Below are 53,025 nucleotides of genomic sequence, written 5' to 3' on the forward strand. Positions count from 1 at the left end.
TATCTCTGCAATAACTTTAAGGTACTGTGTTAAAGTCCGGGGCACTATTTAGAAATAGATTTACTTTTTATATCCAAGACAGGGATCTAGTAGCTCCCCTATTCATTCATTTATTCAAATTTTCCAGAAATTGAGCATTTGGTTAGTTTAGGTAAACCATCAAGTGAAGCTAAGCAGCAATCCTACCATGTCAGCTGATCTCAGTTCCTGCCCACATCAGCTGAAGGCTCAGCTGATACCCTTCTGTACATATGTCTGGCAAATCTCATAGCAGTTACAGCACCTGTGCAGGCCGCTTTGCAACCCACTTCCAATTCAGCTTTTAATCCTCTACCATTATCATATCTGTTGCCATGGATGCCTCCTCTTTTCTTAGTGGAGGTTATGTTTCCTAAAATAAACTTAAAACCAGTAATGGACCATTATGTCTTTGTTCTGGATACTGCAGATCTTCTGCCTCAATTTCACCTTATCCCTAGCATCCTCATCTATCACGCCAACCGTCCACATGTCTTCCTCCACTACATCCCTCAACTTCCTCTGAGGTCTTCCCATTTTCTCTATATTGACTATCCTTTGTCCAGTATATCCACTATCCCTCCTCTGCACATGTCCAAACCATCTCAGCTTTGCCCCTCTACACCATAAAAAAATACACCCTAAAAACATTAATATTCCGGCAGCTGGGGCACCAAAATAACACCAGAAAATAACAGAAAATAACTTTCCCATGAAAATATGGTTATTTTCAGTAATGACAATACAGTTTGTTGCCCTAATTTTCCATTGGATTTTGCCTTTTTCAAGTGCTTTTAAACATTAAATTAGGAACAATTTAATGTGATTAAACAATGAAATTACCTATAAACAAGGTCAATGAATGCGGCAATATGAATAATAATACTTAAATGTACAGAAATATATAGTTAACAGTTGGTTTAAATAATAACGGATTGCATTCATATAGCGCTTTATGAGACCCTAAAGGCACTTTACAATTCCCCTCTGGCCATCACCAGTAGGTGGTAGGTGAAGTGTCTTGCCCAAGGACACAATGACCGAGAGTGTCCGAGCCGGGGCTCGAACCAGCAACCTTCTGAATATAAGGCGAACTGCCAACTCTAGCATTACATTTGAATTTAACAGTTCAATCTTTCAAATAACTGACACATATTTGTGCAATTATGATGCATTTGTGAATGTATTTTAACAATCTACATATGCATATGTACAGACAAATACATTTAAAAAACAAGATAATTATGTTTTATTACATTTACAGTGATTTTACGTTAATTTACATTTGAAATGTAAGATCACAGTCTATTTATGTGAATTTAATGATATACTAGAAAAACAGTACAAAACTGTAAAATACACAGTAAAATACTTTTATATTACAATTTTTTTACAGTGTAATTTGGTCTCCAAACCGCTCAACCCGAGTTGTCCCTCTAATATACCATCTTATAAACCTTCTCTTTCACTCTTGCTGCTATGCTTCTGTCACAAATCACCCCTGATGCTTTACTCCACCCACGCCACCCTGACCACCCTTCACCTCCTTTGTACACAGTCCATTGTTGGCGTAATACTACAAATTTCAGTTTACAATTGCTGGGCAGATCAAATTTAACGGCACAATGACAGAACAGCACTTTACATGTATACACACTTCAGCATTGTTTTTGTTTTGTTTTTGTTTGGCAAACACAAGCACAAATCTTTGCATAAAAAGCAAAATCAGGAAAAAGAAGAGGACGTGGTTAAACAGCTGAGTCACAGATTGGCTGGTTTTCTTTCTTGCAGCTCTGGTGTTCAGCGTTGATTCCAAACTGCAGTTTAATGAAAAGTTTGTATGAACTATTAGAGGGATTTTTTAGTAAGAAGAACAAATATATTAAATAGGTGAATTGAATATGATGATATAGATCCATCCTTTTATTTATAGCTTTTAAGATTAGTTTGTAAAGGGACTGCTGGTATAATTATTGCTTCCATAGCATCCATCCTATTTGTAATACACTGATGTTAGTACTGAATTTCTCTAAATTTTATTTTACAAATGTACTATTTTATTTACTGATGAAAAAACAGTGTTAATGGGCTGCACATTGGCTTTGAGGAAAATCATTCCTATTGTCTTGTTAATATTTAAACCAGGACAGAACAGGTCAAGCTGCTATGTTAACCTTTCCATAGCCGTTCTCACTGTTGCTTCACAGCTGTTAACTCAACTGTGTAAACCATGTCTGTCTAAGTAGTTTTTGCACTTATGGACAGATGCAGTGAAATAGTTGCTGCACATTTAAAATTTGCGTCGGAGTCTTCAGGAGACAACTGGGTTGGATGTTGGGTGTTCACAGAGACCAGCTCAGGGACCTGGCTTTGCATTCTGGGTTTGGGCAATGATCCCATGGTGGATTTGTGTTTCCAAGAAGCTACCAACAGTGTTTCTGCCTCTTGGCAGAAATCTTAGTCCTTGTCCTCTTCTTCCCTTTCTGCCTCTAAAGTGACCGCCTATAGGATTCTCACTTGACATCATGTCCACATTGAGATCTGAAACGACCACCGGTTGTTGGAGAAAAATATGGATTTCCTAACTGAGTGACAGTGGTTCCTGGAGGTTGCTGGTGTCATTACTCTAAAAAAATAGACGTATTACACACATTACACAGAACACTTTTCTTAAAAGTAATTCAGTACGTTACTTAATTATTCCCAGGTCTGTTTGCTGGACATTCACTCAGCTGTAACATCATTCTGGGTTTTTGCCTAGCTTAGTGTCTGCATGCTTTCTGTGCAGATGCTTGCAAAGAGCCAAAGTTGTGTTAGCAGCATAATGCAGTTGTTTCTGTCCTGGATGCAGTTTGCACTTTAGCATTGCGCTCTCATCCTTTTGTGCAATAAAAATAAAAGTCATGCCCCTATCCACACCGTAGACTGCAGCACTGCTTTCCTCCTCTGGCACAAGAACTCAAATCAGCTGATTGTAGTGCAAGTGCAAGAACCAATAAGCGGAATCAGTCGGTAAGCAGACTAACAATTCCAAGCAATTGTTTGTTGCTTTAGAAAGACAATGCACCACTTACCTATCTAAAGCATCACAACCAATGTTGGCACATGAAGTCTGGACTCCATTTACAGCTGCTCAGCACTATAGGGGTATGCTGCAACAAACTAGAGATGCAGCCCTAAATCACTTTCTTTAAATTTGCAAGAGTGTGCACTTGCAGATGACCCCGCTCTCTTAACACGCTTTGAGCTTTGCTTTCATTTTGGGGAAGGGACTTGCTGTTCAGAAGCATTTGGTATATGCTACTAGTATATCAGTTACTCTATAAACATGAGTGGAAAAGAAAAGTTTAATAATGCTGCAGCCTACTACAAGGGGATATTGTTACTAGAAATTTGTTATAACTTTCTTCACAGTGTGGATAGAAAGCATCATCGGGTTACAAATGATGTTGGGTTCAGAATGTAGCTGTGTATATGTAATGTAATTCCTCTGATGCAATGTGTGTTACACTGTCGGTGTTATTGTTATTTTTTTGTCACAGTTCAGTTGTGGAATATTACAACATATAACCTAAATAATAGGGGTCCTAATACAGTTCCTTGAGGAGCACCCACTGATGACTTCATGTCAGCCCACTTAGTGCACGGTTAATTTTAGCACGCTTTTCTATTTTGCTTTTGAACGTTCTCTTCTCTTTCCCCTCCTCCCGTGTGTACTGTGTGAACATCTCATAACAATTCCATGAAAATGAATCCAGTGAGACGTAACCTACACACAGGGGGGAGCACAGGAAGGAGGGGGTGGGTGGTCACATAAACATGGACACGCAGAGCAAGGGGAAGAAAGAGAATTACTAACCATCGGAGAGAGTCTGAGAGGGCATTCAGGGAGAGAGCATTGTCAGAGTGATCGCTAATGAGGTACGTGCATGTCGGTGCACCTATGTGTGAGTGTTTGTTTGTTTGTGTGTGTATGTGAGTGTGTGTGTAATTAGTGACTGTGAGCCCATGAGTGCAGGATAAGAACAAGTCTTCAGGGCGGCTGGAGGACACATGGCATAGAAGGGGAGGATTGTCCTCTGGAGACGACAGAGACGTGTGTGTGTGTGCATGTGTGTGTGTGTGTGTGTGTTCGTGTGTTCGTGGACGGTGTTGCACCACTTTGATATTATTTGGCACAACTATCAACAAGATAATGTTGCATATAACAAAGTCCATTAAGAAACTAATGTCAAACCCAGCCCACAATTTCATGGAAAACATGAAACAAGACACACACACAGACACACGCACGCACATATATGTGCATGACTTGTTGTTTGGAAAACATGAACCAGGTCTGTGACCACTCGCAGTCAGTTGCCACCCTCATCTTGAGTGTATCAAGATGGCAATAAAACAATAATTTGCTATCAGCCTGCTATGAGTTTGCAACCGAATGGGGTCAAGTCGGCAATTATATGCAGTCTGTGATGATACGGCAATTAAATGTGATAAATTGGAAATTTGTATGAACTAACTCATATTCAGAGTCCATTCAGAACCTCATTGATTTGAAGCAGAAATTCAAATTTTCACAAGATTAGTGACATCACATAGGTGCTCTGCAACCTAGCTTTTATGTAGAAATGTAACCAAAATGCAACCAGATGGCAACCTATTGCAAAGAGACACGCTGCATATGAGTTGCACTTAGCAGCGTAGGCTGACAGACCGCAGCGTGTTGCCAATCATCAGTTTTTTTCTAGTTGCAAGGAGGTTGCTATCTTATTTTTGCTCTGGTGTGACTGAGCCATAATGGATCCAAGCTTTAAAGAAATGCAAATGAGCTACAGCTATAGTTGCAAATACAGGGAGTGCAGAATTATTAGGCAAGTTGTATTTTTGAGGAATAATTTTATTATTGAACAACAACAACCATGTTCTCAATGAACCCAAAAAACTCATTAATATCAAAGCTGAATGTTTTTGGAAGTAGTTTTTAGTTTGTTTTTAGTTTTAGCTATTTTAGGGGGATATCTGTGTGTGCAGGTGACTATTACTGTGCATAATTATTAAGCAACGTAATAAAAAACAAATATATACCCATTTCAATTATTTATTTTTACCAGTGAAACCAATATAACATCTCCACATTCACAAATATACATTTCTGACATTCAAAAACAAAACAAAAACAAATCAGCGACCAATATAGCCACCTTTCTTTGCAAGGACACTCAAAAGCCTGCCATCCATGGATTCTGTCAGTGTTTTGATCTGTTCACCATCAACATTGCGTGCAGCAGCAACCACAGCCTCCCAGACACTGTTCAGAGAGGTGTACTGTTTTCCCTCCTTGTAAATCTCACATTTGATGATGGACCACAGGTTCTCAATGGGGTTCAGATCAGGTGAACAAGGAGGCCATGTCATTAGTTTTTCTTCTTTTATACCCTTTCTTGCCAGCCACGCTGTGGAGTACTTGGATGCGTGTGATGGAGCATTGTCCTGCATGAAAATCATGTTTTTCTTGAAGGCTGCAGACTTCTTCCTGTACCACTGCTTGAAGAAGGTGTCTTCCAGAAACTGGCAGTAGGACTGGGAGTTGAGCTTGACTCCATCCTCAACCCGAAAAGGCCCCACAAGCTCATCTTTGATGATACCAGCCCAAACCAGTACTCCACCTCCACCTTGCTGGCGTCTGAGTCGGACTGGAGCTCTCTGCCCTTTACCAATCCAGCCACGGGCCCATCCATCTGGCCCATCAAGACTCACTCTCATTTCATCAGTCCATAAAACCTTAGAAAAACCAGTCTTGAGATATTTCTTGGCCCAGTCTTGACGTTTCAGCTTGTGTGTCTTGTTCAGTGGTGGTCGTCTTTCCGCCTTTCTTACCTTGGCCATGTCTCTGAGTATTGCACACCTTGTGCTTTTGGGCACTCCAGTGATGTTGCAGCTCTGAAATATGGCCAAACTGGTGGCAAGTGGCATCTTGGCAGCTGCACGCTTGACTTTTCTCAGTTCATGGGCAGTTATTTGGCGCCTTGGTTTTTCCACACGCTTCTTGCGACCCTGTTGACTATTTAGAATGAAACGCTTGATTGTTCGATGATCACGCTTCAGAAGCTTTGCAATTTTGAGACTGCTGCATCCCTCTGCAAGATATCTCACTATTTTTGACTTTTCTGAGCCTGTCAAGTCCTTCTTTTGACCCATTTTGCCAAAGGAAAGGACGTTGCCTAATAATTATGCACACCTGATATAGGGTGTTGATGTCATTAGACCACACCCCTTCTCATTACAGAGATGCACATCACCTAATATGCTTAATTGGTAGTAGGCTTTCGAGCCTATACAGCTTGGAGTAAGACAACATGCATGAAGAGGATGATGTGGACAAAATACTCATTTGCCTAATAATTCTGCACTCCCTGTAGACAAGCTGGAACATTAGTACAAAAATGTCACTGTGGATACACATCTTACAGTTTCAGAGAGCAGAGATTGTCTTATAACCTGCACATGCTTGATGTTTGTGAAGCTCGCAGATTAAGCAGCTACTAGATAAAGATTTATAGTGAATACACACACACACACACACACACTAGAGGGAGAAGGTTTTTCAGCATTAGTCCAGGTGGTGTATGGGACCATGTTGGGGGAGGGTGCTATAACATTACTCTCCATCAGCTCTGACATAGGTGGGATCATCAGCCAGGTGTGTGCAAGCCCTGCGGTACAGGTACACCTCCCCCTTCTCTCTCTCTCTCTCACACTCACACACACACACACACACACACACACACACACACACACACACACACACACACACACACACACACACACATATAAATACAGCCACCCCTCCCTTGCCCACTTAGTAGCCTCCTTCACCTGATGGCCAGGGTGCTGAGTCGGAGGAGTCTGTGTGTATTATTATGTGTTCCAGGCACAATGAAGAGAGAGGGTCTGTCAGTTGCCACCTGTTGGCCAGCTGTCAGGGTCCCATTTCAGGGTCACCTTTCCATCTTTCCACGCAATAGTTACATCTATCTATCTATCTATCTATCTATCTATCTATCTATCTATCTATCTATCTATCTATCTATCTATCTATCTATCTATCATACCTGCAAGTGACATAAGTTTAATTTACTCCTATCAGGCCCGAAAAACCAACCAACCATTACGACACTACACAAGGAGGTGGGGGGAGGTTCAGGGAGCACCGAAGGGGTATCTAAATGTGTCTCGTTTGATGCTGATCAATGGGTCGCAGATACCACCCTCTTCATGTTACATTACCATCTCTATGGGAGCCTTGATGGAGAGTTTCAGGGGTGGGGGTGTGCAAAATGGATGGATGGACTAGAAAAACCAAATGATGAATGAGTGATGGAAAAAGGGAGGCATGAAATGAGCATGAGGTGGAGGAGGAGGTGGACGTGACAGGGGTTGGATTGGAGAAGGGATCAGTGCAGAAGTGTGTGTGCGTGTTTGGGGGGGGGTGAGAAGGGAGAGATAATTTCCTCTGAGGAGTCTGAGTGGTGAGGTTGGGATGGGGAGGTGGGCAGGGTGGTGGTTGTTGTTGGGCGGGGGGGGGTAATGGCTTTGGGTGCTGCCTTAATTACACCAAGCAGCCAGTAGATGACAGAATGAGATTATTTTTCAGGAATTGTACGCAGGGTCATTAACTTGTCACTGTTAGTTGCTCAGCCATACAGCATATACACAACACAGAAAAAGGAGATCATAGGAGACTTCTTATAGTATAAAATCACAAATCACCACAAAGTTTTAGTTTATGAAATTTAAATAAGCCCACAGAGAAAAAGGAGGTTGAACTCGGCACCTTCTTCGTGTGAGGGCAACAGTGTTACCCATTTATCCACCCACTGTGCCACCATGCTGTCCAAAGAGTCCAGACAGTTCCAACTGTAGAAATTGTGCAAACAAAGCAGTGCAGTGATTTTTTTATAGTGCTCAAGTTTTATTTCACTTAAATGCTACGTATAAAAATCTCAACTCGGTTACTGGCAGTCTCGACTTGATCAACGTATAATCAAATTCATTTAAAAAAAAAAAACACACAATCTGCTGGTGATTACAAAACAACAAACAAAAAAAACAGCCTTTGGAACAATAGGTTTGGGGTTTGAATCCTGACCATGGCAAACGTCCAGTAAGTGTCCCCTGGCTAGGTCCTTCATGCTACTCAAGCTTACTTTGGGGTATGATTGAGAGACACATAACTGAAGCCATACCGGCTCAGTTGTTGAGGTACCAGGACACCACACCAGGCAGGTCCCCAGGTACAGGGTGTGCAAAGATACCCCTGAGACAATCCAGCACATAACAGCAGGGAGCAAGAGGCTAGCAGGCAGGGCATACATGGAACCCCAGAACCAAGTGGCCGGCATAGTATAGGGGAAAATGGGAGTCAAAATGGGAGACGGCCCTAAGGTGGTTGACCATAACCAAGCAAAGATCCTGTGGAACTTCTAGATACAGACGGACAAACCAAGTGATAGTGATAGAAAGTGACAGCAATATCAGGAAGAAGGAACAGGAGAAGCTGGGGAAATAGGGTGGAGGGTGAAGGCAACAGTGGTCCCAGTGGTAATCGCAGCAGTCGGGGCAGAAACCCCAAACTGGGCCAGTGTCTCCAGATCCCAGGAACATCCAAGATCTCGGTCCAGAAGAGCGCAGTCATAGGAACAGTAAAGATACTGCGCAGGGCCCTCAAGCTGTAAGGAGTGGGGAACTTTTCTTTTTTAAATTTATCTGTCTTTCTTTCTTTTTATGCATTCATATATAATTATTATTTGTTTGTTTCTTATAATTACAATTCAATTTAAAGTCCATTTAATTACTGGGGAATTACACCCTTGCACAGGCTGTATTATGAAGCGTTACTGTTTTTTCTTTCATGCTTGCAGAACTGTCTTAAAGCATCTAATCAAGCCGGATTTTGATCAAATATGAGATTTTTAGATTAATTAATTAATTGTCAATTAATTGTTAATCCTGCATTCCTGGCCCAGTTGCATATTAATAATAAAAGAGAGTAGGACAACAATTATCACAACACCAAAGTCAACTCCAGCTAGTCGTACAAAGACGACTTCTGCTCCATTGTGTATGCAGATCAGTGTTGTCCTCTTAGCTCCTCTCTAGCATAAGTGCGCACTTATTTAGAGTCAATTACAGACAAGACTTAATGAATGCCAGAGCAATCACACGTGTGTATGTGCATGCAAACGCCAGCGTGTGCGTGTGTCCGTGCGCGCTCAAAGAGAGGAGGAAGAAAGCGCCGGCGTCAACAAACCCATCGGTGCAACACGCGGTGAGCATCAGGGGCCGCAATAAGCGCTCTGCACGCTAATAAACCTTCTGCTTGAATTAATGACATTCAAATCCCCGAAAACACCACAACAGCATTGCTGTAATTTGAGCTTCGCACCCTCAGCGGCGGTCATGTTTCACCCAACCTGTAAGTTATTGGTCTCGGGTTGCCATCTATTGGCCGTTCCCCAAACGCAGCAAGACTTCTATTTGTCCGGCTCTGACCAGTGTTAAGAAATTAGCCATCAGTATTTAATGGTGTTTATAGTTTCAGTGTAAAAGGGCACTATCATCATTGTCGGCTTACGTTATTGCACTCACGAGGCGTCACATCTGATTTGATTCTTTCTGCGTGCCCAAGAGAGGGTTACTGATTATCTGACAAACCGAAAAGGTCAGTTTATATGCCAATTTCATTATGATATACCATACTCAGAATTTTAAAAAGAATCACTTCTGTTAGCAGTAACGTAAAGTAAAATATCTATATTCACTGAAACAAAAAGTGTACGTGTTTTTGAATTCTGTGTATTATAATGGATTCTCCATTTCAAGGAGTGATTAATGATGTTAATGTATTAAAAACACAACTTCAAAGTTAAGAAATAAATGTGTAAAATGACAGAAAATGATCTGGTAGCTCACTGGCCAGACTGTCCTGTAATTATAAAACAAAGTTTCTGTGTTAACTCACAGAAAATGGCCTTTTTTGTGGATTTGTTGTAAATAAATACACATTTATATAGTCAGTAGTGAAAAAACAATAACTTTTTTGTTATTTTATTGTTTATCTATTACTTGATTACTGTGGTGCAATATGAGCAGCTGTGGTGTTGGGGATGGGGTGTTGTTATCAGAAAAAGTCCAAAAAATGTGGCTTTTCCAAAGCCATTCAGCGGACCAGATTGGAGTCTTTTCCAGGCCAGTTCTGCCCCTGGTTGTCAACCATGGTCTAAAATAGGGGTGGGGAACTCCAGGCTTCAACGGCTGGTGTCCTGCAGGTTTTAGATCGCACCCTGGGTCAACACACCTGAATCAAATGATTAGTTCATAACAGGCCTCTGGAGAACTTCAAGACATGCTGAGGAGGTCATTTAGCCATTTAAATCAGCTGTGTTGGATCAAGGACACATCTAAAACCTGCAGGACACCGGCCCTCAAGGGCTGGAGTTCCCCACCCCTGGTCTAAAAGATCTGTGCGAGACACAGTCATTCATGACAATTCACAAACTCAAAAACCACAGACACAGTGGGCTCCAGTGGTGCAGTCTGGTAGAGAGTACTAACTTATGAAGCAACGCTGAGGTTGTGAGTTTAAGCATCAGTCTCTGGCTATCTGAGAACAGACAACACACAGTCACGGATTTTGTCCTCTTGTGTTCATTGCCAGGTAGCTAAAACGCCACCACTTTTAATAAAACACACACACATACACAAATTCACCTTTTAACAGCTTTCTACGATTGAGCGCATGAACCCACCTGTTTTTGTTTTTGTTGTTGTTTTTTGTAAACATATATATAAAAAAAAGAGGTGAATATTAAAAAAACAGAACATCCATTTGTGACTGGAGTGCTTTAAAGGCTGTGGTTTCCAGAGTGGTAAACAAATAAACAAAATGGCATTCCAGCCTCCAAATACTGAAGTAAAAAACATATTTGACATGATTTGTGTCTGAAAGTAGTTTCCACAGACATTAAAGTCAGAGGCTGTGCTGTATCAGTAAGGCACGCTGATGAATTTAGAGCCTTGTGTCCTTAGAGTTCACGGCAGAGCATCCAGGAAGCTGTGACTGCTGGGTAAAAAGTACCAAATAAAACTTCCATGTGGCCACTAAGGTGTACTGTTACTGGCCAGTGCAAGTGGACATTGATTAGCCCAGGACAAGATCAGTCACACACAGATCAGTTATTAGTCCATTGTTCTCCTTGTTTTCATGCATATTGAAGGCTTTCATGCACGTTGTTTTGTATATTGAAAAAATACATCTGGAATTCACCAGTCCGTACAAAATCTAGAAATACTGATGGTTTTATCAGTCGTAAGTGCTGCCAAGCACCATTTCACACATCCTATCTTATCAGTGGACATCAGCTTGGACTCCAAGGACTAACAGTCAGAGGAGGTGTGCGTTTAAATCGTACTTCTCGCAGAACTTGTCTGTGATGGGGATGCAGGTGAGGTACTCGCACCAGTCGCACTTCACGGGGTAGATGTAGAAGAGAACGGCCAGAGCGGAGAACAGACCCAGGAAGATCAGCAGGAAGACGCAGATTTGGACTCGCTTTCGGTACATATCGGAACGGCCGAAGCTGGTGGGTGAAACAAACAACAACAAAACAACAGTGACATCATTACTTCCCTCAGAGAACGGTCATTGTTTTGCATCAAACCTCTTAAATCATGAAAGTGATGAAGGGAATGAAAACACTGCATATAGACTGAGGTAACGTTCAGTCAAAGGAAAGAATAAAGAATCTAGAGGTAAGTCAAGTGAATGCTAACTAACTAGCGCCAGCTTAATTTAGCTTTAAATATAAAGTAGTGGCAACAGTTTTCAGTCTCTTCAATTTCCACAACATGTGAACCATTCCTTTCATTTCTTTATATTTTGCTTCCAAGGAGTCAGACCTTCCTTCAGCAGTAGTCCTCCAGGCTTTCTGAAGGTCTTTCACAGCTTTTCTTTGGACACTTACTGCTTTTTCACTCGTATTCAGAATCTGTTTTAAACTGTATCTTTAGGCACTTTGTTACTAGCAGCCTGTCTTAAAAAACATAGAAAATATAAAAGAAAAGAGGAAAGGAGAAGTAGTAGAAGCAGATAAACAGTAGATGAAAGTGTTTAAGAGATGCATCTGGCCCTTCAGTTAATCCCTCTACTCCATCAGACAACACTGAGGTATGCTAGATTACACAAGAGCTACACAAGAGCTGGACTGAACACACATAAAAGTGCGGTCACATTTTGACCTACCATGTAATACCATCTAGAAAGCATCTGATTAGCAGCTGCTTCATTTCTTAGCATTAAAATGGCCTCGAATGTACTGCCAATGCAGTAAAGCCTGGATAGAAAAGCACACAGAGCAATAGTCACTTACCTGATGTATGGGAGGAAGGCGAAGGACAGGAAGAATCCGGAAACGAAACCACAGATGTGGGCAAAGTTGTCGATCCAGGGAAGCAAACCGAAAGAGAAGAAGAACACAGAGATGGCCAACAGCTTAGCAAACGCTCGCCACGGTCGCTCGAGGATCTGCCAGCTCTGAAACAGCTCCACAAAAAGACAAGCCAGGATGCCGAACTGGCTGCCAGCAGGACCCACCTGGGAGGAAAAAGACAGGCACCAATAGATCGCACACAGATCGACTAAATGAAAACAATGTATAACTATGATATTTTTTGGCAACATCAACATCAGCTTGTACCTCTGCTCTATAGGGCAGGAAGATGGCAGAGGCCAGGTTGCCAGTGATGCCACTGAGCATGTAGATAATAGAGATTCTGAGCCAGCCAGCCAACTTCTCTATATCCCTCAGCACCGTCATCTGGAACAACACCGAAACCAAGCAGTGCAGAATTCTGCAGGGACAAGCAACCAGTTATCCTTAACATTCCACAAATGCATGCACATTTTCACTGAAGTATTCAGGCAACTAAGTTTTTCCCATAATTTAACATCTTCATGGCTGCTTTAAATACTGAAGGGAGAAAGGAAGAGTGCAGTCACCCAGCATGAAGAAACAGGGACAACCAGAGCCGAGAGAACTGATCAGGGACCTCTGGGTTGAGGAAAGGCAGCAAACCGCAGACATCGTCCATGCAGGCCACCTGACACAAATGAAAACAACAATACAATCAGTCAGGGTTACGGCTACAACAGTCAGTGATGCTCTGCTGCCACCTTGTGGTGGAATGTGCCAGAGGCGAATGCAGTCCACAGTCCATTCTGTTGCACTGTGCGCTGCAGGCTCCAGTGGCGCAATCGGTCAGCGCGCGGTACTTATACGACAGTAACCTGCAGAGCAATGCCGAGGTTGTGAGTTCGAGCCTCACCTGGAGCAACAATGTTTTAAATCACCAGGCTCTCACTTAAAGGAGCAAATTTACACTGGCCACTGTTTTTAAACATGCAGTTAAAAAAGGTGTGTGTGTGCTGTTTGTCCTACCTGTGAGCAGAGAGTAGCCTCCTCATGGAAGTAGCCATGCATAAAATCACAGTACTCTCTAGAAGTTATTTCACACCTGCAACACGAATTCAGGTTTTTAAGTAGAGATCAGTGTACTAATCTTTTATTCAAACACATGTATTATGTAATCAAAAGGTGGATCAGTTCCTTTTTTCACTGCACCATAAAGATACTGCTAATGTTTGACGCTGTTACTGAGCACGTGATGTAAATAAGTGATCCCGATCCTCACCGTCCTTTGGTTCCGATGCAGCAGGGCCGGCCTGTGATGGTGCAATCAATGTGGGGGAGGTTAGTGTGATTCCCCGAGTTGAACCTTGTGCAAACCTACAGATCAAAACCACAGTGAAAGTTTCTCATTGGATTACAGTTACAACAGTTTAGAGAAAAAAAAACACACACAAGGAGACAACTGTTTGCCTCACATTGACTTGAACCAAACCACTTAAATGCAATATTACATTAGTCTTTAGAGACTCTCTTGACTCTCTTGCAGTACAGTTGTACTGAGCTACAGTTGTATAATCAGACATCTTAGCCTTTTGGTATATGACTGGCTTAGAAACAGAATCATTGCTATCTGATACTACCTGATCCATGTATCTACTCGTTGATAAATAATAGTATCAGATGAACACTTGGCCCATCTGGAGTTAGGGGTAGGGTTTGGCTTTGGTTACGAATTTTAGCTGTAACACTGAAAAATGCTTAAAGACTTCAGTGGAAATGTATCTCCTAGTTTCCGAACAGTGGCCTGTTTAGCATGGATGTTGTGAGGTTAGACTGATAACATGTTAGTGCGCTTACAGGCCAAGAAGTGATGTCATCCGGCCACTCATGCGGTGAAACAGAGGCTGGCTCCAGACAGATTCTGCAAAATCAAAAGTACAAGAAATAAGAGTGAACACTGATGTCTTCCAGCAGGGTAAGTCGGCTCCAACAGCTCAGCCCACACATGGATAAAAACAAAGTCTGTCCGGCAGACTGTTGCTCTTGTCTTAAGTTATGAGTCCTTCATCCAAAATTGTTTTCTATTAAAGCTGAAGAATGATAATCATGTTACCTGGGGTCCTGATGGCAAACGGCACCATGTTGCCGGAGTTCACTGTTCAAAGAAGGAGCACTGGGGTGCTGAGGCCACTTCACCCACACTGCCAGTGTGCTCTGCAGAGCAAAGACATGCCATGTATATTCAGAATGCACTGACACTATACGTCAATGGACTGGTTCTTGTATAGCACTATCTGAGTACTGAAAGTGCTTTACACAACATGCTTCATTCACTGTTTTCTACCTAACATGCATACACACTCCAACAGCATCAGAGAGCAACTTGGGGTTAATATCTTGCCAAAAGATATTTGGCATGCAGACTGGAGCAGACAGGGATCAAACCATCAACCTTCCAATTGGTAGGTGACCTGCCCTACCAGCCAAGTTCTGAGTAGCATCAGTAAGGTATCATTTTCTAAGCACAAGTTTCAATAAAATCATAGTGTGCCTGAAATAATCAGGTCATGGTCGGTGCTGAGACTGACCGAACACTCCTCCTGTAGAGTCTGCAGGCAGCCGGAGCGATCATTCCTCACACAGCAGCCCGATTCTCTCTCTAGTGCTCGCTTCTCCTGGATCAGCTTGTGGATCTCTTCATCCTGACGCATGCACGGGGAAAACTTGGCTCCCAGGTGAATCAGCGCTTCCTGTGGCGAAGAAGAGATGACGTGACAATTTGAAAAGAAAAATGTCCATGTAGATCCTAACACTACGCCTCTGTCAAATAAGTCTTTCAAGACACCAGCCACAGAAAACAAACAAATACATTTGTGCATTCATTTCAACTGAAGATTGTGTCATTAATTTAAATTTAAATACTACTACAACAGAAAATGTATATTTTAACCATTTATTCCTTTATTTAGTCAAAAATCATACATGCATTTAATTTCGACATGCGTTTGAATCATTTAATTTTTAACTAACACTTAACCATTTTTCCATTGCTTTATTGTACTATTTATACATTATATTTATATGATATTTGTGTGTATTAGTAGCTAATGCAACAAGTGTTCATGAGTACATGAGCAGATTATACACACTTATGGTTAAAGAGGGCGTACAGCCTCTTTCAATTCTACATCACTTTGTTCTTTAATTATCGCATTCACAAGATTTTTAGAAAACTCGACTTCTGACCTCTGACCTTGAGGCAGAGGTCACTGAGATTCAAACTCACCTGCGATTTTTAGTAGTGTGAAAGATGGTGGATAAAAGACTGGAAGTACTTACAGAGCTCGGACCCACCCAGAAGTTTTGCTGTTGCACAAACTTCACGTTTTCGTAAACCCCCTTGTTCCTCAGCACCTCAAAAATAAAAAAATAATAAAAAATAAAAATCTCAATATTCAAAAATTTGTAACAAAGCAGCATTAAACCCTTATAAAAGTCGAACACTTTACTTACCGAGTCGACAGTTTCGTGTTGCGAGAAGCCGATAGGGGCAATACCGTAAATGGTGACAGCCAGAATGGTAATGAGCAGGTGGACGCAGGTGATCCAGTAGGTAAAAAAAGGCCTGGAGAGGGAAGCATTTTTAATGCATTGTCTACTTTTTGCATTTAAACATTTCTAAACAGCCACATCCCGTCTCACCTGTGATCATCCATGTCTTCAATCTGCCGCTTGACGTAGCTGTCTATGCGTTTGCGATACGACCGGTTAGTGAGACGTCCGACTATGCCCAGCCCGTACGGCCTCTTCTCTCTGGCAAAAAGCTTCTTAACCGGAACCACGATTCTTTGCCCTCGCTGCTGATGGCTGTTGACGCTCACCACCTCCTGTTTCAGGCGGACTTTGGGTTGGACCGCAGAGCCGGATTTTGCCTTCCGCCACCCTCGCTCTAAAGGCCTGAATCGGGGAGGAGGAAGCATTCTAAGGGATTGCAGCTCCTTTCATTTTTTTGTGTGCATGTGAAGGATACGGTGGAGACCTACATCATGAGATGACTCCTCTCTAGTTCGTTCCTATCCAGAGCGCTTCCCGTGAGCTCGCTCTCATCTAGCTGTTTGAGGGCAGCCTCCGACGGAGTCTCAAAAACCTCGTCAGCATAGCTGGACAACTCATCCTGCAGGCCTTCCTGCAAAGACTCATCTCATAAATACACCGTAGACAGTATTTTTAATTTATTTCACAGAAATAAGCACACATGTTTTTGCTACATGAAGTCTCTGCGGGCTATCGCATTCAGAAGATTGCAGAACTGAAAATTATGCTGCAGGAAGTTGTTATACTGAACGAAAAAATGCAAGCTTTATCAATCTGTGAATTCAAATGAATGTCACAGTGACTAAAAGTCGCTTTGGGAGAGTGTGTCCACTGCTCACTCTGGTGAAGAAAGAAGTATCTAGGTCATCGGGGAAATCCACAGTGTCATCTTCGAAGAAACTAGGAGGCATGAAACTCCGTCTGTGCCGCCGCCCAGCGGTGCTCTCGCCTAACGTCCGGCCCTGAGAAACGATCATAAACAGAACATTTCAAACAAAGATGGAGGAAATTTTCTAAATCACATCGACAAAAGCACCTTAATAATAAAGGTATTACTTTATCATTGCTAAATGAGAGCCACAAGGTGGCTCACTGGGTTCATGGTAATAGTGAAAAAGCTCTAACCTGCTCACCTATGAACCCCTCGGCGTCACACTTAAATGAAAAATCTAAGTATCATGTTTTTTGGCCTGTCTGTCACTGTAGCAACCAGAAAAATGCCCAACAGATTTACTTTCCCAAGTGGATCATTATGGCTTTTCCCATACTGGTCTACTTGATTGTCATTGCTTGTTCGATCTGCATTATTTATTTATTAATTTATTTTACTTTTAAGAAAAGAGAAGTTGGGAAGAAGCTCAACAGAAGGAGAGGGAAAGAAAAACAGAGAAGAAGAGAGACAGAGAGAAAAGATATAAAAGATCAGTTTGATCACCTGCTGGAAAAAAAAACACAAGCAAAAAGAGAACAACACAGTAGTGAAACTTTTCCTAAATCTTCCCCAAGTAGTTTTTGGTAACTAAACCTAAGCACTGATGCAAAAGAGTGAGACCGCGTATCTTAATGATGCGATGTGGCCTCGGCGGGTTTGCACCTATATGAGCTCAGCTCTTCCAGAGTGCTCTGAAAACAAAGCAGCAGATAACTGAGCATTCACTGGTGTTGTCACGGATCATCTGCTGGTAAAACCCCCAGTAATCCCCCCCCACCACACACACACACACTCTGAACAGCAGCATAATTGCTTTACATATGTGTTCTGTAGCTCGTGGTTCACACAAGGACAGTCACGTGCACACTGCTGTAAAGTATAGCGCCTGACTTTAATCCCCAACAGGACACGCAAATCTCCTGTTTTACACAACATGCTTGTGTACAGAAAAAAAACCTGCCAAATCATTATGGTAAGTGTATTTTTTCTGGGACAAATAAGAAATAACTTAATGTAAATCAAAGTCCTTTTATGGGCTATCTTACTAGAATCTGTTGCATAAGCTTTTAATACCAAGAAGGAGGAACATGCATGACTATCTTGACAGGCAGCAGTGTAGAAGAATTCAAAGACAGCAAGACCGTCTTAGGTAGGAATTCTGGAATAAACAACAAATATACACCTTCATTAGCGCCGCCGCCGCCTTGAGACTCATGACGGCGACAGATTCTCGCTTGCGTCGTCGTGGGAGACGATTGAGGGCAGAGCGGGAGCTGGAAAATGAGCAGAGGGAAGCTGTGCCGGGCGTCATGGGAGTTTGCAGGGCGCTCAAGCCATCTACTTCTTCCACATTGCGGAAGGCACGACCCCGAGCCAGGGGGTCTACGATCTGCACACAAACACAACGCGTCGCACAAGTGTGTTGGTTCACCACAACCTTTTTCTTTTAGCTCGATTGACACGACAGAACAGAAGAGGCAACAGGGATGCACATACACATCGATATTAGGGTTAAATTGATGTAAAAGGGGGTAAGTAGATTTTACTTCACATGTGCTTTATGTTTTACGTCTGATATTATCTTTTATACTAAAATTAAGGGCAAAGTTTCAGATAAATTTGCTAAACCAAGGGCTTTTTAGGCTACTAGCACTTAGCGGGCTACGCTGACATGCTATTAGCTACACAGAATTCACAATGAAAGGAGTACAGAATTATTAGCCCCTCCCCTCCCCCGCCATGAAAATTTAATTTTTAAGCATTTAACAGAGCAAGGAATTTCAACACAGCTTTTCCAGCATCCTAGATTTATTTTGAATGCTTACATTAGTATTACTGTGTACTGTGTGACTCAATTCATTCAATTCAATTCAATTCAATTTTATTTATATAGCCAAATCACAACAACAGTCGCCTCAATGTGCTTTATATTGTACAGTAGATCGTACAATAATAGATACAGAGAAAAACCCAACAATCATATGACTCCTTATGAGCAAGCACTTTGGCGACAGTGGGAAGGAAAAACTCCCTTTTAACAGGAAGAAACCTCCGACAGAACCAGGCTCAGGGAGGGGCGGGGCCATCTGCCGGGACCAGTTGGGGTGAGAGAAGGAAGACATTTCTTGATGATTTTTCAGTTCTTATAACTTTGAAATGCTGTGATAACTTTCTATATCCACCTCATTCTCTCAATAATTCTTTTTCTCAGCTCTAAAATGACTTCTTTGACTTTTGGGCTGATGCTTTCTAAAGTGACGGCTCAAAGTTTTGCTGTTTTAACTTGGGACTGAGGATATTAACCCTGGTCATTTTTCTTTTTTTCTGAAATAATTATATTTTTGTGTAACAACAGAAATAATTGATGCTTTCTAAAGACGTCTAATGTGTTTAAAAATGCTACTTGGAAAAACCAGGAGAAAAACTTACAATTTCATAGGGTGGCAATTAATTTTGCCGTCATCTGTAACTGTATAATTAATATCAGTGCTGCACTCATTATTGTGACTTTCAGTGGCTTGTTGTTTTTGCGGTTAGTCAAACAAATCGTCACTAAAAAGTTCTTTTTCTGTTAAGACCCCATCAATTGAACCCTACGAAAGCGGACAAAGCAAGGCGCTAAAGCGACCCCGATTTTCAAGATGTGACATGAAGAACAGGAGGAGAGAGGTGGGGGAGAAATGTGACGAAAGAAAAGGTGCCCATCTACGTCTCCATCCCTCTAACATGCGCCCCCCCCACATTGGCGCAGGCCTACCCTCTGCATGCCATAGTGGTGATGACTGGGGTGGAGGGGTGGGAGGTAGAGGGGAGGAGGGGTCTCAGTGCTGGCAAGGGAGAGATTGTCTTGGCTGTGAAGCTCCATCTCCCTCATCACCTGCGTCTTCAGACCCCCGTACAGATGACTGCAGTGCTGCAGGCTCTTCCTCCTCCATCGCTGGGTGCTGTCGCTGTCTTTACTCACCCCAAACCAGTCAGCCGTACCCCTGGGGGAGAGGACACACTCTGCTTAGTGAAAGCATATACTTTTTTTTGATGTAGAGGTAGTGTGTCAGAAATGAATCAGGTTCATCTTGGCACAGGAACTTAATAATGAATCAGGATGAAATACGGGCCATGATTTTAAAACGTCAAGAAAACAACACTTTTATATTATAACATCTAAGATGCTCTTCTTGTACTTTTATCTCTGTCTAATGTGTGCAAGTTTGAACCCAGCTTTGAGAGCCTGGGTGACATACACTGTCTTGTTTCCTTATATAATTTACAGCCCTCTGCTGGCAGAAAAGAAGCAGATGTTGCCTCATATTCCCAGAGTAGATGACACAATATGGGTCTTTGTTTATTACATTTCAGTTCGATAAATGTGCATTCAGGTCCCCCTTTTTCCAAGAACTGTGTCCGCACATCAGGCTGCGTGTTAACCGATCAGTGGGAGGAGGGGGAGGCTGTTTAGAGAGCAGAACGTTTAGTAATAAACACTCAGCCCTCATCATCAAGAAAAACGCCAGCTGGGGAAGCCTTTTAAGGCTGCACAAGGACAGGGTGGGGGTGGCGCAACCCTGATTACTGTCCCTCCAGAGAGGGATCTCTTAAAAAGAGGAAACAGGTTTGGAACAAAAACAAAACAACGGTAGGATTTAGACTGGATGCCTTGAGCAAGAACGGAGACGTAAACAGCGGGATTAGAGAGAGAGAAATAAGGAGGACAGGAGATCCAGATTTGAAATTCTGAAAAACTTTTGCACAGTTACAAAATGTTTGTTTCCTTAAATGAAGCTAGCAATCACACAAACCTCATAAACAATATTAAATCCTGGTGGAACGACAAGGCCAAATTTCAGAAATGGGCTCATTTCAGGCTCGGTGACAGTTGTTTGTTTAGAAAAGCAGTTCTTTTTCTTTTTGGGCACACGCACGAGCAAGCGAGCACGTCTTTTTCTTTCTTTTCTTTTTCTTAGTCACCCACACAAAACGCGAACAAAACATTCAGACTGCTTGACGACAGCACGAAACAACCACACATCGCAGAAGATTAAAGCAATTTTAACACGCGTGCATTAGTCTCCACATCCTCCAGGTAAGGCTGGTACACATGAAACAACAGTCGACGTAATTATGGGCTCACACGGCATTTTGGGCATCAGGGAGAAGAAAAGGCAGAAGGGTAAAGCTTTGCACAATCCAAACAAACACTACACAAAAAATCCAGGTAGCTATAAAACAATTAGACTACTGCTGGTTCAGTTTGCACATGCCCAGTCTCATTCATTCATAGCCACATGTGGAGGCAGCAAGTGTGACCACTGATAAAATTACCATTAAAGTCAAAACAGACATTATTTTAAGAATGCATTGTAATTCACAGCAAACTCATTCAAGTTGTTTTCCTATGTACGACTTTATGTTGGTTTACATTTTTCCTATAATTTAATATTTACTTTTCAACTTTTATGTTTTCTAGAAACAATATGAATGAGTTTTTTAATACATAACTACAAAGTACAACATTGTGCTGTGAGGTAGGTAAATGGTTCATCTGCCCTAGTCTGAGAAGTCCAGAGTCTCTCTCATGAGTTACATTTTCTAAAGCCTGAAAAACGTGTGCAGCACTCTAGTTCCCTCTAATACTTGTGAACCACAATATGCTGAAAGGTCATCGGGGATTTATTTGTCCATCCATTGAAAGCTGGTTGTCTACACCATTTTTTAAAAGGCCAGCATGTCAATGACGTAGTGTCTCATTTGGCCATTAAAGAGACAAAAATATAGAAAATTACTCATAAAACTCATAAAAGTATGAACTTAACATTGACCTTGGTTCATAATTTGGATTAGTTGATCATTCTGTGCAAAAATCCTGTAGAGATTCTTGTGAACTGTGGATGGACGGACATAGAGACGGATCCGTGTCTCGCAGTTGTATAAACTTGTTGGTCCTTCAACTCAATGAGCCTAATAATGGCACCTTTAAATGTCACAAGTTAACAAGTTTAATCGTTTTTGTTTAACTTCCATAGACAGCTAAATAACAAAAATGATATGCTACCACTGAACAGAGCTGTTTCAGTGGCAGTGGGTTACGCTAGTAACCAATTATTATACACTTAGATTAGATTAGATTAGATCACAGTTAATCATCTCCTGGCTACAGTTTAATTTATATTTATCCCACATATATGACAGCTTTTATCAGTCTTCTTACTGAACTTCTTAAAGCAAAGCAAATAAGCCACTTTTTCAGAACTATTCTCTTCAAAGCTTCAAAACTTCCTATGTTTAAAGAGATGGCATAAAACAAATGAGATGTACATGCTGGCAATCACAAACTCTTCCGTAAAACTCAACATATAAGACTGAAAGCAATTTCAAATGTGAGCTGCTAGTGACTCTAAATCCTGTAGTTAATTTTGAGAAAATCTTAATCCCCCTCAAAGACAGAACAAGTGCTTTGTTGAGAATTTTCACTGACTTTCCAAAGCATCTCATGCTGAGCCAGATGTTTTGCTCTGCTCCAGTTTGCCTCAGCGCACTCACCTGTCCTGAGATCTCCAAGAGGTCTTTAGGGTATGGCTCATTCCTGATTGGGCTGGGGACTCTGGAGCTGAGTGATCTCCATCGCCAGTACTGTCCCCGCTTAGCCCCTGACTCCTAATAAACCTCAATCTGCCAAATACAAACTGATCCTTCACAAATCCCACATACAATGTTCCATAAGGGGATTTCCTGATATCCAGGCCAGCTCTACGTCACCGCTAAGCAAAGAGCGGAGGATCAGCACATGTCTGGAGTCTGCTGAACATCCCTTTCTTCTACTGTGCTCTCCTGGTTAATCAAAGTTTGAGAGAATCCAGTGCTAAACTCCTCAGTCAGACGGGAGGCTGATGTCTACATCATGACGTGAAAAGAAATCCACAGAGAGCTTCCAATTTCATCCAGCTGGACTATATAACACACAATGAGTGGGTGGATCTTTGTTTTCTGAACTTGTGTCACCAGCACACACAGCCTAAATTTCCATACCCGACAAAGAGTATTGTCGGAGAATTTGTCTGGAGACGTCCCTCCTTAAGAGCTCACATGAAAGGATGTGACCTACTGGGCAAAAAAGACAGCGATGCTGGTCCTCGTCAAACTGAACATTTTCCCACATCAACAGCCCCCAACGATCTCTATCAGTGAGTCCCCTCTCCCTCTGCCGGCCTGTGTCTCTGCCTTGTTTTGCAGGAGTGAATGTAAACACCAGTTCTGCCTCTAACATACCACAGGAAATGGAACGTTAGAAGGAGGGAGAGAAGAAAGATCATCATGGGCATTAGGAGGGAGAAACGATGAAGGGAGTGCACCTTGGACATGCCTGGACATGACACATACACACATACTGTATATACACACACTACCGGAGAGGTTTATTTTCTCATCGCTCCAAGCTAAAACCCCAACGTGCTCTGCAGTTCGGAAACTCGCGTGAGCTTCTTTAAGAAGTCAAACTGAGCGTGTGAACTTGCGGTGAATGGCAAAGTTATCTACCGTTTAATTTTGTGGCCTCCTTAACATGAATAATGACCCGTAAAGAGCGCTCCGCTTGTCCTCCAGATAAACAAACATCAGGGTGTCCTCCAAGATACCCCGCGAGCACACAACAAATCACACTCAGAGACGTGCTTTGTTTAAATAGTAAAGATTTAGGATGGATTCATGAACTCTTGCGGAGGAGGGACCTCAGCTAACCTCCACGAGTCACATACAATCGCATTAATTCTCTCACAAACATCAAACGCGTCCTGTGCTTCTTCCACAAATGCAAATAAAAAGCTAATACATTTCTGCAAGATGAAATTAGGACATTAGGACACTCTCTTTTGAAGAGTATCTGCAGGTTTGAGTTGCGGCTCCGTCTTCAAACGTTTACATTAATTTAATTCTGTTTAAGCAGCCGCTTTGAAGTGGTATGACGCACATAAGATAGCCAGAATGAGTGTTTGTGTTATGTTGTCTCCTACAAACCATGTGGTCCTGTGTATGACCTGGACTGACACCAACAAACCCTCGCAGCTGTGGCATGAAGAAATTGTGACCAATGAGTTTGAAAATCTTTTAAACCACGATGTCAACTGAAAACATAACAAAGACAACACATTAAATGCTGAAACTTGTACATCTTAATGTTTTTTTGGAAAAGAAGTTGGGACAGTAATGTGTTTTTCTTTGTGTTGCATCAAGTGTGAACCAAAGTTAGTTTTGAAAAACACGTTTGCGCAGTTATTGCTTGACACGCAGTTTCAGCCGCTCAACGCTGTCATATTTAATAATGTATCAGTTACTGCAGGCAGGCCGGTTTAGTACTGTCATACAGTACTGAGCAAAACTCATGAGTCACCCCTCATTTCTTTATGTTTTGCTTCCAAGGAGACTGACTTTTCCTATCATTTTTTAAAGTGTTCTTCTCTGGGCTTTCTCAGGCTCTTTCATTGGCTGCTTTCAGTCCCATCCTTGTATCTGACCATTTTCAGATGAATAATATTTTTGTTTGTAAAGCCACTTAACACTGACCTATGAATCATTCAAGCATAAAACAGGCACGTACCTCAAAGGATGGATCAGTGTTGTTTCTACACGTAACAGACAACTTAGCAGTAACCCATTGTAAACTGTATCTTTGGACACTTACTAACAGCCTTCTAAGTCAGGAACACATAATTTGTTCCAATTTCTTTGGCTGAATCAAAAAAAAATGCCAAAAGTAAAACAGTTTTGACAGACATAAAATAGCATTTTTGCATTCATAAATGATGACTGACATTAGGGCTGTTCGATATAACGATATATATCGGATGACGATATAAAAACGTCTATCGTTTTATTTTACGCTATCGTTTTGTGGTGTCGCAAAATAAACTGTTTACGGCAATATTTGTTCATCGTTTTGATGGTCACTGTAGTGGCTATGTTAATTTCTTAAAGTTCTCTTTTTCTCTTATATTTAATATAACCACACTACAGACGGACAAGCGCCTGTTTTTATGCGTTGTCATTAGCAACAACAATGGTAACAGCATCGCGTGTCCGCTTGTTTATGTTCCACGTAAACCTTTCACAATAAAGCTCAAGATCCTGTTGAGACTTTTCAAAATAAACTAAATCACGTGAAAGAGCAGATTATTTACGATGAGAATTAAAAAAGAGCCGCCAGGTGCTAAAAAATAAACCTTAGACTCAAACGTTAGAACAGGCTGTAATAAATATTCACAAAGAAAACGGCGGCCTTTACAACTTATGTCTAAAAATGTATAGTTTCATGCATCGGTTAAAACACTCGACTCCAGCTACATGGCGCGCAGCTGGAAACACTTCCCACAAGACGAGCTGCCCGAGATTCACAGAATTTACAGAAAATGTTACATTTTTGTGATTTATATCGTTATCGGGATGATAGAATTCCTATATCGGGATATGAGATTTTGGTCATATCGCACAGCCCTAACTGTCATAATATAATGTAAATATAAATATGACATTAAGTGTTCTGGGTGATAAACATATCATCATAAAATGTATCAAATCTTACACGAACATTTCAAAAGAAAATCATTTTTTAATTTATTTCTATTATTTTCAATATAGTGTGTAAATGCTTCACAAATCAGCTCCATTTTTACTGAGAATTTCAACATGTTTTAAAGATAAAGCACAAACACAACACAGATATGTCACCTTTGGAGTTAAAGGTGTGATCTTACAAGCAAATAGCATCTGTTTTGAAGACTCAGTAGTTATTTGATGTCTGTATGTTAGTCCACCAGCTTTCAGTCTCAGTTTAGCTGTTTTACTCAATGTTAAGGCTGGATTAGACATTAAGCAACAAACATGTTTTTAGCATCACTGGACAAAAAAAATAAACCCATATTAACCTTTCAGCATACTGCAAATCAAGTGGAGTGACAGAGAACTGGAGTCCTTTACTTCCTTTTGGGCTTTGTCTTTGGGATTTAAGAAATCGAACCTGTGCTGAAAGCCCATTTTCAGGTCCTGTTTTAGATCAGGTGAGTAGTTTAAAGGATAGAATTTGTGTTGCAACGGGTTAAGCAGTAGCTTTTCACCTGAAAGTCTGAGTCAAGACTTACATGACAAGATGTTTCAACTAACTAAGTCCATGCTGGCATCCCTGGAGCTTGCTGAAACCCAATAATCTACCACTAGTCAAAAAAAATCAACTAACAGCTTATACTCGCTGTTATCCTGGCCCCCTACTTCACCTCTCATGTACCTGATGATTTGTTTTGGTATAGATGAACGCCGCCGGGTCAGTATCTTGGGGATACAGGACCGCCTTCGGATGGTTGACACCCTCCTGGGGCTCCTCTGGCCCTTTGGGGGAACGGTGTTGATGCGTTCAAAGTGCACCCTTTTCTCACTACGTTCACATCGGAGTAAGAGGTTTGAAGGGAGACAAAGAGGGAAAGAAAAAAGAAAAAAGCAAGGCCAAAGTAAAAGGGGGGAAAGAGAAAAAAGAGAGCAGGATTAATTGAAAGGAAGCAAAAGCATTTAATAGTTTAGTTGAGGAATTATTAGAATTATGGATTTTGCTTGCAGAAGCAGAAAGAAGAAATTAGCAGCTGGAGAAAATAGGAAGAGAGGACAGAGGAGTTCTCTTTATATACCCCTGTGTGTGTGTGTGTGTGTGTGTGTGTGTGTGTGTGTGTGTGTGTGTGTGTGTGTGTGTCTAACCTTTTAATGGACTGAGTGATGGAGGGCAATCTCTCCGCAGGAGGTCTGAGGTAGTTGTTGGAGGTTTCCAAGGCAGCAATGCAGGTCTGAGGGTTTTCCCCTGGCATGCTGACGCTGCGCAGGCGCCTCACTGGCTGTAACGTAAACACACATAAACACACACACAAATGATACAATCATGCTCTGTACCACTGGGAATGAGTGACTGCATGTCAAGGAACAAGCTAATTCCACACAGAAGAAGCAATCCGCTAGGGTTAGAGTTTTCAGTGCTACGGTCTTCTTCATTTGATGGAATTTACTGAGTTGCCACCAGAGATGGGCAGTAACGTGTTACAAGTAACGCGTTACTGTAATCCGATTGCTTTTTTCAGAAAAAGTAGAATTGGGCTGAAAGATCTATCGTTTTATCACCTATTCAGGTTATAAATCATGTTTTTAAAAAGTAACTAAGTAATTAAGTAATTAATTACTCTTGAAAATAAGTAATTAGTAAAGTAACGGGATTACTTTTTGGGGGAAGTAATCAGTAATTAGTTACTGATTACTTTTTTCAAGTAACTTGACCAACACTGGTTGCCACCACGTGAAAGACCGCCAGATGTTGTTGAAAGCGCTCAAAAACATTGATTTTTTTCCAGTATAACGTGTGCTTGTAGTCAGAATTTTACACCGCTTATCTTCCTTTTACTCCACACATGCTTTTGAGTCCTGTGCCTTCACCTGGTTGGGCGCTGGCGTGTCATCCGGTGTCAGCTGGATGGTTGGGATGTCCAGTTTCAGCCATGGTGGCTTCTTCCTCTGCAGGCTGCTGTTCCTGCTGCTCGGCTCATCCATGCTCGCTGCCTCTCCTGACACCTGCCAGCTGGGCAACACAAACAGAGAAGGAAATGGGTTTTTGGAAAAAGTGCTCAGACAAATTACCGAACTGTCACAAGCCGAAAAATCCAAAGTGACCAGCTTGGTCGATTAATCGCAGACAGTAGACAGAGCGTGCTAACAATAAACAGCTGTAATCCACGTGATGTGACCTCGCACAGACACAGTACTGAGGCAAATTCCTGAATAATCCAAATTATGAGCCACTAGTCTGCCAACAACTTGAAGTCTTTTCCTAACAAACTGAATCACAGTGTGGAGTGACACTGAACCACAGTTGAGCAGATCTACTATATGATCTTCTTTCAGATGATTGTGTCGACTGAATTACTGACTGAAATAAGCATGCTGATAGTATTAGGAGCAGCGGCCCACTATTTTCTTATTCTGGCCACAAGCAAGCTGCACCGTTACGCCTCCGGTGTCCTGAAGTTTAACTCCTCAACACTGATAGCTTCAGTTTGCTCCTTTGCTCCAGGTAAGGCTCAAACTCACAAACTTAGCATTACTCTGCTGTTTGCCGTCTTATAAAGCAGCACTGCAGCACATTTAGATAACTTAATGCAAACACATGACACATTATTTCAGCTGAGCTTAAACTTTTCCCAAACACCAGTTAATATTTTCTCCATTCCCACAGGATACTCAGCATTTATCTGCAAACTAAGATCTACCAGTACTTACTCCTCCCCTGGAGTTTTGGAGGCACGTTGGTGCAGCTATGTTTCACAACCACAAGGTGGCACTAAGCTGCTCACATGGAAGGCTTGTGCTCAGATAAAACACAAGCACGCCACTTGTGTGGAGAGAAAAGGATGCTGTTGCACTGCAGGCCGCCCGTTAACAGACAGCATCAGACAGAAAATTTGACCCAAGCTGAGCCACACCAGCAGACAGAAAGATAAAAAAAAGAAAATAAAAGGCCGAAGCTTCCACTGATCTCAGTTGCTCACTGGTTTATGACTTTGAAGGCATTCAGAGAGTGAAAAAGGGGTTTTCCTGTTTATCTGTTTCCACAGCAGCTGTATGGGAATTCATGAGACATTTCCTCAGTTTGTGAATGTTTGCTCTGGAACTTTTTAATAATGTGCAGAACCAAAACTGTCATTTGTTTCTCAAAGCTGCTGCTGCTTGATGATGTGTGCACATTTTGTCTGTTTACTGTCTCACTGTTTATTTAGTTACTCTACTCTAAAAACGATCCTGATCTACTGGCATATGTGGATTATCTGATTAATTATCTGTGTTGGTGTAATTGATGTTCTATATTTGATATATTGTGAAAAGTTCTTGCTGTGCTGAAGAGTCAAGCACCGTCTTTAGTGTAATTTTTTAAACTACTTTGTGCTCATTGCTTAAAGAATATCAGACAAAGTATTGTGTAGCTATCAAAAGCCAGCAGTGTGTTTGTGGGGTTAAAGTTGTCATCAACTTAGCACTACTCTACCCTCCCACACACGCACACACACGGTCTGGCTTAAATCTCCTAAACCGAAGAGCCTAAAACTTCACTGCTCCAGGTGAGGCTCGAACTCACAACCTCGGCATCGCTCTGCAGGTTACTGTCTTATAAGTACCGCGCGCTGACCGATTGCGCCACTGGAGCCCCTGCAGGATGTCTGCATTTCAGCTCATTTTGAGAAGTCTTTCTCAGATCACAGTTACAGCCTGTGCCAAGTGGAAGTCCTTATGCATGAGTGAAGGGGACTATTACTGCATAATAGGACATCTGCATGGGGCTCTAGTGAGAAGTAATGAGCGACCACCGCCGAGGTTTCTGCTGCGAATTGTTCTGTGATTCGTGGCGGTGAGTGAAATTACAGGCTCTCCTCTTTTGCCATAAAGTCATTAAAGTCAACAATAATCTCTTCCATCATAGGTGATCCCGGAGCTGACATTCAGACTTCTGGCCAGAAAATCAAAGGCGGCAGCAGGAGTACTTCTTGATGCAAACGAATCCAGACAGGACGGCATGTACTTCCAAAGCCCAAGAACTCCTGCACACAAACCTATAGAGTTGCAGCAAAACCGCGAAGAAATCTCTTTTTTGGATAACTTGGCTTGTCATTTCGAGAGTGTATTTTTCAGTAAAATCCGATTTTCTTGTGTATCTGCTCTCAGGCGAAAAGGCCGTGTCTATTTTGATAGTGATCTTTACATGGCAGTGCCTACAGAGCAGGTGTGAACTCGATGTTGTCAGTATAGGGTGGGCGTTTGCACAAATAAAGCGTGATTACTCAGCTGCAGATGGGAGTAGGAGTAGTGACACAACAAGGAGCGTGAGTTGTGCATGTTCTTTGTTGTAGACAGTATGTTTAGCTGTATTATATGCTGGAGCTATTCAGGTTGGTGGAGTCTGGGAGGTTTGGTTTGGCTAAAACAAACTCATTTCTGCTAAGCACAGTTTATTTTGGAGGGGTTGTGACAGATTTAAATGAAAAGTGGAAGGGTTCACCACAATCATTTGTCTAGGTGGTAAAAACGTCAGTCCTGACAGAATAATCGTACCTTCTGTTGGATTGCTTCAACCTTAACTGTATTGTTCTCTAATACTCAGCCTACACTATAAATATTCATGTTAAATATCAACACAAACCGTTAGTGACAGCAGAACATAAGACTGAAGGAGCGGCAGCGTCATCCCTTATCAAATAATGTATCTCAATATTGCATTAGACTGCCAAATATTTTGTGCAGACATTCATGGTTCCCAGGGGATAAGTCTACTGACTTTGACGATCCCCCCGATTGCTCAGCCGCCACCATGAGGTTTATATTTGTGGTTTTGCATGAGCTGTCTAGACTGCCATGAAATTTTGCACAGATGTTTCTCTCTCGAGGTAAATCGTTAGGCTTAATTTTCACCTTATCCAATACTTTGTTTTGCATTTAAAGTCTGCAAAACTAATCACACCCTCATCAGCTTGCTCTTTGCGCTTTGTCTTTAGTCCAGCAAGATTTCTTAATGACCTGTTTAAGATGATTATAAATGCTTTTTAAGACTTATTTCACATCCATATTGGCAGAAGAAAAGGATGAGGGATACGAATGAGAATCACAGAGCCAGAATTAGTCCAGAGCACCACCACTTTAATGTCAGCATAGCTCCAAGCACTGTCTGGAGTTACAGGAGTGATGCTGCTAATGCAGAGTGGGTTTCACTGGAGTGGGATTTTCGGTACTGCTGTTGGTGTGTTATGGCAACCGATGTTTTTCTGACTTCCTGCGCAACTGTACAGCTTTAACACCTAACATGTTCACTTATGAGTGGGTATGTCGCATTAGCAGACACCTCACACTGCAAAACAAAACACAAGCTGGGTGTTTTATACACGCTGTAGTTTCCATTAGTGGCTACTGGCAACATGTTGGTTTTAATTTATAGTTTTGTTACTGCATGGTCAATAATACCCCGCCCCTTCCAAAAAAAGATAATTAACAAATTTATAAAAATAACTTCAGAATGTGGAGGTTTTCAGACACTTTAAGGCCCAAAATTAATGTGACTGGAATTTACACTTTAAAGACCCTGTTATAAATACCTACTAACATGCTAAAACACTAACAAAAATCCATTGTGTGGTTTTCTATCTAGAAATGGAAATTTTTACTGTATTGGCAGCGTGTTTGGGATCATTGTCATACTGGCTAAACATACAACAATACTTCAATCTTTCTGGGTCAGTAATTCCATCTATTTTGAGAAGATCTTCAACACTGCTGTCTGAAATGCAGCCTCAACCCATGAAAGAGCCTCCACTGTGTTTTACAGATGGCTGTTATTTGACCTCTTTCCTGACCTAGATGAGAAACCGAAGCAAAAGATTTAGACCTAAAAAAGACCTAAGGCATAGGTGTCAAACTCTGGCCCGCGGGCCAAATTTGGCCCGTAGCCTAATTACATTTGGCCCGCGAAGCCATACAAAATTACTATTAGAGCTGGCCTGCTGGTATTATACAGTTCATGTACTGCTAATACTACAATTCCCAGAATGCTCTGTTGGTGTTTTGGCTGCAAATACAATTTTTATTTAAGAAATGAATTCCACTGATGTGTTATTTAATTGGAATTTCGATTTTGCATGTGTGCAATATTAAGTTATATATACGTTTATATAAGTTATATATATTGTTTAGTATTAAGCTTTGCTTGTTCCATACTCAGTTTTTCAGCAAAACTTGTTTGAGTCCATAAGAAAAGATTCCTTGTTATATTTGGAGGAAGATTTTTTTTCAATGAATATTAATGTTAGCCTGCGACTTTGATCCAATTTTGAATTTTGGCCCACTGTGTATTTCAGTTTGACACCCCTGACCTAAGGCAACTGATTTTAAATCCAGTTCTTGTGTAATTTGGCACATCTCTGTCTTTTCTCCCTGTTTCCTTTCCTTAAGAATAATGGCTTCTTGACAGCCACTCTTCACTGAGACAGACTGATGAACCAAAAGGCCAGATGCATCTCTAAGGTCCTGTGTCAGGTCTTTGTTGGATTATTTCCTATTTCTGTAAATCATGACTTTCATGTACTGTTCATCTGCTGTAAATAGCATTTAGGCCTGCCACTTCTTCTCTTGTCCTCCACTTGTCTAGTTTCCTCAAACTTTTCAAGGAAACACTGAACAGCATGCTCAGATTAGACCAAGTTTTAGGCTTTTTGTAAAAATGTACGGTTTATTGGTGCAAAAATACTGTTTTACGTCTGTCAAACATTTTTTATAGATTCAACTAAAGAAAACGTGTGTTTTTTCAACTGGCTGCTAGCAAAGTGATTCAGTTTAAAATGGGTTCTTTGCTATATTGTCTGTTATGTGTAGACACAACACTCTCTCCTCCTTTGAGTTGGGTTCTTTTTCATGATTGAATGATTCGTAGGTCAGTGTTAAGTGGTTTTACAAACAAAACATTCCTCTGAAAAGGTCCGGTACAAGTACTGGACTGAAAATAAGTGCTGATGAAAGACTGAAAGGCCTTTAGAAAGCCTGCAGAACAGTTGCTCAGGACCACTTTTTAAAAATTACAAGAAACTCTGGGACAGTACAGTATACAGTAAACACTAGCGTGCTACTGCCAAGTTTCAAGATGATCAAACAGATGTAATTACAATGTGGCTTTGAACTCAGATTATCTAATAAAGTATTTTAGAATTCTTCTTTGAAAGTTGAGAATGCACATGTAGATGTAGAGTGCATTCATGCACTGGGCCAACGCAATTTTTGGTCACAAAGTAAAATATCAAAGAAAAGTTGGATTCCGTTCTTTTCGCCTCTCAGCTGCCTGTGTCAGTGTTTTGGTGCCTCTGCGGTCACATGAAGGAGTCTGCGCGTTCTTTTATAAACACACCCCTGCAAATAGAAGGCTTCACTAAAATCCTTTGCTTCACCACATCCTTTGCTTATTTTGTAGTGGTGATATTGTGTGTGCACGGCAACATGAACTCAGGCACTCTGATATGCACTTTTCAAGTAAGGTCAAAATTCGCTCATATGCATATACTACACAGCGCTCGCCTCAGCCCCCCCCCGCATCAGGTCTTTGTAGGTCTCTGCTAGAAGGTGCAAAGCGGTCCAAAATCAATATCCCCATTTTTCATCTGGTTTTGTAACATTCGCCATTTGTTATTCCATAATCTTGATCTCTCTCCTCTTTTTTTCCTCTAGTTGGATTTTTCATGACAGGCAGATTAGGGTATGTAATCCCTGTGCTGTATGCCACATGACATCGCCCTGCTGTTCAGCCACAGAAGCTTGTACTGCCCACGATTCGATGGAGGTGATGCTGTGATAGTGTCGTGAGCAGGATGTGGTGTCACTGATATCAGTGAGTCAAATTGAGCAAAAAAGCAAAAGATAGTGTCATCACATAATCCAACTTGCCAGTAAAGAGCCTTCATATTTCAGTTCTGAAAATTATCCTCTCCTTTTGAAAGCATTAAGACTGACTACTTGCTCTGGATGAAGTAGCATACTTTTTATGATAGCAAAAAAGAACGTTTAAAGGCTTTTAAGTTCTTATTTTGGTTTCAATTTGCCATCAAAACTCCAATGTTGTCAAAGTGTTACCTCAAAGGAAATATGAACTTCTGTGCACAGCCTGCTGTGCTTTCAGGGGACTAGAGCAGAATGGTAGCGTAATTGGATCTGCTTTACATGGAGTGACATTTGCTGACGTGTCGAGACAGAATAAAACAAAGGCATCTCTTTGGCACCGAAGCAGGACTTGTCCTGACACTGCTCCCTGATCCTTCGCCTTTGGGGAGGCTGTAGCTCAGGCGGCAGAGCAGGTCATCTACTGATCGGAAGGTTGGTGGTTCAACTCCTGGCTTCCCCTAGTCTGCATGCCAAATATCATTGGGCGAGATGCTAATCCCAGATTGGTCTCTAATGCATCAATTGGAGTGTGAATGTGTGTTATTTAGCTAGAAAGCATCGGGTGAATGCACAAGTTGTGTAAAAGTGCTTTGAGTGCTCAGAAGAGTAGAAAAGCGCTATATAAGAACCAGTTCATTTACCATTCTGGTCTTTGAGGCTGCAACCAGTAACTGTGCCATGTAAAGCTACCGTGACTGCATGTCAGTAAGCTTTGATATTCAGTGGCTCATCATGTTAAGCAGGCCACAATCTGCTCTCTGCACTGTCTCCCTTTTATTCTCTAAATCTCTTGCCTTCTTTGTTCTTTTTCTTTCTTTTTGGCTCCTCTTTGAGGGTGCAAGACTTTCATTTACTCTGCTTTTTAATATTCAGTGTACTGCCCAAAAATTGTTTGGGTGCTTTGGTAGGATGGCTAAAAAAATTCTGGATATTGAATATCTAGCTATATTTAAATCAAAGTGCTGTATTACATCAACTTCTTTCATGCAAAGACCTGAGTAACACAGTTAACTTAATCCATGCATCTTTAGAATATTTAGCTTTAAAAACTCTGTGACAATGTGACACTTGGTAAACTAGCGTACCTGCCAGCCCAGCTGCTGCTGCTCCTGCCAGCCAGGCAAAAAACAGTCAATTAAAACACCCAGGCATCAACTGTTTCCTGCTGTCCAGTATAATCTCTGGGCACTGGGTTGGTTTTAGTGTTACTTTTCATTGTTTCCATTGGCAGGATCCATATGAGCTTCTTTTCTATTTTCTCTCCGGTAGCACATTTAGCACCCCTGGCATTTTATCTGTGATTGTACAGAATTTCATTCAGCAAGAAGTCAGAGAAGAGCAAAAAAGGCTTTTAGAGTTCTGGGAAGTAAGCAGGCTTAGCTTAGCTAGATTTCCACGACACAAGACGTCAATGCGTCTCTGTATCAGTGACTCCAGGCACTGTCTTCTACTTTTTGTAACAATTCATGTTCTCAGAGAGAAATGTTTTCTTCTTTTTAAAACCCTTGGCTCGCTTTCCCTCAAAGATCAATGATGTCTGGCTAAATTTCTGTGCTTTTGTTTCATTGCTGGAAGCAAATCCACAAATCCCAATGATTCCACTTGAATTAAATACACTTGCATGGTGTGGCCATGGCTTAATACCAGCATAATTTTATTTTTACATATTTTGAATTGTGGAAAACCAATAAAAGTTTTTCAGCTGGCTGAAGCCAGTTTCATTGCAACCTTAATATACTGACTTTTGACAGATTGCCCAGACTAATCTTTTGCATTACTGTTGCCTTTGATAGCAAAGCAATAGCAACTCAAATAACAATTGGTTACAAACCAAGATGTCCAGAAGAGCATCTTTGAATGCACAGTATACTAAACTTGAAGCAAATGGGCTACAGCAGCAGAAGACCACACTGTGTACCTGTCAGCTAAGAACAGGAAACTGAGGCTACAGTTTGTACCAGCTCACCAACTGCTACCAGGTGGACAAGATTGTAAAAGCATTGCCTGGTTTGATGTGTCTTGATTCCTGCTGCAATATTCTGATGGTGGGTCAAGGATTTGGCGTGAACAACATGAGGACATGGATCCATCCTGCCTTCTAGCTTGCTTCAGGGTGGTGATGTAATGGTGTAAGAGATATGTTTTTGGCAAACGCTGGGCCCCTTAGTACCAACTGAGCACCATTTAAACATCACAGCCTACCAGAGTATTGTTGCTGACCATGCTCATCCCTTTATGACCACATGGTATCCATCAAGATCACATAGTATGTCACATTCCTCAAATCAACTCAAACTGGTTTCTTGAACATAACGATGAGTTCACCGTACCTAAACGGCCTCCACAGTCACCAGCTCTAAATCCAACAGAGCACTTCTGGTATGTGGTGTAATGGGAGATTCATAACCTGAGTGTGCAGCCAGCAAATCTGCAGCAACCGTGTGATGTTATCATGTCAATATGGACCAAAATCACTGATGGATGCCACGAAGAATTAAGGCAGATCTGAGGGCAAAAGCAAGCTGTACCTACTACTGTATCCACTGAGTGTTAGTGAAGTTGTTACTTGGATTTTATTTGTGCAGTTCTTTCTAATAACAATGCCAGACAACTGTTAAATTTCAGGTCATATGTTTATTTTCATTTGAAGGATATATGGTATATTTAGTAAAGAGCCCTGGTGTTTCCTTTGCTCTCCAGCAAGAATGTGTTATAAAACTGACAATTATCAGTGCAGTTCCAAGTTGACTGGCTTGGACTCAGCATAAGATTAAAACTCAGACAGCCCAGGAGGGTTTGAACTTTATTACATTGGCACTGCTCTGTTCTAATAGGCACTACAACCTGCCAAACAGCACCACTGGGCCCATTTCAACTTCAGTGTTAAAGTAGTTTTTCTTCGCAGGGCAGCGCTTTTCTGATTTACTGCCATTTCATTGCATTCATCTGTTCCTACAGATCCTTTTGCACACAAAAACCCTTCTCCCAGAGACTTCCCACAACTGTGCATCTCAGTTCTTTTAATTATTTGTTATGGTTATGTAACAATGCATGAAAATTGAATTGCATTGAATTATCTTGCGTGCTTCTATCATCCTACCCTCAATCCCAACCCCCTACAAAGGGACTACATTTGCTCTGGGCTCTCATCTGTGCCAGATGTTAGTCATAACACAGTAGGTCATTTCCTTTCTGTTTGCAGAGTTTGGATGATGAGTGCATGTGTGTGTTTCTCTAATCTGCTACTACCTCTAAACAAACACTAATAAATGATTAAACATCTGCCGCTACAGAAACAGAATTTCGGTCATGTCAGTAAGTAAAAACAAGAAATGATGAATGACAAATAAAACAGAAGAGCAGTCACGTCTTTCCTTGCCAAAAACATTAATTAAAATTGTATGTTGACTTTGGGACTTCCTAACTTTCTAAATTTGGCAGCATTAAATGCTTCTTTTAGAGGGTTTCTTACTGTAAAAACATAAAAGTACTGTGCTGAATAAAAGATTTACAATAACATGTATAAAAGTAATTTAGATCTTTAGACATTATTAAGAGGAGACTTTAACTTTTGTGTCTATACCCCAACTCCTGGTTATAAGACGGCTGTGGGGATACAGCCTTATTTAACATTTTGGCAGCCACGCTGAGGCCGAACGCTGGCCAGAAAAGATTATTCACCACAGAAGTCTAAGTTGGACTCATTGCTAAATCGTGTTCTCAGCTGCATATCCGAAACATGCAATATGTTTGAAAAAGAACAAATAAACGAATAATATGAACATAACAGTTTATATTACCATCAGTCTTTGTGCCATAATCCAAGCAGCCACCTCCTCTCGTTGATACTATTTTTGCTTTTTCTTTCTGCAGCCTGCTTATTAAATGCGCTGGATGACAAAATGATTTTGCCCAGGTTAGTTATAATTAGGCTCAACCCAAATAAATGAGACTCAAATTTGACAAAATAAAAACATTGTAAAACAGAACAAGACTGTAAAGCAGCTCCTCAGAGACATCAGTGTTCAGAGTATTCAGCTGCACTGAACTGAATTATCTGGACTCACGATCAGATGAATTCAGCTATTTATCAATTATAAAATTCTATGTCCCAGACACAGGAAGGAAAGTGACGATGTCGACTGATATTCATACCATTATTTGGTGATTTAAAAAATAAATTCCCGATATATCGGCCAACATATCTTTTTTCTTTCAGATACATGAAACATAAACAGATTTCCTAACATTTGTCATGTGTAGTTATTTGTTTACTTATTTACAGTATCCCTCCGATGTCTATCTTTTAAATGTTCATTCATTGGCCAATATAAATTCCAATACTAATAGATTGGTAAAAAGCTAACAGACTGGTAAATCGGTAAGTTTCTATGCATTCTTACAATAAAGCCCACCACTGATTGCCTGTTTAACATCAATCTGTAGATTGTTCACTTACAAGTTTGATTGTGCTGCAAAACGCGCTGACAGACTCACAGTGGGGGGTCTTAATGAGTTCAAACCATCTGTCTAAACACTGCTTTGATTGTCCTGCGGCGTCTGTCTTTTATCTTCTTACCGCAGATTACACGACAGTGAGCAATTCATTAGTCAATCAGCCGCTGTGCAGATCAGCGCACAGGGGTGCGGGAACATATCCCACCCACTTAGACACACACACACACAAAACCACCAAAAAGAAACCCACACGCAAGTGACGCTGCTACTTAAGGCTACTGTATGTGTGTACATAAACACATCCCACTGTCAAACACAACACACTGGAATAATTTATAAAAGAGACAGGCTGATTAAGACCACACTGTAGCCTAAACCTGTCACAAAGACGTCTTTGACACCTTGCATCCCATTCCTTAGTGATGCTTGGTTTTCTCATTCACAGAAGATGAACGTTTTTCAAGCAATTTTTCCATCTGCTTTTGAATCTTTGCACCATCTGCCACGACAAAAACTCTCAAGAGCTCCTCATCTATTTTAGAAGAAAACCACAGCCCTCACCTTCCTCTATAAGCAACCTCCCTCTGTGCCATAAAACAGCTTTAGTCAAACGTGATCTGGTTGCACACCTTGCAAAACAATTTTGAATTATTAAATGAAGCTGCAAGGCTTCTTATTGACAGAATCGCTTGTTCACAGCAGTTTATTGATGTTTCAAATGTCACAAAAAAGAATAAAATGTCAATTGATTTTATAAACTTTTGAAACTTTGCCTTGAGGACACTGGTACAATCAGAAGCAGAATTAAAATAAACAGAAATGTGCCGTGTTCATCCTGTCTGCCTTTCACAGCTACACTGTAGGCTAGGAAATGCCTCACATTCCTGGAAAGTACCTTGCAGCCTACTTCTACTCTAATTTGTCAGCTGCAGTATGATAAGTGTGAGAACCGTGACCGATCAACATCAGACGAGATATACGATGATCAACTTTTCCAAGGAATGTGTTACTAAAAAGCAGATTTTTATTCTTGTGAAACTGAAAAGCTGACAGTGAATAATATTGACTACAAGAGGTGCGAAATCTTTAAAAAATTCAATTTGATATTGTGGTTTGACACATATTAATAAATGTAATGGGGGCAAGTTTTATTATCTCTAGTAAAGCTTTATTGCTCTCCCTTAACAATGGGTTAGAGGTACTATCACCCAGTAAAGGCTAAAAAAAAGACACTTTTTATTCAGTTTTATTTACAGACCACCAGTTTGCAACAAAAGCCTTTTATGCTGCAAGGAAAAAAACTTACATATATGGAGAGTAACCCATGAGTCTCCTGTAGGCAAGCAGAGAAATGTTCCCTTTTACTCCAAGAACCAGATTTTATCATTACTTTCTAATAATTTATACACTCTAAAATATAAATGCAAAGTTTATCTGCTTACAAATATGCTTGGCAGAATTGCTAGAATGTCCTTTTGCCTTAATGCAGAGGGCAACGGCATAAAAAAGCTGCTTAGCTATACAAAGATAAACAGAAGCCCAAACAATGAGAGCAGGTCAGAGGTCAAATCTGCCTCTTAGTACAATCATGTCTCTCAACTAGTGAGCTATCGAAGCAGGATGGATTTAATTGGGGCAGAAGCGGGAAGTAAAAAATCGACACCTACACTTCCTGCACTCTTGGTTTTGCATAATCCAAAAGTCTCAGATGTGTTTCACAAAGGAAAAAAAATGTCTCCTATGAATGTCATTAAGAGATTAAAGGATTGGCACAGACTAACGGCATCAAGTGTTTCCACACTGTAGATTGACACGTGGCCCGTGGGGAAGCAGTTTCAGACTGACAAGCAGGAAAGGCACGCAGACGTGCGTGCATTCAAAATCCGACCCGCTGCACTTTAATTCACACCCACACAATTCTGATGAAGCAGTCTGCATAGGAAGACAAGCCTTTTTATCTGTGCAGAGCTAGCGATCGCGTCGAACCTCAAGGTAACCATTGCTGGGAAGCGAACAGTTCATAACACATCAAACTGTGACAGTGATGCCAGTAAAAAAAAAGTGGCAAAAGTTGCAAGGATGCATTCATTAAGGCTGGGAAAAGTTCTCCAAGGACGTTATAGCGTGATAATGGGACGCGACCTCACGCTGCCTCTTGACTTGAGATGACCTGGAATGCATCGAGGCAGAGAGGAGAGGAAAAACAGAACAACAGATGGAGAGAAAATGGTTTTTATGTCATGTTGGGAGAAGATGAAAGATGGGTAAAAAAAAAAAAAAAAGACATGCTGCACCAAGTCAAAGAGCATAAAAAACCCAAAGGAAATCCAGTGCAAAGCAGAGAATAAACAGTGTGATACTGTGTGGAGAGGAGATGGACACAGAACACACAAAATATCCCTCTGAAACAAAAACAGTCATCTGCATGTCCAAACAACATAAACAAGCTGTTTGTTGTGTATGTGTATGCATCCATGTACACGTCTGTCTGTCTGCTATGCCAAACATCTGCATCCGTTTACCCGTTTCTGCCTTTTAGTTACAGAGTTTCGTTTCGGTGCGTGAAATCCTTCACATGTTCATCTTGTCAGAGCATTGAGAAGCCTGTAACTGAATTTCCTGAGCAATGCAGATATGATCAAGCTTTGAATTACACTGCACTTTTAGGACGTTATTTACACATTAAGCAAATGAAGCATTCGTGTGGCAATCGCCATCTTTGTGTACTGAAACTGGATGTGACAAGCGGATATGGATCACACTGTCAGACAACACATCAGTCGGCATTTGACTCGTCAGTCTCAAGTCCGAGGCCCACTTGTCCTGTAAACTTTCCACAGACTTGTAACCACAGCTATCGTCCCCCTGGTGGCTATCAAAAACATTGCAAGCTTAAAGGCTAAAAGCACTTCTCTTCATTTCGCTCAAAGCACTGAATCCATCTTTCATACTTTCTATGGACACAAAAAATGGCAATAAAAATATGTCGGGAAAAGTTTTACGTAAAATCTTTTCGGATTAATTGATGGTATCATTATTAGTTTAAACAGTACGTAATTATTGGCAACTGCAGATAATTCAACACAAAAGACTCGATGGAAAACCTCTCTGTAAGAATTAGCCTGCAGCATTGCCATTCATCACTTTAAATGTTCCAACACCTCATAGCTTCATAGCATATATCGCTGCCAAAAATGCAGCTGGAGAGAGCGCAGCAGTTTACAGCCCCTGTGCCTGGTATGGGACTTGAGATGATGGTGCAGAGTTTTGCCAGCAAGAACGGAAGACTGGTTCCCCCGCCTACCATCCTGGTCTGTTATAAGGTGGCAACACCAGACTGAACAATAACGTGAGGGAAGAAGAGACAAAAAGAAAGAAAGAAAATACTGAACAAAAAGTCAGTGACAGAAGGTAAGAGAGACAGAAGCCAAAACAGAGTGAAAGAGACTACACAGTAACAGCCCCAGGAGAGCAGACTGAGACTGACGATGGGTTTTATGTTTCATGGCATCTTAGAACCAGTGATCATTAGATCCTCAACAATAAATAAAAGGAGCACTTTATAAGGTTGATTCTGGGCGCTTTTAGGACTTCCCTTTCAGCTAAAAACAGGACTAGCCGACCAATCACCATGCCCTCTTCTGGGGCGGGCAAGGGGAATTCATGTAAAACCAAAGACTGACTTACGCCAAATAACTCTGAGTCTGATGGTTAACCTGGGTTAGAGCACTGAGTTGTAGCTGAAATAGCCAGAAAACACCGTGGGACAAGATTTAACCCTCATTTAATGTCAAAGGCAAAGATAAGAGTTATACATAACCAGAGATGGGAAGTAACGCATTACAAGTAATGCGTTACTGTAATCCGTTTACTTTTTCAAGTAACAAGTAAGGGATTACTATTGCAAAAAAAGTAATTAAATTACTGTTACTTTCCCGTAAGCACACTGCGTTACTGCATTACTAAACTGTGATTTTGTGATAGTGTCTCATGACACGTGCGACGTCTGTGGCGTGTGATCAACAATAGATAATATGGAGTGCGGGAGAGAGTACGACCGTGCAGCGTTTAAAGCTTGGAGGTACTGACATTACTTTGAGTTTGATTGGTTAAAAAGTGATAAAAACATTAGCATCTGCTGTACAATCTGCGTGGGAGGAAAACTTCTTCCTAAAGCGAAAAATTAAACTTCAAATCTGAGCAAGCACCTAGCACGCTGCCACGGGAATGTGAGATTCATAGAGAAACCCCCGGCACCGGGCAAACCTCCACTGGCTCCACTCCAGCTCAACAGCTGAAAATAGACTTAAGGGCAACAGGACTTAGTGCTGCTGAATCTTTGATTTTATTTGTTTTTTGCTGTGTTTTACTTTCATCTATTTGAAAGACACAAAACATTTTATTTCATATGCTGGAATATGCAGAAAATAGGTTTAAATGTTAAACAAATTTCTTCCAGGTCAAGCCAGTCGCATATAATATAATCTTTGCTTGATGCAATGTGCATGAAGTTAAAAGATTAAAACAAATAAAACAAGTTTTAAAAAGAGATTTTTTTCATTTCATTCAATTTTACATGATGGATTATGCAGAAAAAATAGAATTGGGCTGAAAGGTTTGGTGCTTTATTACGTATTCAGGTTGTGTTTTAAGTTTTTAAAAAGTAACTAAGTAACCTGCCGCTAACCAGTGAAGTAACAAGATTTTTTTCTTGGAGAAGTAATTAGTAATTAGTAACTAATCACTATTTTCATGTAACAAACTAAACAAAGCATTAAAAAATGACTGCTCAGGGAAGAAAAAACGAATTTCACTGAAATTTCCACAATAAATTTTTACCACCATTGATTGCAAACACTCACATCAAGATTACAATTTAAATGTTTCTTTAAATGTGGTGTTGATGGCCAGTCTGAGCCTTGCACAGGTGCAGACTAATCGAACAGCAAAATCTGTCTTTGAGCGAGTAAAACAAATGAACCCTTGAGCTCAAGCCAAAAGGACTTTAGAAGAACACTCATATACTGTAAGTCAGTGACCTTAACTGGCTAATACTGTCACACTTGCGATAAATAAGTTACTAATTAATTAAATAATAATATAATACAATAACTGTTAAAAGGGGCTTTAAACCAGCCAAAGAGAATGTAATAACTAGGAAAAGAAATATTAATAACGACTAAAAACGAGACCAAGGGAAGGGTTGACTCGCAGGGAAGGGGACAAACAGCACATGCGCCTCATATGAAGCTGTTTTGTGTTAGCTGCATGGTGACAGGAAGGTCACCACTACAATAAGTGTCTAGTCAAGTGTGGGCTCGCCTGGAGACATGAATAGGCCTCCTCAGCAGCCGTCTAACCCTCCTACTATTCCTCCTTCCTGCCGTCTCTCTACGTTGCCAGCAAATCCATGCTGTGAGCGCCAATACAACAGCTTCCTCTGTTGGCTGGCCTTGTATGAAAAGTTAATGGTAATTGACCACAGATGCCACATTAGAGTAAGATACCGAGGGGGATAGAGAATTGGCTCTGAAAAGAATATGAAGGAAAAATGGTGGTCATAATTGTGGTTTCAAAGAAACACAGAGGAGTTATTCAGGATTTTCATAAAGCAGTCTGGCCGGGGGAAAGCATTGTCATCAAACAGACACTGAAGGAGTGTTTGGAGGCCACATAATGGCCAGATTAAAATTCTTTTTCGACAGGCAGCTTTCTATTCATCCGGACTTTTATTTTTTAAATTTCGAGATAAAGATGATCTTTTCTCACTGATTTTCTTTTCATGCTGAGTGAAAGTATTCTCGCCAAAGTCACAAAGAGGCCGGAGTGATTTGATGTTCCAGCAATCCTCTACGCTTTATGATATTACCACCTGCAACAAGTCATTTAGCAAGTATGTCTCCAGTTAGAGTGCAGTAGCTGTGGAGCAATAATTAGCCAACAATGATGGATAAACAGATAAAATATTTGTCTTAAAGTTAAGATTAAATAGTCAAATACACTGGATACACAGCTGAAACATGCTAGGAATACTAATACTGCCTAAGAATTCTGGATAACTAGGTAAGATTAATATTGTAATACTATATTTTCCCAGCTGGCCATTACAAAGAACACAGGTTTAATAACTGAAAGACCTCCATAGTGGGTACACTGCTAGCTGTTCATTTTAATCCATGTAGAAGCAAGTCTCACCATTAGGCAAGCATTCTGGTAGCACCTCTGAGCAATTATTATCTAAATGAATGGAGAGAAAGTCTTATCTTTTCCAATAAAACTGCTTGAGTAGAATTACAAAGGATTATTACTGGGAAAAAAACAAAGCTTGTTCCATAGTGTTGACATGAACAACACCCCTGGTGCATTCCAGAGCTCTTGAGCAAATGGTAATTCAGATTATAGATTTAGTAAGCCAAGAAAAACAATAAGTAGACTTACCTGCATTTATGCTAACAAGCACATGTGCCTCACGTCTTTCCCTGTTTGTCTGTTTATTGCTTCTTTGGAGGCAGAGGCAAGGCAACCGCAGCCTTTGTCATTCCAGAACTCCTAAAAATTTGATTCAGGATACTTGGAGCGCCATCTCTTTCACTTTTAGTATCGAAGTAAAAAAAGTATTGTCCCTCCGGTATCACTGCACACCCACTGCAAGTCTACTCTTCAAAGACTCAACATACAATCGGGAAATCTGTTCATGCAGCTCCCACCCAACTCATCCTGAAACAAATGTTTCACAGTAACTGCAAGACTGCACATCTGCCCATCGGTCATCACCCCATCACACACTTATCACACTGATCCACTCATGACTGTTCCGTGACCTGCATGTCCGCACTTACACTGTATAAATAAGTGAACCCACGACAATCTGTTGCACGGTACTTCATCGAATTTATGGAGTCTGATTTTTATTTTTACGCGAGACTTGAATGATCGAGGAAACTTTAGAGAATATTAAAATCAAACTAAAAATGCATACTTATGTCAGAGTTTATTTATTGCTTACAGTAAATAAAAATAACACACATATGAATATGAACACCTTTTTTTTTTTATTATCTGTCACTACTTGCATGGTGCACTGAAAGCACCTGTCTGATCTTATCTGAGGGGGAAAAAATGAAAGCGCAAGCACCATGTAGTGACAGGAAAAAAAGAAAAAAGAGGAAGAGACACAATAATGGAGAGAGAGGATTAGAGAAATCCCCGTCCAGATCTGTGCAGATCAGCTCAAATCTTGATCATTTGTTTCTTCCAGGGGGTGGGGGTGGATGCAGGGTAAAACAAGCTGCACATACTCAACTATTTAACCATTACCTGTTAGTGCACATTTAGGAAAGTCATGTCATCGCACTGCTAATCATTCATGCTGCAGCTGAAGGTCTGAATTTGTTGCCAGCCATGAAAGGCAGCCGCGGTCTGCTGCCCCTCTGCACACACTGACTGTAAAAACAAACTTTTTTATGCAGCCAGCACCAGACTGTTACCAAAAAATCAGACAAATCTCACATTGCTGTGGACACTATCTACCCAAAAGTATGGGTTAACTCATGTTAGACTTGTTAAAGATGGCTAGAGGATTCACACCTTTTACCTGGCTTCACTACAGATTTTGAGCTAATCTGCTGATGCCTCAGACTTTCCTCTTCCAGAAAAACACATAGGTAATTTGTGTGGTACACGTGCATGTAAATCATGTGCTGTGCTGTTGTCATTTTTAGATGTAACAGCATCCTGGAAAGGCAGGAAAGGCAATGGAGGTTTCTAGCAAGTGTTAGTGCCAGTATGCAATTGCATGTGCACGTGCAGGCACACAAACGGAAGTGCACAAGAATAACAGAGATCGTCAGCTGCCCCGGCACAGAGAGAGGAGACTTTAAGTCTACCTTTTTAAAGTAAACCTTGTTCTGCTCTGCAGCTGACATGAGCCTGACGTAGCAGCACACACTCAAGGTTCTCCCTAAAAGGGCCTTCCATCTGTTAGCTGATCTCCATGACAGTGGAGTAAAGATACTGCATCAACACAAAAGAGCTTCTGGAGAAGCAGCTGAACAATATGAAGAACTACCACAACAGCAGCCAAGTCAAAAATGACAGAAAAGGCACGGGGAAGCTGGTTAGCAGCAGCTCAACTTTCAAAATAAGAGTCAGGGGATGACACAATATTCAATATTAGTACAACAATTGTGATTGGATAAAGAATATCTAAAAAGCGCTGCAGAGTGCACTTGTGATTCTATGTGCAAAGCTGAGAAAACTTAACTATTTAAAAAATCTAAATATTGTGACAGTACGATTCAAAAGCTTTTTGAGTTTTCTCAACTCGTGATAGTTTTTGTTGATTTTACAAATATACACACATTTAGACAAGAGTTCTGGCAACTTGAACTTTCTTGTTCACATAATTGCACTATACTGATGGGCTTAACAATAAAATTTAATGTTAAAAAGCTAGTATTAGAAACATAAAATTTGCAACAGCCGGCCAGCTGGTTGTATTCTGGTTATATTCCTGTAGAACAGGAAGTTTGCTGTGTGAAAATGTGAATGTCTGTCTACGTAAACAGCAACAGATGTGCGATTTTTGACAGTTTATCCCAGTTAATTACTGTATTATCAGAAACAGACTGCATGTAACTACCAAACTTGACCTTATTCAATTGCAGATATCTGATAACACACTGACTCCAGCATGTGGCAACATTTACGTCAGGTTTTAGTGACAGTGTTGGAATACTTAATTGCCTCATTTTGGAGAAAAAAAATAACAGATGTGACATAACTTTATCTCATTGGATAAAACAGACAGCTGGGATAGGCTCCAGCCCTACGATACTCTGAACTGGAGAGTAGAAGAAAATGGATGAATCACTAGATGGAACAGATATTCCAAAACTCAGCATAATGCAAAATGTTAAAAATCTCCATAATATTGTACCGTGAGTGAGGAATTGTGACAATACTGCATCATATATTGTCAGCAACTAGGAGCAAACACAAACCCAAAGGTCAAAGCCTAGTGCACTCCCACTGCCAATCATAAGTCTGGAAAAATAAGAATGGATTAACCTCACGGGAATATTTTAAGTAGATGAACAAGAAAATTCAAGCTGCCAAAACTCAAAAACATATTGATTCAATTTTTGTTGATATTTTGCTTTTTCTCAGCTTTTTCTTTTTTATGTTGTGTGGAAAAAACTGCATGTAGTTAACCCAAACTGGGGGTTTTCCTGAACTATAACCAAATAGGTTTTGTGCCAAACCCTAACCAAACCACAAGTGAAAGCAAAACATAAAAGCAGCCAAGACAAAGCTTGAACTCCACTGTTGATCAGAAGTCAAGAGTTTGTGTGTGTCTGCCACTTAGACTGCAGACTGGCCAGGGTTGCCTGCAGCAGCCAGCTGAAATGACAGGCACAAATCGCCAACACAACCATTTAGTTGGAGGGTTTCTTGAGATGTTTAGGAGTCATCAAAGATTTACACTTTCACTGAGTTAGTTTAGCATCAGTATACCATTGTTTAAATACTCCTAAACTGAAATTGTCACTAAGGCTGGGGAGAATGTTGCTTTTTTTTGCAGTTATTTGATCAATTTGACCTCCTTTTGTAAAAACACGCCTTTAGAAAAAATGTCTTTTAAAAAACGGACGACCAAAGGAACCACGACACCTCCCATTCAAATTTGCGCAAACCTATTTACCGACATATCCTACATGAATGAACTAGTTGCCCGATAACAAGTAGTTGCATAAATCACATGAAAAATGTAGAGTATGGCTTGTAGGCACTAGAGATGATCCACTCCTGGGCAAGCTGCCATGAAAAATGAGTTGTAGAAAATGCTTGAGGGCTCCTGTAAAACCAACGCAGTTTTCCACCCTGGTGCACCCAGCGGAGAGGGCTCAGTATAAACATGAAGGTGCATTTCACTTGTGAGAGCAGCGGCCCAGAAATAAACCTGCTATTGTCACCGTCGCTTTTATGTCTAACTTGTTCAAACAAGCTCGATGCGGCAACCTCAGTGCGCCCAGGCAAGAGACAAAGACACACCTGCGAACTGTCTTCATGCTTTACAGATGCCTACCGTTTTACATCTAGGTTATGCTGTTGGCTTCCTGTTTAGCGCTGTGGGTGCATGTGTGCTGTCGTACTTTTGTCATCAGGTTATATTAGGCGCTTTCAGTTCTAATTTAGGGCCACCATCATAATCAGGACTTCACAGTAGAGGTGATTTATGACACCATGAGCTGCTTTTCCACGTGTATTTATAACAGAGTTGTAGAGTGATGAAAGGATCTGTAATAACAGCAATTTAAAGAAAAGTTTAAAATCACCCACATATATTTCCTTTAACGTGAGAAATTGAATGTTTTTCACTTTAGAAATGTTAGTTTGTTTTGATTATTATATTTTAAAGATCAAATGATATGTACAATCTCCAACCACTCTCTTTGATATGCCTGTTCAACTCAAACATCCAAGCAGCCAATCACACGCCACCATCTCAGTGCATTAAGGCGTACTTGGTCAAGACAACCAGCTGAAGTTCAAACTGAACATCAGAATTGAGAAGGAAGGTTTGTTAGTTGGCTTTAGTGCCAGACGGTCTGAGTATTTCAGAAACTGCTGATCTTTCGGGGGTTTTCCTGCACAACCATCGAACCAATGATGGCCTGAAAAAGTGAAAATATCCAGTGAGCAGCCTTGTTGATGTCAGAGGCCAGAGCTCACAGGAAGACAGCAGGAAGTCAGATAACCACTCTTTTAACCTGAGGCATGCAGAAGAGCATCTCTGAACACGCAAAATGCCGAACCTTAAAGTAGATGGGCTACAGCAGCGGAAGACCACACCAGATGTCACTCCTGTCAGCTAAGAATGGAAAACTGAGGATAAGATTCACAATAATTGGGCAAGTTATGCCTGAAAAAACGTTGGTTGGTCTGATAAGTCACGATTTCTGCTGCAGCACTCGGATGGGAGTGTCAGAGTTTGGTGTAAACAACACAACAGCATCGATCCAGCCTGCCTTGTATCAACAGTTCAGAAAATCATAGAAAACAGCAGGTTTACTTGTTTAGAAGTGGTATAAATCTAGACATCTTTCATAAAATACTTCATTGTATGTCCAAATTCACTGCCAGATCCATTTCCCTCCAAAATAAAGAGCCTCCTGCATCCTGTCTTATTAGTAACATCAGGTACTACTAACATACAACACAACACAGTTACAGCTGAAAGAACAGAACCTTAACGAAACATGTGTTTGTGACAGCTGAGCAATGAATTTGTTTTTGCCACACTCCATCAAGTCATCACTGAGATCGCAGGTTTTAACCCTGACCAAAACTGCTGTGTCCCTCAGTAGGGAGTTTTTTACAGCTGTGCCAGGTGATGTGTGTGTGTGTGTGTGTGTGTGTGTGTGTGTGTGTGTGTGTGTGCGCGCGCGCTTTACAAGTGTGTGTGCAAGTGTATGCTCCTGCCATCTGGCCCAAAAAGTCAGCTCCCTACCACGTTTCCGAACAGGAAGGCAAAACAAATCCTTGATGACACGGGTCAGTGGTTTAATTGTCTCTGTGGGATTCCTGCGCAGCCAGCAACTCTAGCAGTCCCCTTCATCTCAGCAACAGACGAGCCTGCAGCACTCTGAAATCAATTCATCACTCTTAAAAACCTGCAAGTGCCCTAGCGTGTGTGTCTGTTTGTGTGTGTGAATCATCCAACCCTGCCTTGACTTACTATATCATTTAAGAGTAGACAACATACAGAGATATTTTGCCAGTGGGTAACAAGGTCTGCCTTAGTCTGACTTTCCCTTTCTCTCTTTCATACCTCATTAGACCCGCTCATGGTCCTTATGTCTTGGACTTCCACCCATTTGACAGACCAAGGTATGTGTCACACACATTTGCTACACAACAGCGTGGCGTTTTAATTCACAAGGCTTAAAAGACAGTCCAGATGTGTTAAACTCCCTTAGTACACACACACAAACAACAAGCATGAACGCACAGTGCCACAAATGGGTGTTTGGTGTGAGCCTCGGGAGACCCCACCCAGAGAGCCCGTGTGCTGCAAAGCAGTTAAAACACAGCGTACCTGCACCACGAGTGAGATGCTGACAGCTCAGCTCCCGCCTTATAAATACTACACGGTGTGTATTCATTGAGCAGCCGGCTCAAGCAGCGACGATGTCCGCTATGACAGGCGACGTTATTCCCACCTACCTTCAAGATGAGGCCGGTTCCTTCTGCCGAGTACAGCACAGAGGGGTCCCCGCCGGTGAAACGCTCACTGCCCTACATAAGTTCTACCTGCCTCATCACGCGGCCACAAGGAAGAGTGGTCTCCCTGTTAAGCGCGAGCTCCAGATGTTAGTGAGGGCGGTACCGTGTTCACGTGCCATAAAAATGTGAAACAGCTGCCAGCTGAAGCCTCCGTACTATAGCGCGTACACCGGATTCTCCGTCAGCCACTGAGCTGCTCATGTGTAGTCTCTCACCCGGTCCGCCTACTTTGCCGCTGCTGCCGCCACCGCTGGATGGACGCCGACCGACAGACCGACCTAAGGGCGACTGGAGGGCGCCGTCTATCGGCGATAACGAGCAACTACAGGCTAGGCGATAAAACAGGCTAAGAGTAATCTACATAGTTGTAATTGTAAGGTTTTTAGGCCAGGGAAGATTAGAAATACCATCTGGTCTCACAGTTATTTAAGCCGGGTTTTTTTTTTTTCAGTTTAAATTAAAAGTTGTACATCTATGTGAGAATTACCTACTTGAATAATAAAGGTTGTTTGCTTTAACACTATTTACTTTCATTTATTTTTCCTTGAACTTTTTAGATTGTGAGCACAGTCAGCCAAAACTAAAAATTATAAAACAGTATCTGAGAGTGTATTGTTGTTTCTTTTCCTATGAGTTTGACCTTATCCCAATACAGTATACAGAAATCACTGTAAATGTCATATGCAGTATTTTAACCTAGTTGCCATAGGGCAAGAGGCAGGGTTCTGGGACAGGTTACCAGGCTAACACATGGAGACAGATAACTATTTACACTTATGGGCAGTTTAGAATCACCAGTTAACCTAACCCCACTAACTGCATGTTTTTGGACTATAGGAGGAAGCCGGAGAACCCATGCAGACACAGGAGAGAAGAGCCAAACTCCACACAGAAAGGCAGGATAATGGATTTGACCCCAGGACCTTCTTGCTGTAGGGTAGCAGTGCTAACCAACATGCCACTGTCCTACCCCTCATTCCATCAGTTACAGCATGAGCAAGGTTGATATAGCAGAAATCCAAATTTCTGCTAATTTGGATCTGGAAGCAAAGTGATGTATGAAAAAGTACTTTCCTCAACATTCCTTTATAAAGCACCTTGAACACTAATTGAGAAGGATATATAAAACTCCTACAATTTCTTAAAGCCTATAAAAATGTCACAGCAGTAAAAGTATGTGTATGATCAGGAAATGCCCTTAAAGCATTACAAGGAATAATAAGAAAAATGCTCACAATTACAAATGCCGCCAGTGTCCCAGTAATTCAAATCATTCCAAGAGCAAATTGTACTCATATTGTAGGATTTAGAAGTGTTAAAAGAGACAAAACATTGTTAACTAAGAAAGCATATTTAACAACTGGACATATCCCTCATTATTAGGGTCTAAGTGAAGAAATAAAGTTTATTATGTTCCAGAAGCACTAAACATGCATGAAATCTATATTTAAGATCCCGCTAGACCCCAGGAATATTTGTGTACTGTTAAGCTAGTGAAACCTAATGTAATGACTGAAGAGCAGAATTGTCACGATCAGAAATACATAACTGATATGTTATTGCATTAGTTCAACAAGGTTTTGGAGAGATGAAGATAATGGCTTTGGCTTTTTTGTTTGCCACCAGGTAAAGAAGTGAAAATACCTTAAATCTATTTTGCATATATTTTGGCTCAATGATTCAGTCAACATATATGCAAAGACTTGAAACCGACAACAACAACAACACAATTAAATGCAAAAATAAAATACAATAATTTGGGTAAATTCAAGGTTAAATATTACAAAAACAAATGCATAAAAAATAAAAAACAAATCAAAGCATGAAAAAACAGGTCAAATTAAAAAGAGGGAATCAATACAGACTAAACAAATGCAAAAAAACGAAATAAAATTATAAGTTTATCACATTTCATAAATGAAATAATGTCTGCATGAATTTTATTACTATTGGTGATGCATTAAATGGCATTTTCTTTATTTATCTTAGATATTGGCGTTTTAAACATCCATATTTCTCTGTATGTCAAGGATAAATCTATCCAAGGGTCCTACATATATGCTGGAAAAAACATGTCATATATATATATATAGTAAAGTAATTTTATCTTCTTGGTCAGAGATCTCTTCCAGCACAGGTACTGCAGTAGTGATTTATTCGCCCTAAAACAGACTCCCCTTCAGGGTCAGTGTCTTGGTCTCCCGGATCTTCTTACCATCCTCTTCTATACAAAGCCATCTAAAGTCTTTAATAGGTTCATCTGACCACTGTCTCTCATCATAACCCCCACAACATTTAGTTCACACAGCAATGTGATTGTTGTAAGCGAAACAATGTTGCCCACAGGTTATAGCCTAGAAAACGGATCATATTTGCGGTCACAGGTTGTGCAAGCCTGGCCAGGTGTTCCTGGGTGTGTTAGGGATAAATTTTCACTTCAGTGAAAATGGAGGTTACATGAAAAAATAAAGAATGCAAGGCAGTTATTTAAACCTGCAGAAATGGTATAATGACTAGAAATATACATACACAAAAAAATCAAAGCAAGAAGTCATTGAACCTTTGGAAATGTGAGGGATTACAATGTCCAAATGGGTGAAAGTAACTTACAAGAACTATTCAAGGATGGATGGAAAGGAAAGAAGCTAATGTAGAATATATTGTATTTTCAAGTTGCTTTTAAAATTAGGTTACATCTAGTTATACACAAGAAAATGTAAGATGTTAAAATGAATTGGGAACCAGTTGCTAAATAAAGTGTTTCAATTATGCTTAAATAAACATGCTTACAAA

At 40.9% G+C, this 53,025-nt stretch overlaps 1 protein-coding gene and 2 non-coding genes across 6 annotated transcripts; 1 reads left to right on the plus strand and 2 right to left on the minus strand.

Annotated features, from left to right (window-relative positions):
• Nucleotides 1-10,719: 10,719 nt before the first annotated feature.
• Nucleotides 10,720-50,456, minus strand: rhbdf1b (rhomboid 5 homolog 1b (Drosophila)). Of its 4 annotated transcripts, none has more exons than XM_040023145.1 (20): nt 50,173-50,456; nt 27,463-27,604; nt 26,740-26,873; nt 26,279-26,425; nt 19,769-19,997; nt 18,194-18,400; nt 16,919-17,041; nt 16,529-16,671; nt 16,188-16,442; nt 15,999-16,110; nt 15,825-15,899; nt 15,074-15,235; nt 14,599-14,699; nt 14,343-14,406; nt 13,768-13,862; nt 13,515-13,590; nt 13,076-13,176; nt 12,774-12,927; nt 12,447-12,670; nt 10,720-11,657 (listed from the first exon to the last, which is right to left on the minus strand). In XM_040023145.1, the coding sequence occupies exons 2-20, from the start codon at nt 27,574-27,576 to the stop codon at nt 11,462-11,464; spliced, it is 2,712 nt and encodes a 903-aa protein (XP_039879079.1). In that variant the 5' UTR covers nt 27,577-27,604; nt 50,173-50,456; the 3' UTR covers nt 10,720-11,461. The 4 variants fall into 4 exon arrangements, with proteins under 4 accessions (XP_039879079.1, XP_039879080.1, XP_039879081.1 ...); XM_040023146.1 differs by having other exon boundaries at nt 19,889-19,997; nt 50,173-50,455; XM_040023147.1 differs by lacking the exon at nt 26,279-26,425 and having other exon boundaries at nt 50,173-50,454.
• Nucleotides 13,316-13,409, plus strand: trnai-uau. The gene is made up of 2 exons: nt 13,316-13,353; nt 13,374-13,409. It is a non-coding gene; the product is annotated as a tRNA-Ile (tRNA).
• trnai-uau lies at nt 29,131-29,224 on the minus strand. Its single transcript has 2 exons — nt 29,187-29,224; nt 29,131-29,166 (listed from the first exon to the last, which is right to left on the minus strand). It is a non-coding gene; the product is annotated as a tRNA-Ile (tRNA).
• Nucleotides 50,457-53,025: the final 2,569 nt, after the last annotated feature.

Source organism: Simochromis diagramma, unplaced genomic scaffold (assembly GCF_900408965.1).
Source record: "Simochromis diagramma unplaced genomic scaffold, fSimDia1.1 OVJJ01000208.1, whole genome shotgun sequence".
Taxonomy (NCBI): domain Eukaryota; kingdom Metazoa; phylum Chordata; class Actinopteri; order Cichliformes; family Cichlidae; genus Simochromis; species Simochromis diagramma.

Bases quoted from the DNA above. Each gene is read 5' to 3' on its own strand.
- rhbdf1b (XM_040023145.1), bottom strand. From the start codon at position 27,576: ATGGATGAGCCGAGCAGCAGGAACAGCAGCCTGCAGAGGAAGAAGCCA. The intron at 17,042-18,193 runs GTGTATATTTGT...ATCGTTTCTCAG, and splicing joins CGGCGGCGGCGCTAATGAAG to GGCCGGACGTTAGGCGAGAG. The intron at 16,672-16,918 runs GTGAGCAGTGGA...GAGTCTTTGCAG, and splicing joins ATACTTCTTTCTTCACCAGA to GAAGGCCTGCAGGATGAGTT.